At 37.7% G+C, this 60,948-nt stretch overlaps 6 protein-coding genes and 5 non-coding genes across 12 annotated transcripts; 3 read left to right on the top strand and 8 right to left on the bottom strand.

Annotated features, from left to right (window-relative positions):
- Positions 1 to 8,421: 8,421 nt before the first annotated feature.
- On the bottom strand, positions 8,422 to 8,543 carry TRNAF-AAA (transfer RNA phenylalanine (anticodon AAA)). Its single transcript has 2 exons — positions 8,506 to 8,543; positions 8,422 to 8,467 (listed from the first exon to the last, which is right to left on the bottom strand). It is a non-coding gene; the product is annotated as a tRNA-Phe (tRNA).
- Positions 8,544 to 9,745: 1,202 nt separating this feature from the next.
- Positions 9,746 to 9,867, bottom strand: TRNAF-AAA (transfer RNA phenylalanine (anticodon AAA)). Its single transcript has 2 exons — positions 9,830 to 9,867; positions 9,746 to 9,791 (listed from the first exon to the last, which is right to left on the bottom strand). It is a non-coding gene; the product is annotated as a tRNA-Phe (tRNA).
- A 1,710-nt stretch (positions 9,868 to 11,577) lies between these two features.
- Positions 11,578 to 13,456, top strand: LOC149621771 (uncharacterized). The gene is made up of 2 exons (XM_089853618.1): positions 11,578 to 11,819; positions 11,914 to 13,456. Coding segments are annotated over exons 1-2 (522 nt in total). The 5' UTR covers positions 11,578 to 11,817; the 3' UTR covers positions 12,434 to 13,456.
- LOC149621772 (uncharacterized) lies at positions 12,460 to 13,432 on the bottom strand. Of its 2 annotated transcripts, none has more exons than XM_089853616.1 (5): positions 13,224 to 13,432; positions 13,091 to 13,159; positions 12,925 to 13,032; positions 12,783 to 12,857; positions 12,460 to 12,688 (listed from the first exon to the last, which is right to left on the bottom strand). In XM_089853616.1, the coding sequence occupies exons 1-5, from the start codon at positions 13,430 to 13,432 to the stop codon at positions 12,508 to 12,510; spliced, it is 642 nt and encodes a 213-aa protein (XP_089709742.1). In that variant the 3' UTR covers positions 12,460 to 12,507. The 2 variants fall into 2 exon arrangements, with proteins under 2 accessions (XP_089709742.1, XP_089709743.1); XM_089853617.1 differs by having other exon boundaries at positions 12,460 to 12,663.
- A 929-nt stretch (positions 13,457 to 14,385) lies between the features above and the next one.
- LOC149621770 (uncharacterized) lies at positions 14,386 to 16,884 on the top strand. The gene is made up of 4 exons (XM_089853629.1): positions 14,386 to 14,701; positions 14,856 to 16,063; positions 16,127 to 16,268; positions 16,326 to 16,884. The coding sequence occupies exons 1-4, from the start codon at positions 14,386 to 14,388 to the stop codon at positions 16,643 to 16,645; spliced, it is 1,986 nt and encodes a 661-aa protein (XP_089709755.1). The 3' UTR covers positions 16,646 to 16,884.
- On the top strand, positions 16,729 to 18,768 carry LOC149621769 (uncharacterized). Its single transcript, XM_089853628.1, has 6 exons — positions 16,729 to 17,119; positions 17,175 to 17,492; positions 17,553 to 17,775; positions 17,958 to 18,214; positions 18,305 to 18,630; positions 18,676 to 18,768. Exons 1-6 carry the CDS (start codon positions 16,729 to 16,731, stop codon positions 18,766 to 18,768), a joined length of 1,608 nt encoding a protein of 535 aa, XP_089709754.1.
- Positions 18,769 to 19,243: 475 nt separating this feature from the next.
- Positions 19,244 to 20,581, bottom strand: LOC149621768 (uncharacterized protein F54H12.2-like). The gene is made up of 2 exons (XM_089853627.1): positions 19,452 to 20,581; positions 19,244 to 19,377 (listed from the first exon to the last, which is right to left on the bottom strand). Exons 1-2 carry the CDS (start codon positions 20,578 to 20,580, stop codon positions 19,370 to 19,372), a joined length of 1,137 nt encoding a protein of 378 aa, XP_089709753.1. The 5' UTR covers position 20,581; the 3' UTR covers positions 19,244 to 19,369.
- Positions 20,582 to 24,602: 4,021 nt separating this feature from the next.
- LOC149621767 (uncharacterized) lies at positions 24,603 to 25,686 on the bottom strand. The gene is made up of 2 exons (XM_089853652.1): positions 25,638 to 25,686; positions 24,603 to 25,558 (listed from the first exon to the last, which is right to left on the bottom strand). The coding sequence occupies exon 2, from the start codon at positions 25,555 to 25,557 to the stop codon at positions 24,880 to 24,882; it is 678 nt and encodes a 225-aa protein (XP_089709778.1). The 5' UTR covers position 25,558; positions 25,638 to 25,686; the 3' UTR covers positions 24,603 to 24,879.
- Positions 25,687 to 29,778: 4,092 nt separating this feature from the next.
- Positions 29,779 to 29,900, bottom strand: TRNAF-AAA (transfer RNA phenylalanine (anticodon AAA)). The gene is made up of 2 exons: positions 29,863 to 29,900; positions 29,779 to 29,824 (listed from the first exon to the last, which is right to left on the bottom strand). It is a non-coding gene; the product is annotated as a tRNA-Phe (tRNA).
- A 1,216-nt stretch (positions 29,901 to 31,116) lies between these two features.
- On the bottom strand, positions 31,117 to 31,238 carry TRNAF-AAA (transfer RNA phenylalanine (anticodon AAA)). Its single transcript has 2 exons — positions 31,201 to 31,238; positions 31,117 to 31,162 (listed from the first exon to the last, which is right to left on the bottom strand). It is a non-coding gene; the product is annotated as a tRNA-Phe (tRNA).
- A 1,195-nt stretch (positions 31,239 to 32,433) lies between these two features.
- On the bottom strand, positions 32,434 to 32,555 carry TRNAF-AAA (transfer RNA phenylalanine (anticodon AAA)). Its single transcript has 2 exons — positions 32,518 to 32,555; positions 32,434 to 32,479 (listed from the first exon to the last, which is right to left on the bottom strand). It is a non-coding gene; the product is annotated as a tRNA-Phe (tRNA).
- Between the last annotated feature and the right edge of the window lie 28,393 nt (positions 32,556 to 60,948).

Below are 60,948 nucleotides of genomic sequence, written 5' to 3'. Positions count from 1 at the left end.
TTACCTCATAAAAATAAATTTGTGTTATGAACCAGACCTTAGGTAAAAGTATTTTTAAATAACTTATCGCTTAAGAAGTCTCTGTCCACCGATGACTAGTAAAGTCTTATAATTTAATTAACCACTGTAGGACAGGGATTTCACTTTTACGTGTAATCCTTTTAGTATAGTAAAAAGGTGTTCACACATTTCCTTTCTAATGCTTTTACCCGTAATCGGTATACTGGGACTCGTAAGGTGACTAGTCCATCACTAAATTATTTACCGAAAATTCACTTAAAACATTTGAATACTGGAATATCACAGAGGAATTTGTTGAATTCCGTGAACTCACTTCAAAACTAAGTAATTCACTGATCAATTCCGTGACTTCGCTTCAAAATTTACGAATTCACAGATGAATTCAGTGGGATCTCTTTTTAATTTAGTGAATTCATCTAAAGCATTGATGAATTCAGTAAATTCCCTGAATTCACTTAAACATTAACGAATTCACTAAAAAATTTATTAATTCCGATGTGAATTCATTTTTTACTTGCGTGAAGTCATCTAGCACATTGATGAATATCTCGAATTCTTTGAATTCTTTCTAAGAATTCTGTATTCAGTAGAGAATCATGAATTCATAGGGTTGAAAATGGAGGAATTCGTGAATCTGAAATCAGGTGTACATTTTCTAGAGAGAGATAGCAGCCCCTCGCGTGCGCCCGAACATAAAATTAGGAATCAAGCAAATTGCTTGACCTCTCTCTTTCGAATATAAAACATCCCTTTACCAGTATACAGTCGCGCCGCCAGCAGTAGGCACGTGCCTACGTTGAAAAATTTTGGCCTACTTGGGGGGGCCTCCATATTTTTAAAAACGTGCCTATAGAGGCCTTCAAATAAAATTTTATTTCTTACTGTAACAGCGTTTAATTACTTTATGTACTTTCACTGTTTATATTTCTATTTGTTAAAATCAAACACAACATCACACACCTGCATTCACTCCCCTAAGGGTCCGTTAGTACCTGTTTGATATTTTCGCTACATTATGCCTTTTTAATGTACAAGAGAGCATTTCAAAAACCCGTTTTCTTTATATTCTAAAGAACAAGATCCCCCCGCTAAATTGTTGACCGTTGACCCCCAGGTTACACCTCTCGCATTAAAACTAGAAAGGACCTAAAAACGTAGGCGGCATACGTCGCGCAGAGGAATAAAATTTTCCAACTATAAACTAGTATCGAGAACACCCGAGATTATATACGAGAGTAAATTTTTGGGTCTTTCAGGCTTCGCTTGTGGTGTCAAGCAACAATGGCGAAGGCGAACGAAAGAGGCGTTGTGCACGTGCCTACGTGCACAAAGCCAACTTAGAGAGGACAGTATATTCACGTCCCCATCCGACAGTCGTCCCCCTCCCGCCGTCACATTTCTCGTCGTGGATCCGAAAAATTCCGTTCCCCACTCCCTTTAACCACAGGTTTGATACAAAAGGCGCCTCTTTGTGAAAACCATGTCATATATTTTATTTCGTCTTCTTGAGCAGAGCAAACTAGTTATCTTGTAGTAGAGCTTAAATTTTTAAGACTAATCAAAACAACAGTTCTTTTAAGACTAAACAACAGTCTTTTTTAAGACTAAACAACAGTCTTTTTTAAGACTAAACAACAGTCTTTTTTGAGACTAAACAGCAGTCTTTTTTGAGACTAAACAGCAGTCTTTTTTAAGACTAAACAGCAGTCTTTTTTAAGACTAAACAGCAGTCTTTTTTAAGACTAAACAGCAGTCTTTTTTAAGACTAAACAACAGTCTTTTTTAAGACTAAACAACAGTCTTTATTAAGACTAAACAACAGTCTTTTCTTAAGGATAAACAAGTCTTTTTTTAAGACTAAAACCCGGTCTTTTTAAGACTATAAACCCAAGCGTTTACTATAGATAGTTTAAAACTAGAAATATGAACTCAAGGAAATTTATTTCGGGGGCCCAAAAACGTCAAAAAAGAAAGAGAGATGAAATATTAGTTGATAATCTGAGAGGTGCAATGGAACGGTTTTTGCAACCATCATTTAAGGGGAATGTTAGTAGTCTCGGTGAGAACCATGAGGTTCAGGAGCACGATGTAGAATGCGAAACTTTGATAACCATTCCAGGCATTCTTCCTGAAATAAATGCTTTCGAGCTTTCAGGTTCAGAAATGGTTACCGAAGAAGCGATGAAAATTAGAAATACCGATACAGATATAATTGAAAAGCAAAAGCCCATTAAAAACTGGAGTAAAGAGGAGGGAAGTACAAAATCATTATCAAATTTAAATGCTTTGGATATTAGTTTGGATAGAGATTGTTTGCCCGTTCAGCCAAACCTGGGTTCTTTCCCAAAAACTTTAATTGGTGGCAAAAATCGAGTCTTCAATTATGCTTGGTACAGCAAATTTGAAATGCTCGAATACTCCGTAGCAAAGGATAAGGTTTATTGCTTTTGTTGTAGGCATTTTCCGAGTAGTAGAAGTACGGCTTTTATTACTGGGTTTTCGGACTGGAAAAATATGGCAAAAAAATTTGAAGAGCATATTTACTCGTCTAAATCTTCTTATCAACAATCATATCCAAAATACTTGGATTATTTGGAAACGAAAGCTAGCGGTTCAGTAGCGTGTCAGGTTAATGACCATCATAGAGTGGATGTTATTAGAAACCGAGATGTGCTATCCGCACACGTGCAAATAATAATACTCTGCGCCCAACAAGATCTCGACCTGCGGGGCCATAGGTCTGATGACCGAAATGGAAACAGAGGCAACTTTGTTGAGATTTTAGACCTTTTGAAAACAAAATGCCCTGATTTGAGAGCCAAGTGCGAAAACATGCCTAATAACGCCAAATATATGCAAAGTACAATTCAAAATGAACTAATTAATATTTGTGGAAATTTAGTAAGGAAAATGTTATTACAAGAACTTAATGAATCCGGTGGAATTTATTCTGTTATTGCTGATGAAACGAGAGACAACGCGGGTGTAGAGCAGTTGAGTGTATGTCTTAGATATACTAGAATTAGAGATGAAGCCGTCATAGAAAGGTTTTGGGGTATACAGATTTACATAAATTTGATTCCGAGAACATTTCATTGGCCATTATCAAGCTTCTTAAGGATTGTGGTTTAAAAATAGGAAACTGCGTAGCACAGACCTATGATGGGGCTAGCGTTATGAGTGGGCATGTAAACGGAGTGCGAGTGAAAATTGAAGCGGCGGTTGGTGGGAATTGTCCGTATGTGCATTGCTACGCCCACAGGTTAAATTTAGTTTTGGTTGACTGTTGCTCCAACATCTTGGCAGTCCGAGAATTTCTCGGTCTTCTACAAGCAATATACAACTTTCAAAGTAATTCGGTTATAAGAAGCGCATATTTTGAAGACTCCCAGAAAGAATTAGGTTATGACAAGATCCTAAAAATGCCACAAAGCTGCAACACAAGTTGGTCAAGCAAAAAAAAGGCCTTCACTATTTTAGACATAGGTTCAATGCCGTGATTTTAGCATTATAGAATGTTATTGAGAAGGGAAAGTCTGAAGAAGCAGCCGAGGGCCGCAGGTATATTTCTCAATTACAAAACTTTAACAACTTAATTTTGATTGTGGCTTTAAATGAAGTATTGTGTATTACGAACTCCCTTTCTGAATATTTGCAAAGTCCGAATGTTGTCTTCACACAAGCAATTGTTATTTGTGAAGCTACTGTAGGAAAATTAGAAAATGTTAGAAACTCAGAGAAGCTGGAATTAATTTGGAAAGAAGCTTCAAAGTTGGCTGAGTCCGCTTTTATCCCTGTGCCAGAACGTACCAGCGAACCTTTAGCTTCACGGAAACGGAAGATAATCCCTAATATGAGACTGCGAGACAGTGTAATTATTACCACGACAGGTAACCGACACTCGGAAGTAAAAACCATAATTGGTCAGAAGAGAGTCATTTACTTCGAACTTATTGATAAATTTGTATCAGAAATGAAAAAAAGGCTTTTAGAAAACGCGACACTATACAAAGGTGTAATGGCGTCTGATCCTCATTCGGAAAACTTTCATAACGAAAAGGAAGTCACAGCTTACTGTCAAAAGTACAGCCGGCTGGATTTTGACCTCGATTCTTTGAAAGGTCAGATAAACATAGCTAGAAATATAATAAAATCCAAAAATTTAAATAGTGTGGCCGAATGTTACAAGTATTTATTGCCAATAAAAGGTGGCTTTCGGGATCTAGTAAAATATTACAATGTTGTTTTGTGCATTCCCGTGGCCAATACAGTTTCTGAAAGAAGTTTCAGTTCCCTGAATAGAATTGAAACACGATTACGTACTACAATGGGGGAGGAAAGGTTATCAGACCTGGCCATACTTTCAATTAATCGTGATCTATCTAACTACATAAGAGACAATCCTATGTTAGTGGTCGATGAATTCGGAAAAGGCTCGAACAGAAGAATTTCATTCTTTGACTAAATGTATGAGGAGGGATAGCTGGGACACGGGTGCCAAAAATTCCGTACTCCTAATTATCTCACAAAAAAGGAAAACCCCCTTAAAAACTGGAGATATTCCTCAAAATCCTGAAATACATTCCAAAATTCGAAAATATTACAGAAATATACAAAACCACTTATTTTACTAAATGTCCGATATTGCATCATAATGCATGATAATTTTTTAAAAACAAAGGGGAAGGGGGCCTCTAGATCACGCTGTGCCTACGCGAGAAAATATCTTGGCGGCGCTACTGTAAAAGACCAGCAAAAAACCGCAAGTATCCTTTCAGGTATTTCTATAGCGTGACATTCTCACTACATTTTAAAGAAAAGCGCCTCGAAATTCACTCGCGCTTTTAAGCGTAATCAATGATCAAAAATGACCCGTTTTGCGCTATTTTCGAATGTTTTATCGCCCTATCTCTAATGTTAAGTGATAATTACAAATGGACCTTTTAACATAACAGAGAAATGAAGCTCTTTACTTATATAGAAAGTTCATGCTTCTTACCATTACAAACGTCAAAACTCAATTAAACCTACTAGGTAGGCTAAATTGTCCACAATATGGCGCACCCGAAAACTATTAGTGTGGCATCATCCTAGAACTCAGTGGAAGTCAAACAGGGCTAAATAATGTCACTATGAGCCTTGTGTAATTTTTGCCGAAATATCGGTCCTTTATAACATAGTGCATATGCGTTGACGTTTTAAGACATCAATCTTTCACTTATTAAAAGGGGACTTGTCCACTTCGAAATGCTTTCAAAAATTTACTATCAATTGTTTTCCGCATTTGTTTCCTTAGAAGCACTACAGCAACAGAACGAGAACATTTGCTTATGAAAAGTTCACCCGTGAAGATACTCTTATCAACAAATTCATTTTATATCCGACTGGAAAGTGTGTGTTTCTGGCGTTTAAAGTAATATTTTTAAAGTGGGACCTAAATTTTAATTCAAATTTAATAAAAGGGTGAATATATCGTACATTCCCGTCGTCTTAAGGAACTTCGAACAGGCAATGTTTTGGTTTATGATACATTTGAAGAAAATTATATTAGTTTTATATGTCGTTTTAGACCGGTGATTTCTACTTGGGTCCCTTTGCTCTTCAAGTTTATGATATCCTTCGGGCTGAGTATAACCGAACTTACACACACCCATATTTTCACTCCGAACATAACATCCTGTCTTACTTCCGGGAAGACGAATACCAAATATCATTGACCGGAATTTTTGATATCTTTCGACCTTTGGTGTATCTCTTCTCTATTTCTAATTTGCCAACTAGTCACCAGCAAGCAGGGTCGGGCTTTCCCGTCAAAAACTAGGTTAGTGGGAAAAATGGGAAAAACTAGTTTTTCCCAGGACACTAAAAAAATGGGCTTCACCGGTCTAAACCATTTACGGCCTTAAAATCTTTCAAAGTTCATTTACCACAAAGGCTTATGGCATCCTAAATCCAAGGCTTGTCCTATTGAGAGTTCATTTAAAATTAAAATTAATTTATAGAAGTTTAATTTAAATATTAATTGAAAAAATATATTCTACGCGGCTCGCATCTTACTTCTTTAAAGTAGCGATACATTTTTCCAAAAAAAAAGTAAAACTAAAAAAATGTACCAAAACTAATTGTCTAAAACAATAAAACGCGCCTTACCCTTCTTTATGAAAGGAATAGTTTAATATTAGTTCGAAAGTTCGAAAACTGGGGAGAATTGGTTTTTCCCAGGACCCTTTTAACCGGTTTTAATCTTGGTTAAAACTGGCCCTAGGGAAAATCTGCCAACCCTGCCTGCAAGTGGATGTAAAAGTCAATATAACAGAACTTGGCATTTTACCCAAAAACAGGCAGAAGCTAACCTTTTTAAAATTTTAACTGATGTATTGACTTTTTCAGGTATGGATTTTTATCAATATGTTTCTTATTTTGTTCAATTTAAAACTTTTGTTCGCGATTTGCAAACGATTGGTGCCCCGATTAATTTCTTTAAGTGAATGTGATTTATTTGTTAACAAATGCGATCGTGCCCTAAAGATTCTGTGGGCCACCTATTTCGTCGGTTGCTTCCTTTTAGTTGAAGCCTTCAAGGCCAGCATGTCGACCAAATTGACGGTGCAGGTGGATCGAAACATAAATCACATGAACGATATCTTCAAATACCCTAAAACGCGCATGGTTTTTCAACACAACAATGCATTAGTTGACTTTCTTAAGGTAAATAGTTGTTTCAAGTTTAGTGAGTTTTAATTCCTCGGTTTGAAAAAAAAGAACTTATCATAACCCTAAAACTGGAAAGTCCGTAACCTAGGTAGAATGTAGTGACTTTTGTCTTCGTTAATTACTCACACCGTCGTACAGATCTGGCGATGCGGGTTAAGACACATTTGCTCTTGTCCGAACATAGCATAGACCGATCTGAATGAAAACCCTAACTTAAAGTTCATTTTGTCATTGTTGTCTATTAAGCTCAAACTAAATTCCCTCTTCTACAGGCCAACCGTCAAGATATTTTTCAAGAGTTCCAGAGAAGATTGAAGACTTTCCCGAGGAAGATGGGAGAAGACGAGGATTTCGTCTTCAACAACGGAAACGCAGTCTACTTTGGTAGTCTTATTCATTTGGAGTTTTTCTGTCATTATGGTTACACCCAGAACAAGTCATTACATTACGGAAAATATCCTTTCTTATCGACCTATAAGATTTTTGAAATGTCAAATAAGGCATCGCCTATTATCCAAAACGTCATAAACATGAGGTAACTTATTCCGGAAATTGTGCACTTTAGTCTCTTTGGGCACAAATTTCCCCAAAACTGTTTCAACTACTCAAGCCGAGATAAAAATTTACAAACTTTGCGAACAATTTGCATGGTCTTGAAGGTAATTCCCAGCTGCCTCACGTTTTAAAGCAGCCTTCCTAGTCACCCTTGGATTGCTATTTCAGCTTAATGCCTAGTACCCGAGGCATCAGTGGCGTGGGTCTCAAAACTGGGTGGGCTTAAGCCCTCCCTAAAGTATTGTGTTTCCAATTTTTAAAAACACACAACTTTTATCATGACACCCTCTTGTCTATAAGGCGAATATTAGAGTAATAAAATAAGGAAAAGTAATTAAGGACTGAACGCATGTTTTATCACAAAAGCTTTCGCATCACACAAATTAATTTTATTAGTTTGAAAATGTTTGAATATAACTTGACATTGACTATATTAGGGATGCACCGATATATCGGCCGATTTATCGGCCTATGTTTTTTATATCGGTATCGGCCAATACCGGCTTCATGTAAACCGATATTTCCGGGAAAAATATGACAAGAAATAAAGTACTCAATGAATACTAATTGAAACACATCACAAACATTTATGCCCACAATTTAACATTTGCCTTTAAAAATGCAAGATTTTCCACAATCTCAGTTCTATGCCGTTGTTTACGACTATGAGAAAGTAATTTCCCTAGTTCGCCCTACCTCCCGTAGACAATCGAAGTCGACACCGACGCTCTCTAATGTGTTTGGTGTCACTAATATACATTTTGAACTTTTCACTTATGGTACAAAAGTCTGCTTATAACGCTACTTCATGCTGAACAAGGAAAGGAGCTGCATTTTTACTAAAAACCAAGCAAGGATTTAACTTAGACCATACCATTTTTTAAGGAACGGGGTTAAAGCTAAAATATGTATTGGTACCAGTTATTTTAATAAAACATATCATGTCAGAAGTGGGATTCGAACCCACGCCCTCATACGAGGACCAGAATACACAGATTCACATCGTGAAAGAAGGAAACTAAGTCCCTTGAGTCTTGCGCCTTAGACCGCCCGGCCATCCTGACGTGGTTTTATGTAATTTGGACGTTTTATAAATTACATCTCTCCCAGTTAATTTCATAAAACATATCATGTCAGAAGTGGGATTCGAACCCACGCCCTCATACAAGGACCAGAAAACACAGATTCACATCGTGAAAGAAGGAAACTAAGTCCCTTTAGTCTGGGGCCTTAGACCGCTCGGCCATCCTGACGTGGTGTTATGCAATTTGGACGTTTTATAAATTACATCTCTTTCAGTTAATTTCATAAAATATATCGTGTCAGAAGAGGGATTGGAATCCACGCCCTCATACGAAGACCAGAGTAAAGATTTACATCGTGAACGAAGGAAAACTAAGACCCTTGAGTTCTGCGCCTTAGACCGCCCGGCCATCCTGACGTGGTTTTATGTAATTTGGACGTTTTATAAATTACATCTCTCCCAGTTAATTTCATAAAACATATCATGTCAGAAGTGGGATTCGAACCCACGCCCTCATACGAGGACCAGAATACACAGATTCACATCGTGAAAGAAGGAAACTAAGACCCTTGAGCCTTGCGCCTTAGACCGCTCGGCCATCCTGACGTGGTTTTATGTAATTTGGACGTTTTATAAATTACATCTCTTCCAGTTAATTTCATAATACGTGTCATGTCAGAAGTGGGATTCGAACCCACGCCCTCATACGAGGACCAGAATACACAGATTCACAACGTGAACGAAGGAAAACTAAGACCCTTGAGTTCTGCGCCTTAGACCGCCCGGCCATCCTGACGTGGTTTTATGTAATTTGGACGTTTTATAAATTACATCTCTCCCAGTTAATTTCATAAAACATATCATGTCAGAAGTGGGATTCGAACCCACGCCCTCATAAGAGGACCAGAATACACAGATTCACATCGTGAAAGAAGGAAACTAAGTCCCTTGAGTCTTGCGCCTTAGACCGCTCGGCCATCCTGACGTGGTTTTATGTAATTTGGACGTTTTATAAATTACATCTCTTCCAGTTAATTTCATAAAACATATCATGTCAGAAGTGGGATTCGAACCCACGCCCTCATAAAAGGACCAGAAAACACAGATTCACATCGTGAAAGAAGGAAACTATGTCCCTTGAGTCTTGCGCCTTAGACCGCTCGGCCATCCTGACGTGGTTTTATGTAATTTGGACGTTTTATAAATTACATCTCTTCCAGTTAATTTCATAAAACATATCATGTCAGAAGTGGGATTCGAACCCACGCCCTCATACTAGGACCAGAATACACAGATTCACAACGTGAACGAAGGAAAACTAAGACCCTTGAGTTCTGCGCCTTAGACCGCCCGGCCATCCTGACGTGGTTTTATTCAATTTGGACGTTTTATAAATTACATCGCTTCCAGTTAATTTCATAAAACATATCATGTCAGAAGTGGGATTCGAACCCACGCCCTCATTCAAGGACCAGAAAACACAGATTCACATAGTGAAAGAAGGAAACTAAGTCCCTTTAGTCTGGGGCCTTAGACCGCTCGGCCATCCTGACGTGGTGTTATGCAATTTGGACGTTTTATAAATTACATCTCTTTCAGTTAATTTCATAAAATATATCGTGTCAGAAGAGGGATTCGAATCCACGCCCTCATACGAAGACCAGAGTAAAGATTTACATCGTGAACGAAGCAAATTAAGCCCCTTGAGACTGGCGCTTTAGACCGCTCGTTCATCCTGATGTAGTGTTATGCAATTTGGACGTTTTATAAACTACATCTCTTCAAGTTAATTTCATAAAACATATCCTGTCAGAAGTGGGATTCGAGCCCACGCCCTCATACGAGGACCAGAATACACATATTCACATCGTGAAAAAAGGAAACTATGTCCCTTGAGTTCTGCGCCTTAGACCGCTCTGCCATCCTGACGTGATGTTATGCAATTTGGACGTTTTATAAATTACATCTCTTCCAGTTAATTTCATAAAATATATCGTGTCAGAAGAGGGATTCGAACCCACGTCCTCATACGAGGACCAGAATAAAGATTCACATCGTTAACGAAGGAAAATTAGGTCCCTTGAGTTATGCGCCTTAGACCGCTCGGCCATCCTGACGTGGTTTTATGTAATTTGGACGTTTTATAAATTACATCTCTCCCAGTTAATTTCATAAAACATATCATGTCAGAAGTGGGATTCGAACCCACGCCCTCATACAAGGACCAGAAAACACAGATTCACATCGTGAAAGAAGGAAACTAAAGGCTCTTTCAGACGATCCAACTTTTTGACTCAGCTCGATGGGTCAAAAAGTTGTATCAACTTGCCCAACTTTTGAAGGGAAAAGTGTAATAAATCCTTCCTATTCACACGACTAAACTTTTACCGCCAAATGGAACTTTTTAAGCGCCACCTACCTTGCCACTTACGAAATAAGCCGCGAAAAAGGCTTTTTTTGTAATTCATTTTGATTGGCTGGAGAATGAAATTAAAAAGTTGAGTCAGCAAAATTTGGATCACTGATCCAATTTTTCCTAGCCAACTTTTTTGGTGGCTCAACTCATCCAGCGTCTATTCACACCATCCAACTACTTGATTCAACTCGAGTTGACCCATCAAGCTGAGTCAAAAAGTTGGATCGTCTGAAAGAACCTTAAGTCCCTTTAGTCTGGGGCCTTAGACCGCCCGGCCATCCTGACGTGGTTTTATGTAATTTGGACGTTTTATAAATTACATCTCTCCCAGTTAATTTCATAAAACATATCTTGTCAGAAGTGGGATTCGAACCCACGAGTAGGGTCTTCGTGCCGATACTGGCACAGGTACAGTGGAAGGCAGGGGAGGAGGAGGCGTTGAGGAGGAGGAGGAGGCGCTGAGGTGGAGGAGTGAGAAACAAGATGGTGGATGAGAAAATGGTTAAGATGGAGAGAATCGTATAAGAAACTTTAAAGTGTGCGGTTAAGTCTTTTTGATTGACTCACCCCTCTATCGCATCTGCAAGGGGTGTTTTTGATTGACAGGTCAATGAAGCGTGTTCGATTCTCGGATGTAGAAGTACATACATTGGAGTATGAAGATAGGGTGAATTACGATTTAAGAAATAAACTGTATTTTAATATGTTAATTAGATTAAAATTTGAACCATTAATTTCGCCCGTATTAATCAAATGGTTAAGGGGGTATGAAACTCCAGATGACGTTGGGGGAAAATAAAGAATCCCCGTAAAAACCCAGCTCTACCGATTATTCTAGATCATTCTAGAAAAAATAAAATTCCCCGTAAAACCCAAGTTAACGTTGTTTAAGGCCATGACGTAAAATGTACAGTCAAAGTTGTAGATTGTTCGAGAATAATCTTCCCGAAAAAGCCCACCATTAATGTACAGTCAAAGCTAGGATGATGATTTTATTAATAGTATAAATAGCCAGGACCCTGAGTTAAACCATCATCACAATCTCTCTAAAGTCCGACGAGGAAGGAAGGACCATCCAACAAGTACAATGTAAGTATAGTTTTTGTGGACTTGTTATTTTTAAAGCTATAGTTTGAACTGTAAATATCAGTGTTAATGGGTGATTTTTTTTACCCTCACCAAGGCTTAAGAAATCCATCGTGGTCGATTTCGATTTCCTTGACGGGCGCGCTACAAGTGATGGACGGGAAAAAATTGCCAAGGAGGTGGCGGTAACCAGCGTGGAGAAAACACCGAGGGTTGGATCATGGTCTTTCGCGCCCCCGTACAGTGAAAAAGAACTTACATACGACACTGTGCGTCAGAACAGGTGGATTCTAAACAACCTACATGGTCTGGAATGGGATTATGGTGTAACGCCCTACAATAAACTCGCTGAGTGCCTGAGAGCCGCCGTGCAAAGCTACGAACGGGTATTCTGTAAGGGAGAGGAAAAGTGTTTATTTTTGTTGAACATTATTAATCGGGAAGTTATAGACTTGAATGGAGTTGGATGCCCAAAAGCCAACGAAATAGACGATGATGGACCCATGATTACATGTATGCTTAACCATAAATCTGTCCGTAATAATAAGAAGTATTTGTGTGCACTATCTAAATGTATATTATTTCCGAGTGGATTTATAACCACAAAGAAATTGTAAATAATCATTTAGGAGACGAATAAAACAAAATAAATTCAAATTGTAACTTTTATTTTTTCATAGTTTTTTTTTTTTTAAATTTGATGTGCTAAATCAAAGTGTTCGCACACACTGCGGTTAACCGCAACACCGATGTGTTGAACTAAAGCCCTGTCGAGCTGGTTAGAGTTTTCTATCTCTTCCGGGGTTAGCTCTCCCAATCGGTTGCGGTTGTCCCGCATCCTCACAATCTGCGTAAATATGGCGTTTTGGACACTGTTAACAATAAATAAGATGTAAAAATGTTTTAGTGGATATATGTGTATTGTAATTAATGTAAATAAGATTAAGTAATTTTAATATATCATACCCATATCCATCGCAGTTAGGTGCTGGGAGTCCAGCATCTGGGGTGGGGTACTGCCCACTGATATCCCTAGTCGGGCTAAGCGGAGGGGTAGAAAAATATATAAATAAATAATCTAAAATCTAGCTATATTTTCAACACGCACCTTGGGCGTATGTACCCCGCAATTAGGTCTTCCAGGCTTGTTAATAAGGCCTGGATAGAGGGGGTGGCCATACTCGGTAATAGTAAAATTCGTACCGTATCCATGATGCTAAACGAAATTAATTAACACTACTTATGGTGGGGTGTATAAATATGGATGTATTTACCGGTAGCCATCGCAGTTTATGTTTAGTACCACTTCTTCATTAAACCCCTCAAAATCGCCGAGATCGGCGCTAATTATATAGAAGCTGACTTAATTATTGATACTAAACAACAATAATATAAAAATTCACTTACATATCTCCCGGATGGAGAATTGGAAATGTGACGAGGGAATCAACACTTCCATCATCCCCATCCTCAACATTCTCAACAATGAAGTTAAAAACTTCCTCCTCCTCCTCATTATTTAAAATAATACCATCTTCCATTTCAATTTGTATGGGATGATTATCTGGTGCGTATATCCAAGACATATCACCCATAGGGACGCGACCCAGAACCATTTTCAATTTAATTTAAAAGTTTTTTATTTAAAAAAAAAAAATGGGGTTCAACTTGCCACTAGGACAGAAAAAATCGTTGTGAGTAGAATATTGAAAATGGCCCATGTCCCTGGGTCCAACATGTAGTATGAAAACCTCTAACCCTTCCACGGATTTTCACCAAATCACAATAGAACTTCAAACAGTTAGTATGAATTGTAGGATTAAAACCATACACTTATGAATCACGGGTTTCAATCGGGATTCCCCCAAAAAACCCAAAAACCGCGAAGAAATCAAGCCCGTTTTCTGGGTGGTCGGTTACCAGTTCAAAATATACTGATAACTTAAAGGACATGGTACATAGAATTAGTACGTATCCGACCCCTCGTTTCGAACCATCTAGAAGGCGAAAACACGTGCGTCTTAAGCTAACATGTCAACTTGACTTCTCAACCGAGGTGATATTCAGCCTCTATTCTGGGTGGTCAAACGCTATAACATATATATACATTCGGAACTCGGGTGGCAAACCCCTCGTGTACGAGTGTACCTGCTACTATTGTTAAAGATACAGTTTGGGTTTTTTATCGGAGGAGTAAATTTCTTAGACTCGAGGGAGTCTTCACATCAAAGTGCCATGTTGACTTTACAATACCTACAATATAAGCCGAATTCGAAGTGTCGATCACCTCGGACCATCTAGAATATTCTTTCCGATTCCAGAACATTCCATTGTTTCTAGAAAGTTCTTTTTGGGTCTTCCATATTACACCTTCTTAAACCAGGCGCAATTGGATTTCTGTACGTTGATGGGGAAACCCCGGAAAATCCAAGAAAAAGACACTGTTTAAGGCTGACAATATTTTTTATCCAATGGGAATCACAGGAAAGGGTGAAACAATATATACGTGGGCTTAAAAATTGTATAAAAGGGAAGGGAAATTGGTGCTATGGTCACATTCGATTTCAAGATGTACTCCTGCTCTACTTGCGCCGATGTCTTCAGCAATCAGTGGAACCTCACTCGTCATATGCAGACCAAACATGGTAATATTTCTATTACGTGTCCAGTTTGTGATAAACCATTTTCGCGGAAAGACAATTTATCCCGCCATCTAAGGCAAGCGAACCACGGTCAGCCCCCGGCAAAAATAGTCGCGGAAAACAATACGCGTCCATTATCCCCGCAACCAGGACCATCAAACCGCGTCACCCCTCCCAATTCACCCGTAAAGAGAAAAGCGGCGCCGATCCCAGAGAAAAGAAAAAGAATCAGAGTTGAAAATGGTAAATATTTGGTTTATTGATTTCCCCATGTAAAGTGTCTTACCCGCCGCAAATTGATGTACAGGGTGTAGGTACCCACCAGGGGTTTAGTTGCGTTAGTCGTAAAACTCGACATTTGAATTGGTGTAGGAATTAATTCCTAATTTATATGTAGAAAATGCGTCGATGCCAGATGAGACGTTATCTACACAAGATATCGAAGGACTTGATGCGTTTATAAAGATGTGGGAGGATAGACAAAATCTAGATGGGAGGGGTAGGGAGGACGTCGATGAAGACGTTTTGCTCTCGCAAGATGATGCGGGTTTAAGCGACTTTATGGAGAATTGGGAGGCCGAACAAAACGCACTCGACCCACCCGGAAGTCCAGCGCCGAACATTGAGGAGGTTACCGCACTCGAGGACGCTATTTTCTCAGCTCGAATTACCGCGCCTGAAGGTGTAACGGATCCCATTTTGTTTATTAACAAACACCGTAAGAAACTCGAGTCGTATGTCAGAAACAAATTGAGCGAGAAGAAAGGCATTAAATGGTACCTTGTTGTGCACGCGAGATACACACGTGAACTAGGTAATTCAGGCACCGAAACTGAAACTACACCGTACTTTCGGGGTTATACTCACGCCACCTTGGCGCCGGAAGTTATTCCGCGACAAATCAACACTAGTCGGGACAAGATTAGTGAAAGTATGAACAATTTCGAGGCAATGGGGAGTGGCTGGCTACTGGATCGCATTCTTTATGTTCAAATTAACATTTTACAATACTTACCGCTAGTAGGTGGTACATATTTCCCATTACCACCCGTAATTGAAAATAAGAAAGCTACCATTAACGTTAATCCTGAAGACCAACAGGACAATAAGTGTTTTCTATGGTCGATATTAGCCAAACTCCACCCAGCTATGAGCAACCAACAACGCATTACACACTATAGACCCTATGAAAATGAATTGAATATGTGTGGAATTACATTTCCATTTGAACTTGATACGTTTAGACTTAAACGGTTCGAGGAAGCTAATAACTTGTCTATAAATATATTTGCATACGAAAAGGGATATTTCCCGCGTTACGTTAGCGAGAGAAAGGTTCCTAGTACTAGAGAGGTAGATCTACTATTAGTCTCAAACGGACAATCTAAACATTATGTGTTGATCTGCAACATGAGTCGGCTTTTTAGTGGGTTCACTAAACACGGTCATCAATCGTTTTATTGTCGCCGCTGTTTAAAACGAAGCGCATCAATTCAAACTCACGAAGAACATTTACGTGACTGTAATGTCCACGATCCACAACGTGTGGTTATGCCACACGACGATCCCATATTAAAATTCAAAAACTTTGGATGGAACCAAATGGTAATTATTTATTTGATTATATTTATATTTCTATTAGGGTATTTAACCGTAAATTCTTTACAGGTTCCATATATAATAGTCGCAGACTTTGAGTCAATTCTCACCAAAGTCACAACATGTTTGCCAGACACATCTCTATCGTCGACTACAACTTTGGCTTTACACACAGCATGTGGATTTTCATATGCTCTTATAGGTCCAACTGGTGAGTTCAAATCCGTAAGTTACCCATTGAATTATCTAACCTTTAGTTCATTTACAGGGAATCTCGTCAAACACAAGACGTATAGAGGAGGTGATGGAGCTATAAAATTTTTGAAAATGTTGCTGGATGAATCGGATATAATTACCGAGAAGCTGAAGGAGAACATTCCAATGCAACTTACAACAGATGAGGAGACATCATTTCAATCTTCTTTATGTTGTTACGTTTGCGAGGAGCCATTCACAAAGACATCGGTGAAAACTCGTGACCATGACCATTATACCGGAGCATATAGGGGAAGCGCATGCCAAGCATGCAACCTGAAGTTAAAAGCACCCAAATTTATACCTGTCGTCATGCATAATCTCAGCAGCTAATTTTTAAATTCACTGATAAGTGGTTGTATGATTGGTTTCTCAATATCGTGATTTCATCCCCCAGATATGACGCACATCTTATTATGCAACATATTTCAATTATTAAAAAGAAAAAGATTGACTGCATCGCTTCCAACAGCGAAACCTATATTTCGTTCTCGCTCGGCAATCTCCGATTCATCGACAGCATTCGTTTTCTTCCCGCATCCCTCGAAACTCTAGTTTCCAATGTGGCGAAAGGGGGGCAAGTTAAATTCCCTTCGTTGAACGCTGTTTTCAACCCAACAGAGGTTAAATTACTTGTCCGGAAGGGTGTTTACCCATATACGTATATGGATTCCGAAGAGCGTTTCAATGAGAAACAATTACCTCCAATAGAATGTTTCCATAACGATTTAACCGACGAACCCCTGAGCCAAGAAGACTACGCTCACGCTCAAAATGTGTGGCGAGCATTCAATATTCAAGATTTAGGTAAATATTTTAAAAGTACTTATATTTTGCAAAATAAATAAAACTGATTTTATAGGGGAATATCACAATTTGTACGTCCTATCGGACACCCTCCTCTTAGCGGACGTCTTCCAAAACTTCCGCAAAATGTGCATGACTTACTACCGCCTTGACCCTGCCCATTCATACACCGGTCCAGGTTTCGCATGGCAGGCAGCTCTGTGCATGACAAAGGTGCGATTGGATCTACTTTTGGATGAAAATATGCACCTCTTCATTGAAAAAGGAATTCGGGGTGGGGTTTCAATGATAAGCCATCGCTTCGCGGAGGCCAATAATAGATACTTAGATGGATATGACCGATCAAAACCAGAGGGATACATATGTTATTTAGGTATTCTGTTTTGCTTAATTAAAATAATCTTGAAGAAACTAACTGACATCGATACAACAGATTGTAACAACCTATATGGAACCGTCATGTGTGACGCTCTACCCATGAGAAACTTTCAATGGGTTGAACCCACCGAGGATTCCGAACGCGCTATTTTACAGTGTCAAGATGCGTCACCAGAGGGTTTTATTGTCGAAGTGGATCTTGAATACCCCAGTCACCTCCATGAAAGTCATAACTGTTATCCGCTAGCTCCCGAATCGATGTCAATTAAACCACAGATGCTCTCGGAATATATATATATATATATATATATATATATATATATATATATATATATATATATATATATATATATATATATATATATATATATATATATATATATATATATATATATATATATATATATATATATATATATTCTTTCTATATATCAGGAAAAACCATGGAAAACCTTCGTAGCCGTCGGGATTTCAAATTAGTCACCACCCCCGAAAAGGCTGTGAAAAAGGCTAGTTCCCCCGCATTTGAAAAATTCACAGTTTTTCATAACGACCTAGTTGGGATACATTCTGCCAAGAAGAAATTAGTACTAAATCGACCGATATACAAAAGCTTCGCAATTCTGGACTTATCAAAATTGCTCATGTATGGTTTCCACTATGACGTAATTCGGGCACAATACGGGGAGAAAGCAAAACTCCTCTTCACAGATACTGGTAAGTTTTACGTCCTTATATATAATTATATATAATTTACTTTAGCATAACATTTACATTAACATTTGCGGACATTACGTATAATTACAGACAGCCTCACCTACCACATCCAGACAGATGATCTATACGCGGACTTCGCCGCTAAGGCGGATATGTACGACTTCTCGGGTTACCCACCGGAACACGCGCTTCACAGTGACGTCAACAAAAAACGACTTGGCAAATTCAAAGACGAGATGGACGGCACCCCGATCCAGGAGTTCTGTGGGTTAAGACCCAAAATGTATAGCATTTTGTCGGCCAAAGGGGAAAAGAAGACGTGCAAGGGCGTGTGCAAGCGCGTCGTGAAGAAACGCGTCTGGCACGCGCATTACCGCGAGTGTCTCTTCAACCGCGAGCTGACCACCGCGGAAATGGTTAGAATTGTAAGTGAAAAACATATCTTAAAAACTGTTCGGCAGAGTAAACTCTGCCTAAACCCTTGCGACGATAAACGTTTTATATTAAATGACGGCATTTCCACACTCGCCCACGGGCATAAAAATACAAAATAAAATGAAAAAATTATGACAAATTTATTGAGTAATTCTTATACATATAATCCGCAATCATACGATCGTTAAAATTTTTATTTTTAGTAAATCGTTTTATTATATCAAACATTTTAACTCCCCTACATCTATACAATGAAAAGTAAACGCAATACCCGCCACAAGTTTGACTTAATTCACCCTGTAGTTGGCATGAATTAAACGTAACAGTTAGGCTGTTTCGCTCTACAAAATCATTAAATTTAAATAAATCCGGAGGATTTCCATAGCTTTCAAAGAATTCAGTGTTCTTTTTCCTCGAAATGTATATAGTCGTCCAATGTTCTCCTCCCCCTTTAGACGTATCAGTGTTCACAATAAATAGCGATGGAAACGTTTTAACAGTTAGTGGTAGTTTATCCGCCGGAAATATTCCCCGGAACAAATTTCTAGTGTATGGATCGCGCCTTAATATTCTCTCAAGTTATCGAGAGTCCATTATGAGCTTTGATCGAATAAAACGGCTCGGTTTTTGTCAATTTCAATCAAAGATTGGAATTCGGAATAGTAAACGACGGCAATTGTAGCCGGTAGCGCTTCGGCAAATATTAACTCCAATCGGACACTACCGTTCTTTATAAAATTGAAACTTTCAGTCGAACTACCATTCAGGTCGGGGGTCAAGTCGAATACGAAAAGAGCATTACCATTGGCGAACTCGTCACGGTCAATGAAATTACCCTCGTCGATATTCCATTGTCCGGTTTGAAGAAAGAGATTGGCGTACGATCTCATACATAGGTTATCCTTAAAGTTGGGGCTTAAGGGTTTATGGGGTACGCTAACCCCATCAACGGATAAGGTGATTTGAGTCACCGCTTCATTTTTAAAATTAAAAGGCGACATTTTATAATCACCCAAAAACGCGTTCTGGTCTACAAATCCAATTACAACTTTATTCGGTTGTTGACCGCTAAATAAATTGTCTTTGACTGCTATTTTACGTCCTTGAGATATGGAAAACGTATTACATTCCGTACGTGTTATGGGGTATTTCATCGTGGCCAATTCCAGGGTTTTGGCGTGTGATATCATAATCTCGGGGGTTAGTTTAACTCTTCTTATGAATAACGAAGCGTGGGTAAATATAACTTTCGCTTTATTTCCATCCGCATGTAAGCAGAATTCGTTGGGACTTTTGATAAATTTAAAATTCACATCGACCAGATTGGGGATAAAGCGATTTTGCTGACATATATCGGCGTGTACGACGCCAACCAAGTCTATAACCCCATTTTGGGCGAATTCACTCCGTTTCAAAAACCCTTCATTTTCGGAAAAGTCGTCAAAATGTCCCGCCGTATCTTTGTAGAATAGTGCCCCGGTCAAAAAACTCTTTTTCGCTGGACCACCAAATGTCAATAGCGTTTGAATCATGCTCTTGTATGCGTATTGTTGAGGACATGATGTAACTGATCTATCATTCAACGATACGTGTAGTTCACTAAAAAGACTGGAGAGTAATAGGTTTTCGGGTCCAACTTTATCCGCCTGAGTAGTTATATCACCATTCGCATCGTACACAGCGGCTTTAGGTAGAGACCCATCAGCTTTAACCACTTTTACTTGTAAATGCAGGAGCGTGTTTTTCAAGTCCATGTATGTCTCGGAGTTCCCGGTGACGGGAAATATAATAGCCTGATTTTCATCCACATTGGAGGTAGAGTTATACTCCACCCATTGACTTCCTACTATCCCAGTTTGGGTATAGGGTACGTGAAAAACATTTAGTTCCGAGCTGACGCTGTTCATAGAGTTTGGGTGTGCGAGCGACATTATGAAAATATATCCGGGTGTAAAGATGACGACCTTCTCTTCTTCTTAGCTCGAACAGAACTGATGATGGGTGACACTTTGCGTTTCCTTTTACGTCCGTTTCCAGTTAGCTTGGTCACTTCTTCGGCGGCCCTTCTCAATGTTTCCTTACCCGCTTCTTTACCCCTAGTTCTCAATGCTTGTTTAATGGGTACACCGCTTGTATAATCCGTCGCAATTTTCGCGCCAGTGTTTAAAAACTTTCGACCTAGGAACGTGGCACCCCTTTTAAGTAATGGCATGGCCGATCTGAACGCCGAGGAGATAATTGACCCCAGGCCATAACCACGTTGCACGGCCAAACCTCTATATACTGGGATGGATCCATGTCCAATTTGATTTAGATAATAGTCCTCATAATCCTTAACAGAAACGTGACCCGTATTATATGGAGACATCCTTACACTTTGACAATCACGTCATAAATGGGGCGGAGATTGAATTCAACGTAGTTCTTATAACAAGTGCCAAGTTCTTCTGGGCCTGAAATGTAGAGTGACGTGAACTTTCCCACGTTCGAACTTAACCGGTTTACCCATTTCACTCATAATGTTTATTTCAATTGTTTGGAAGTTGTTTTTCGCTATGGGCATGTAATGGGGTTTAGCAAACTCTTTTTCCACCGTGTCACCATCTTTCCCGTTGATACTTATAATTCTTAAGAGAGGGACGTCAGAGTCTCCTACCGATCGAGACTGAATTATATCAGAGTATACGAATAAGGAGTGCATTCCAGCATCCATATCACAACTGAATGGGGCCGTCATAGAGGCGACCACAGTGAAGTCTTTTTTGGAATTCCTCGTGAACCCTAATATAATGGCAATTTCGCTTGGGATATAAAGTTGGTTCGTCCCTTTTAACTCAACCATCACCCGTCGATTTGGTTTGTTGTATGAAAACTCAACCCTAGATTTTATTTTTTCAGTAGCACCAGCATCGTCGTCGGCTGACAATATTTCGAGTAATTCCTCTACAGAACCGTAATATCCGGGAGGTATAATTATTGATATACCCCTGTTTTCATTCACTCCGTTAATTGTCTGTCCACTTTCACCAAAACCAGACCCCTCTTCTGGGAATTCATCCATTGCATCCGAAGCAACACTTACGAACGAATTATCCCAAATGCGAACTGCGCATTCCCTTTTTACATTATTCCAAGTTCTAGGATAGCTTATTTCAGCCAGATCAACCTCGTGAGATCCCTCTAGAATTATAGGTTCTGGTAGATACGTTCTGAACTTGCTTATAGTATTTCCTTTGAAATATTGCGTTGACGAGTCAGAGGGTAGTGTGATGTAGAAACTCATTTTACGTCGATTTCTTGCACCCAGGAATCAAATTCGGAACTATACCCTCTCCACCGTACGAGGAGTTCTTTAGTACCGTCAGGTTTTTTACGTTTTCGTAATACTTTTTCAATTTTAAATTTACAGTTTTCTAGGTCCTTGCCAACTCTCTGTATTTCCTCTTTGTAGAACACACCGGAAATGAGCTCGGAGTTCAAATCCTTCAGTTTATATACCGGTGGATCTCTCGGGATTCGTTCTGTTACTTTGAATAGTTCTTCGGTATAATTGGCCAAATACCCTTTTTCAAACGTTCTTTAATTTTTGCTAATTCTAACTAAATCATCAATTTCAAAGGGGTATGAAACTGGCGGCGAAAAGTTTACTTTTCCGTACAAATTTAACCAGATTTCTTTCGAATTTTCCTCTGTCACTTCAGTGGGTTTGCATTTAATTGATTTGTGGTAGTTGTTATTATACGATTCCAATAAGTCGGGTAATACGTCAATGTATTTGTAGGTGTCGTTTTGCGTAAAATATCGGTACATTCGCTCCTTCAAGGTTCGATTAAATCGTTCAACTATACTGCATTTCACTTCCGAGTGTGTGGCGAAAAACTTGATATCCAAACGTTTCAATTCACTTTGCAGTTCTTTATTTAGAAATTCATTCCCATGATCCGACTGAACAATCTTGGGTTTTCTACCAGACTCTAAAACGGATCTAAACGCCGCAACCATCTTAGGTCCTTTCTTGTCTTTAATAGCGACGGCGAAAGCAAATTTACTGAATACGTCAATACAGCACAGTAGAAATCTATATCCGTCATTATGACGCTTAATGTTTTGCATGTCTGCCAGATCAAGTTGCCATTGTTCATCTATACCGTACACAATAGTCTTGTTCCTTCTGAAGTTGTGCCTCGCGGGTTTGTGTAGCGTGTACGTATCTTGACGTTGTAGGAACTCAATAACATCATTTAAGGAAACGTTAATCCCCTTTTCCCTCGCAGCCCTATATAGTCCTTGAACACCTCCGAAGCTCCCCGGATCTTTTTCATTGAAGTATATTTCTTCTAGTTTATCCATTAGTCGTGCAGTTTAAGGTTTTTTGAGTATACCAATAAGCGAAATCAGATAACTCGATAATTATAATAAGAAATAATATCAAAAACGCCGTAATAACTTTGGGATTATTTAAAAATGAAACGGACAGGGAGGCTAGAAGCCCTGTGGGAGAAGGGTCGTTACATCCTTCCATGATAACGTGTAAGTAATTTGTGAAAGAAATGAAACGTGATATTGATATATATTCTTTTTATTTCAAGTTTATCCAGGTGCGGAGACCATTACCGTAGTGTGAATCCGGGGTTGGGGGATAATAATCAATTTTCGGTAATTCGCTTTTAGATACATCGAGATAGGTATTTGGTACAACACTCGTAGAGTCTCCAAATGGGAATTTGTTTCTCACGATAGTTTTTGGTACATTTTCTTTTATTAACATTTCGTAAAACTGATTTATTCCAACGACAGTGTGTTTCGGTTTACTTTTATAACCTTTAACGGATTCGTGTAAAATATCCATAATATTCGACCCGACGATTGGTTGCCCCCTGTATATGAGTTCCCCGTTGGGAGACCAGTTAATCTTGGAGTTGATATCAATCCACTTGTATAAGGCAATGGGTGGTTTGAGGTGTGAATCTGGTATTGTCATGGCTATTTCAGAATACCAATCTTTCTTTTTCTGTTGTTTAACAGGTTTCTTCTTTTTTCTTTTGTTAATAGCACTCGTTAGTAAATGATTGTACATGTTAACCTTTTGCGTCTGGTTCAATTTGTTGTCTACCAAAACAGTCTTCGTATCCAAATTTTCACTATGTTCAACTTTTGGTTGCGAGTTTAATCGGCGGTAAACCTCTTCAGGTACCAATATCATCTTTCTAGCCATTTTTAATTGCTCTGCTTATAGCTGCACCAGCAGCAGTGCTAACAAGTGATAAGAGGGGTGCTAACAAAAGAGGTAAAAAACCACCTTTTTGAATAAGGATCTTTTTTCGTTTTGCTACAGTGCTTTGTTTAGATAACTTCCGTAACATTAGACAGTGCTTCTTCAATCGCTTCTTCTGGTCATCTGATAACTTCACGTTACCGCGTAGGACATTTATCCAACATTCAACTATGGCCTTGATAGAGTCATTACTAGCGTGTTTGATAGCGTATTTTCTCTGACACGCATTACAAGTAGTCAGATACTTTAAGAAATGTTGATGCGTATGCACTCTTTTCATTTTGGAATATAGACTGCGGCTTCTTCGCCCGGTATGAGTCCCGTCCGTAGTCTATGATCATCTGACGTCGTTGGCTTTAAATCAACCCATAAATACCCAAAATCTCTAGCGATTGCCTGATGGAACGCGTCGATAACGTATTTACTATTAGTGGGACAAATCTGTTTGGCTAAATGAAATATAGCCGATTTATCTCGAGGAGATTTGAATATTATCAAGTAGTGGGCGTTTAAATTTAATGTTCTAATTTCCTTCCCGGGGTAATATAAATTTTGCATCAAAATAAAAACAGAGGTGTTTTTATGGTGCGAACCCCGTATGAATAAATTAGTTACATCCTTGTTATTAGATATTTCACAAAGTAAATCATCAAGTATAACAAAATTCTTGATATTGGGGTCTAATATATTCACATTTAATATACCTTCGTGAAATTCTACAGAAGGTGTGTGATCTAATACCGAATTAAATAATTTCGGTTGATATTCAGTGTAACACCATATTATCCTATCTGGAGGGGGTGATATACATATATCTTTATACTTTATAAGGTTAGCTACAAAGTATGATTTTCCCGATTGTGTCGCCCCGGCTATGAGACCATTAAATGGGTGTTGTAAGCTGAAGTCCATTTTAAGGAATGAATCACTTTTTCAGAATCAAGTTGTTTTTTATTCACAAATATTCTTTGGCATTACATACGATTTGACCAATCATAGACTTACAAAATTCGTCACTTAAAAAAGTGCTTAGGGTAAATATCTTATAAATTTCAACATAATCAAAATTACTTATCGCGGTGTCAAAGTTCATTGAAACACGCATTTCCCACCCATTCAAACAATCGTGTTGAGTTTGAGAGGGGTGATCAATACTACATCCGTAACAACATTTACGGATGTTTGATTTCAATTGTTCTACAATACAATTTTTTAATAACACACGTACTCGACTCGCCTCGTTAAGAAAAGTGACTACGTCTTTATACGTATCCATTAACGTCTTGGCAAGGTAGTGTCCAACGGCGAATCCCTTCTTTGTTGGGAAGAACATGCCGTACATAGCACCTGTTCCAGGGTATAGTTCCCTGATGTCTATAATCTTACGGTCTCGATATGTTCGCAACTCCACACGCTTCGTTTCAGAACCGGTAAAGAACCATGATGTCTCCGGAGCGTCGTCGGTTTCGAAGAACTTGAATATTTCATCCTTCCTAGCGTATAGCTCGTGGAAATCGGACTGGTGAAGTATGAGTCCCGTAGAACTGTCTTTGAACCCTAGTCGTACGTCTAACTTCGGGGTAACCTCAATTACTTTCTCATCTGATAGGGGAAATAGCACTACGGCAGACATTCTGTCAAGTAGAAAAAACTAAGTTTTACATCCAAACTTTAACTTTAAAAAACACCAAGTCCACAAAAATTTATACTTACATTGTACTTGGTGGCTTTTCCTTCCTTCCTCGTCGGACTTTAGAGAGATTGTGATGGTGGTTTAACTCAGGGTCCTGGCTATTTATACTATTAATAAAATCATCATCCTAGCTTTGACTGTACATTAATGGTGGGCTTTTTCGGGAAGATTATTCTCGAACAATCTACAACTTTGACTGTACATTTTACGTCATGGCCTTAAACAACGTTAACTTGGGTTTTACGGGGAATTTTAATTTTTCTAGAATGATCTAGAATAATCGGTAGAGCTGGGTTTTTACGGGGATTCTTTATGTTCCCCCAACGTCATCTGGAGTTTCATACCCCCTTAACCATTTGATTAATACGGGCGAAATTAATGGTTCAAATTTTAATCTAATTAACATATTAAAATACAGTTTATTTCTTAAATCGTAATTCACCCTATCTTCATACTCCAATGTATGTACTTCTACATCCGAGAATCGAACACGCTTCATTGACCTGTCAATCAAAAACACCCCTTGCAGATGCGATAGAGGGGTGAGCAGGGTTGGCAAGTTTTAAACAACTTGTTTTAAACTTTGGTTTAAAACTTGTTTTAAACAGCCATGAAAAAAAAACTTTAATTTGTTTAAAACGTTTTAAACAAAAAGTTTAAAACATGTTTTTTTTATGGAGAAAAATTTAGAATATTTTTAACTCTTTTTTTATTTGAAAATGAGCGAAAAGATTAAATAATAGAAATAATAAGCTCCAGTCAAAACCTTCCAATTATTCGACTGTTTCAAATGTGTGTTTAATTGTTTGGAGACCCTACCAGTTGTTTTATCCATTTCCAATCTGTATTGAAGACTGATATTCAAAAATATGATTAAGGATAACTTATTTTGTCATCTACTTAAAGCAAAGCAATAACATTTTTCCCATGTGGTTTCTCTACACTGTTGGTACATTTTACTGTTCTAAAAAGATTACGCGTAATCTATAAAGCCAGGCCTTTGACAGTGCTAAAATTAATACGCCTAATCCGATAACGGAAAACATGAGCTCCTACAAATAAGTAAGGGGTGGTGAAGTTTCAAATGTATAATGAGTTCTGACCAAGAAACTCGGAAGTACGGAAGCGGAAATGACTGAATAGTGGCCACAAAAGAAATAAGGCATTTAGACATTAGGGGTTAAATGTACAAATTTACGCATCACACTCATTTTGTATCCGCTATTAAAAAAATTATATTTTCCTTTTGAAAAGATCGTTTGCTCTTTTTTTAACAGTCAGTAGAATTTTTCAAATATTAAATATTGTATCCTCAACACGTACTCCCTTTTAAATAATTAATTTCATGATAAAATGTTTTCCGAAAATCTAACTTTAAATCGTGTTATAAACAATAAAAACACAAACTTTTTTAACTAAGTTTTTGCCAACCCTGACAAGGACCCTTTCTTACACCTTCAAATTCTAAATTTTAGGAGCTCTTGATTTTCCTGTTTGACTTTGCAGTACATGTTCGTTGTACGTTGGTCTAGGGGTATGATACTCGCGCTGGTTGCGAGTGGTACCAGGTTAAATCCCGGAAGGTCGCGTCTTAGAGCTTCATATTATAAATTTAGGAGTATTTTTATTTTCGTGTTTTACTTCTCTATACGTTTCGTGGTTCGTTGGTCTAGGTGTATAATACTTGCTTTGGGTTCAAGTGGTCCCTGGTTCTAATTCCACACGGACAATTTCTTACACCTTGAAATTCTAAATTTATTCAATATTGAACGCTCAAAATAACTAATATCATAAAATAATTTCGGAAAATCTAATTTGTTCTTGAAAATGCGTAAATTTGTAGTTTTTTCAATCAATTTGGAGGATATAAATCGACTAACTGTTAAATCACTTGATTGAATTCAATATTGATTAAGGATTAAATTAATATAAATAAAGAAAAATTGCAATATCGGGACTTCAGTCAATTGATAAACGTCACTCTTATCGTTTGTTTTTTCTGTCTTGGTCCAAAGCAAGACCTTTTTTTAAACAAGTAGGTTGTGAAAATAAGCGCCTTGCGCTAGCGGGAGTAGTGGCTTAAATGGAGACCGGCGATATAGACAATTAGATCTGGAAGAGTGATTTAAACATGTTTAAAACTAGTTTTTTTTGTGTTTTTTTACTGTTTTTTTCTACTTGTTTAAAAAACAGTTTAAAACAAAAAATCGTGTTTTAAACAATAAAAAACACAACTTTTGTTTTTTTTAAAAAAACATAATTTTTGCCAACCCTGGGGGTGAGTCAATCAAAAAGACTTAACCGCCCACTTTAAAGTTTCTTATACGATTCTCTCCATCTTAACCATTTTCTCATCCACCATCTTGTTTCTCACTCCTCCACCTCAGCGCCTCCTCCTCCTCAACGCCTCCTCCTCCCCTGCCTTCCACTGTACCTGTGCCAGTATCGGCACGAAGACCCTAGTTCCACGCCCTCATACAAGGACCAGAAAACACAGATTCACATCGTGAAAGAAGGAAACTAAGTCCCTTTAGTCTGGGGCCTTAGACCGCTCGGCCATCCTGACGTGGTGTTATGCAATTTGGACGTTTTATAAATTACATCTCTTTCAGTTAATTTCATAAAATATATCGTGTCAGAAGAGGGATTCGAATCCACGCCCTCATACGAAGACCAGAGTAAAGATTTACATCGTGAACGAAGGAAAACTAAGACCCTTGAGTTCTGCGCCTTAGACCGCCCGGCCATCCTGACGTGGTTTTATGTAATTTGGACGTTTTATAAATTACATCTCTCCCAGTTAATTTCATAAAACATATCATGTCAGAAGTGGGATTCGAACCCACGCCCTCATACGAGGACCAGAATACACAGATTCACAACGTGAACGAAGGAAAACTAAGACCCTTGAGTTCTGCGCCTTAGACCGCCCGGCCATCCTGACGTAGTTTTATGTAATTTGGACGTTTTATAAATTACATCTCTCCCAGTTAATTTCATAAAACATATCATGTCAGAAGTGGGATTCGAACCCACGCCCTCATACGAGGACCAGAATACACAGATTCACATCGTGAAAGAAGGAAACTATGTCCCTTGAGTCTTGCGCCTTAGACCGCTCGGCCATCCTGACGTGGTTTTACGTAATTTGGACGTTTTATAAATTACATCTCTCCCAGTTAATTTCATAAAACATATCATGTCAGAAGTGGGATTTGAACCCACGCCCTCATACGAGGACCAGAATACACAGATTCACATCGTGAAAGAAGGAAACTAAGTCCCTTGAGTCTTGCGCCTTAGACCGCTCGGCCATCCTGACGTGGTTTTATGTAATTTGGACGTTTTATAAATTACATCTCTCCCAGTTAATTTCATAAAACATATCATGTCAGAAGAGGGATTCGAACCCACGTCCTCATACGAGGACCAGAATAAAGATTCACATCGTTAACGAAGGAAAATTAGGTCCCTTGAGTTATGCGCCTTAGACCGCTCGGCCATCCTGACGTGGTTTTATGTAATTTGGACGTTTTATAAATTACATCTCTCCCAGTTAATTTCATAAAACATATCATGTCAGAAGTGGGATTCGAACCCACGCCCTCATACAAGGACCAGAAAACACAGATTCACATCGTGAAAGAAGGAAACTAAAGGCTCTTTCAGACGATCCAACTTTTTGACTCAGCTCGATGGGTCAAAAAGTTGTATCAACTTGCCCAACTTTTGAAGGGAAAAGTGAAATAAATCCTTCCTATTCACACGACTAAACTTTTACCGCCAAATGGAACTTTTTAAGCGCCACCTACCTTGCCACTTACGAAATAAGCCGCGAAAAAGGCTTTTTTTGTAATTCATTTTGATTGGCTGGAGAATGCAATTAAAAAGTTGAGTCAGCAAAATTTGGATCACTGATCCAATTTTTCCTAACCAACCTTTCTGGTGGCTCAACTCATCCAGCGTCTATTCACACCATCCAACTACTTGATTCAACTCGAGTTGACCCATCAAGCTGAGTCAAAAAGTTGGATCGTCTGAAAGAACCTTAAGTCCCTTTAGTCTGGGGCCTTAGACCGCCCGGCCATCCTGACGTGGTTTTATGTAATTTGGACGTTTTATAAATTACATCTCTCCTAGTTAATTTCATAAAACATATCATGTCAGAAGTGGGATTCGAACCCACGCCCTCATACAAGGACCAGAAAACACAGATTCACATCGTGAAAGAAGGAAACTAAGTCCCTTTAGTCTGGGGCCTTAGACCGCTCGGCCATCCTGACGTGGTGTTATGCAATTTGGACGTTTTATAAATTACATCTCTTTCAGTTAATTTCATAAAATATATCGTGTCAGAAGAGGGATTCGAATCCACGCCCTCATACGAAGACCAGAGTAAAGATTTACATCGTGAACGAAGGAAAACTAAGACCCTTGAGTTCTGCGCCTTAGACCGCCCGGCCATCCTGACGTGGTTTTATGTAATTTGGACGTTTTATAAATTACATCTCTCCCAGTTAATTTCATAAAACATATCATGTCAGAAGTGGGATTCGAACCCACGCCCTCATACGAGGACCAGAATACACAGATTCACATCGTGAAAGAAGGAAACTAAGTCCCTTGAGTCTTGCGCCTTAGACCGCTCGGCCATCCTGAAGTGATGTTATGCAATTTGGACGTTTTATAAATTACATCTCTTCCAGTTAATTTCATAAAATACATCGTGTCAGAAGAGGGATTCGAACCCACGTCCTCATACGAGGACCAGAATAAAGATTCACATCGTTAACGAAGGAAAATTAGGTCCCTTGAGTTATGCGCCTTAGACCGCTCGGCCATCCTGACGTGGTTTTATGTAATTTGGACGTTTTATAAATTACATCTCTCCCAGTTAATTTCATAAAACATATCATGTCAGAAGTGGGATTCGAACCCACGCCCTCATACAAGGACCAGAAAACACAGATTCACATCGTGAAAGAAGGAAACTAAAGGCTCTTTCAGACGATCCAACTTTTTGACTCAGCTCGATGGGTCAAAAAGTTGTATCAACTTGCCCAACTTTTGAAGGGAAAAGTGAAATAAATCCTTCCTATTCACACGACTAAACTTTTACCGCCAAATGGAACTTTTTACGCGCCACCTACCTTGCCACTTACGAAATAAGCCGCGAAAAAGGCTTTTTTTGTAATTCATTTTGATTGGCTGGAGAATGCAATTAAAAAGTTGAGTCAGCAAAATTTGGATCACTGATCCAATTTTTCCTAGCCAACCTTTCTGGTGGCTCAACTCATCCAGCGTCTATTCACACCATCCAACTACTTGATTCAACTCGAGTTGACCCATCAAGCTGAGTCAAAAAGTTGGATCGTCTGAAAGAACCTTAAGTCCCTTTAGTCTGGGGCCTTAGACCGCCCGGCCATCCTGACGTGGTTTTATGTAATTTGGACGTTTTATAAATTACATCTCTCCCAGTTAATTTCATAAAACATATCATGTCAGAAGTGGGATTCGAACCCACGCCCTCATACAAGGACCAGAAAGCACAGATTCACATCGTGAAAGAAGGAAACTAAGTCCCTTTAGTCTGGGGCCTTAGACCGCTCGGCCATCCTGACGTGGTGTTATGCAATTTGGACGTTTTATAAATTACATCTCTTTCAGTTAATTTCATAAAATATATCGTGTCAGAAGAGAGATTCGAATCCACGCCCTCATACGAAGACCAGAGTAAAGATTTACATCGTGAACGAAGGAAAACTAAGACCCTTGAGTTCTGCGCCTTAGGCCGCCCGGCCATCCTGACGTGGTTTTATGTAATTTGGACGTTTTATAAATTACATCTCTCCCAGTTAATTTCATAAAACATATCATGTCAGAAGTGGGATTCGAACCCACGCCCTCATACGAGGACCAGAATACACAGATTCACAACGTGAACGAAGGAAAACTAAGACCCTTGAGTTCTGCGCCTTAGACCGCCCGGCCATCCTGACGTAATTTTATGTAATTTGGACGTTTTATAAATTACATCTCATCCAGTTATTTTCATAAAACATATCGTGTCAGAAGTGGGATTAAACACACGCTCTCAAACGAGGACAAGAATACACAGACTCACATCGTGAACGAAGGAAGCTAAGCCCTTTGAGTCTGGAGCCTTAGACCGCTCGGACATACCGACGTGCTTTTGTGTAATTTGGACGTTTTAAAATTACATCTCATCCAGTTATTTTCATAAAACATATCGTGTCAGAAGTGGGATTCTAACCCACGCCCTCATACGATTACCAGATAACACAGTTTCACATCATGAACGAAGGAAGCTAAGCCCCTTGAGTCTGCGCCTTAGACCACTCGGCCATCCTGACGTGGTTTTGAATAATTTGGACGTTTTAAAATTACATCTCATCCAGTTATTTTCATAAAACTTATCGTGTCAGAAGTGGGATTCGAACACACGCTCTCAAACGAGGACAAGAATACACAGACTCACATCGTGAACGAAGGAAGCTAAGCCCTTTGAGTCTGGAGCCTTAGACCGCTCGGCCATCCCGACGTGGTTTTGTGTAATTTGGACGTTTTAAAATTACATCTCATCCAGTTATTTTCATAAAACATATCATGTCAGAAGTGGGATTAGAACCCACGCCCTCATACGAGGACCAGAATAAAGATTCACATCGTGAACGATGGAAAACTAAGACCGTTGAGTTCTGCGCCTTAGACCGCTCGGCCATCCTGACATGGTTTTATGTATTTTGGACGTTTTATAAATTACATCTCTCCCAATTAATTTCATAAAACATATCATGTCAGAAGTGGGATTCGAACCCACGCCCTCATACAAGGGCCAGAAAACACAGATTCACATCGTGAAAGAAGGAAACTAAGTCCCTTTAGTCTGGGGCCTTAGACCGCTCGGCCATCCTGACGTGGTGTTATGCAATTTGGACGTTTTATAAATTACATCTCTTCCAGTTAATTTCATAAAACATATCATGTCAGAAGTGGGATTCGAACCCACGCCCTCATCCGAGGACCAGAATAAAGATTCACATCGTGAACGAAGGAAAATTAGGTCCCTTGAGTCTAGCGTCTTAGACCGCTCGGCCATCCTGACGTGGTGTTATGCAATTTGGACGTTTTATAAATTACATCTCTCCCAGTTAATTTCATAAAACATATCCTGTCAGAAGTGGGATTCGAACCCACGCCCTCAAACGAGGAGAAGAATACACAGACTCACATCGTGAACGAAGGAAGCTAAGCCCTTTGAGTCTGGAGCCTTAGACCGCTCGGCCATCCCGACGTGGTTTTGTGTAATTTGGACGTTTTAAAATTACATCTCATCCAGTTATTTTCATAAAACATATCGTTTCAGAAGTGGGATTCGAACACACGCCCTCAAACGAGGAGAAGAATACACAGACTCACATCGTGAACGAAGGAAGTTAAGCCCTTTGAGTCTGTCGCCTTAGACCGCTCGGCCATCCCGACGTGGTTTTGTGTAATTTGGACGTTTTAAAATTACATCTCATCCAGTTATTTTCATAAAACATATCGTTTCAGAAGTGGGATTCTAACCCACGCCCTCACACGAGGACCAGATAACACAGTTTCACATCATGAACGAAGGAAGCTAAGCCCCTTGAGTCTGCGCCTTAGACCACTCGGCCATCCTGACGTGGTTTTGAATAATTTGGACGTTTTAAAATTACATCTCATCCAGTTATTTTCATAAAACATATCGTGTCAGAAGTGGGATTAAACACACGCTCTCAAACGAGGACAAGAATACACAGACTCACATCGTGAACGAAGGAAGCTAAGCCCTTTGAGTCTGGAGCCTTAGACCGCTCGGACATACCGACGTGCTTTTGTGTAATTTGGACGTTTTAAAATTACATCTCATCCAGTTATTTTCATAAAACATATCGTGTCAGAAGTGGGATTCTAACCCACGCCCTCATACGATTACCAGATAACACAGTTTCACATCATGAACGAAGGAAGCTAAGCCCCTTGAGTCTGCGCCTTAGACCACTCGGCCATCCTGACGTGGTTTTGAATAATTTGGACGTTTTAAAATTACATCTCATCCAGTTATTTTCATAAAACTTATCGTGTCAGAAGTGGGATTCGAACACACGCTCTCAAACGAGGACAAGAATACACAGACTCACATCGTGAACGAAGGAAGCTAAGCCCTTTGAGTCTGGAGCCTTAGACCGCTCGGCCATCCCGACGTGGTTTTGTGTAATTTGGACGTTTTAAAATTACATCTCATCCAGTTATTTTCATCAAAATTATCGTGTCAGAAGTGGGATTCGAACACACGCCCTCAAACGAGGAGAAGAATACACAGACTCACATCGTGAACGAAGGAAGCTAAGCCCTTTGAGTCTGGAGCCTTAGACCGCTCGGCCATCCCGACGTGGTTTTGTGTAATTTGGACGTTTTAAAATTACATCTCATCCAGTTATTTTCATAAAACATATCGTTTCAGAAGTGGGATTCGAACACACGCCCTCAAACGAGGAGAAGAATACACAGACTCACATCGTGAACGAAGGAAGTTAAGCCCTTTGAGTCTGTCGCCTTAGACCGCTCGGCCATCCCGACGTGGTTTTGTGTAATTTGGACGTTTTAAAATTACATCTCATCCAGTTATTTTCATAAAACATATCGTTTCAGAAGTGGGATTCTAACCCACGCCCTCACACGAGGACCAGATAACACAGTTTCACATCATGAACGAAGGAAGCTAAGCCCCTTGAGTCTGCGCCTTAGACCACTCGGCCATCCTGACGTGGTTTTGAATAATTTGGACGTTTTAAAATTACATCTCATCCAGTTATTTTCATAAAACATATCGTGTCAGAAGTGGGATTAAACACACGCTCTCAAACGAGGACAAGAATACACAGACTCACATCGTGAACGAAGGAAGCTAAGCCCTTTGAGTCTGGAGCCTTAGACCGCTCGGACATACCGACGTGCTTTTGTGTAATTTGGACGTTTTAAAATTACATCTCATCCAGTTATTTTCATAAAACATATCGTGTCAGAAGTGGGATTCGAACCCAAGCCCTCATACGAGGACCAGATAACACAGTTTTACATCATGAACGAAGGAAGCTAAGCCCCTTGAGTCTGCGCCTTAGTTCACTCGGCCATCCTGACGTGGTTTCGAATAATTTGGACGTTTTAAAATTACATCTCATCCAGTTATTTTCATAAAACTTATCGTGTCAGAAGTGGGATTCGAACACACGCTCTCAAACGAGGACAAGAATACACAGACTCACATCGTGAACGAAGGAAGCTAAGCCCTTTGAGTGTGGAGCCTTAGACCGCTCGGCCATCCCGACGTGGTTTTGTGTAATTTGGACGTTTTAAAATTACATCTCATCCAGTTATTTTCATAAAACTTATCGTGTCAGAAGTGGGATTAAACACACGCCCTCAAACGAGGAGAAGAATACACAGACTCACATCGTGAACGAAGGAAGCTAAGCCCTTTGAGTCTGGAGCCTTAGACCGCTCGGCCATCCCGACGTGGTTTTGTGTAATTTGGACGTTTTAAAATTACATCTCATCCAGTTATTTTCATAAAACATATCGTGTCAGAAGTGGGATTAAACACACGCCCTCAAACGAGGAAAGAATACACATATTCACATCGTGAAGAAATGAAACTAAGAAACCTTGTGTCTGTCGCCTTAGACCGCTCTGCCATCCTGACGTGGTTTTGTGTAATTTGGAAGTTTTAAAATTACATCTCATCCAGTTTTTTTCATAAAACTTATCGTGTCAGAAGTGGGATTCGAACACACGCTCTCAAACGAGGACAAGAATACACAGACTCACATCGTGAACGAAGGAAGCTAAGCCCCTTGTGTCTGGAGCCTAGGACCGCACGGCCATCCTGACGTGGTTTTGTGTAGTTTGGACGTTTTAAAATTACATCTCATCCAGTTATTTTAATAAAAGATATCGTGTCAGAAGTGGGATTCGAACCCACGCCCTCATACGAGGACCAGATGACACAGATTCACATCGTGAACGAAGGAAGCTAAACCCCTTGAGTCAGGCGCCTAGACCGCTCGGCCATCCCGACGTGGTTTTGTGTAATTTGGACGTTTTAAAATTACATCTCATCCAGTTATTTTCATAAAACTTATCGTGTCAGAAGTGGGATTAAACACACGCCCTCAAACGAGGAGAAGAATACACAGACTCACATCGTGAACGAAGGAAGGTAAGCCCTTTGAGTCTGGAGCCTTAGACCGCTCGGCCATCCCGACGTGGTTTTGTGTAATTTGGACGTTTTAAAATTACATCTCATCCAGTTATTTTCATAAAACATATCGTGTCAGAAGACTCAGGGTTGGCAAAAATTATGTTTTTTTAAAAAAAAACAAAAGTTGTGTTTTTTATTGTTTAAAACACGATTTTTTGTTTTAAACTGTTTTTTAAACAAGTAGAAAAAAACAGTAAAAAAACACAAAAAAAACTAGTTTTAAACATGTTTAAATCACTCTTCCAGATCTAATTGTCTATATCGCCGGTCTCCATTTAAGCCACTACTCCCGCTAGCGCAAGGCGCTTATTTTCACAACCTACTTGTTTAAAAAAAGGTCTTGCTTTGGACCAAGACAGAAAAAACAAACGATAAGAGTGACGTTTATCAATTGACTGAAGTCCCGATATTGCAATTTTTCTTTATTTATATTAATTTAATCCTTAATCAATATTGAATTCAATCAAGTGATTTAACAGTTAGTCGATTTATTCCCTCCAAATTGATTGAAAAAACTACAAATTTACGCATTTTCAAGAACAAATTAGATTTTCCGAAATTATTTTATGATATTAGTTATTTTGAGCGTTCAATATTGAATAAATTTAGAATTTCAAGGTGTAAGAAATTGTCCGTGTGGAATTAGAACCAGGGACCACTTGAACCCAAAGCAAGTATTATACACCTAGACCAACGAACCACGAAACGTATAGAGAAGTAAAACACGAAAATAAAAATACTCCTAAATTTATAATATGAAGCTCTAAGACGCGACCTTCCGGGATTTAACCTGGTACCACTCGCAACCAGCGCGAGTATCATACCCCTAGACCAACGTACAACGAACATGTACTGCAAAGTCAAACAGGAAAATCAAGAGCTCCTAAAATTTAGAATTTGAAGGTGTAAGAAAGGGTCCTTGTCAGGGTTGGCAAAAACTTAGTTAAAAAAGTTTGTGTTTTTATTGTTTATAACACGATTTAAAGTTAGATTTTCGGAAAACATTTTATCATGAAATTAATTATTTAAAAGGGAGTACGTGTTGAGGATACAATATTTAATATTTGAAAAATTCTACTGACTGTTAAAAAAAGAGCAAACGATCTTTTCAAAAGGAAAATATAATTTTTTTAATAGCGGATACAAAATGAGTGTGATGCGTAAATTTGTACATTTAACCCCTAATGTCTAAATGCCTTATTTCTTTTGTGGCCACTATTCAGTCATTTCCGCTTCCGTACTTCCGAGTTTCTTGGTCAGAACTCATTATACATTTGAAACTTCACCACCCCTTACTTATTTGTAGGAGCTCATGTTTTCCGTTATCGGATTAGGCGTATTAATTTTAGCACTGTCAAAGGCCTGGCTTTATAGATTACGCGTAATCTTTTTAGAACAGTAAAATGTACCAACAGTGTAGAGAAACCACATGGGAAAAATGTTATTGCTTTGCTTTAAGTAGATGACAAAATAAGTTATCCTTAATCATATTTTTGAATATCAGTCTTCAATACAGATTGGAAATGGATAAAACAACTGGTAGGGTCTCCAAACAATTAAACACACATTTGAAACAGTCGAATAATTGGAAGGTTTTGACTGGAGCTTATTATTTCTATTATTTAATCTTTTCGCTCATTTTCAAATAAAAAAAGAGTTAAAAATATTCTAAATTTTTCTCCATAAAAAAAACATGTTTTAAACTTTTTGTTTAAAACGTTTTAAACAAATTAAAGTTTTTTTTCATGGCTGTTTAAAACAAGTTTTAAACCAAAGTTTAAAACAAGTTGTTTAAAACTTGCCAACCCTGTCAGAAGTGGGATTAAACACACGCCCTCAAACGAGGAAAGAATACACATATTCACATCGTGAAGAAATGAAACTAAGAAACCTTGTGTCTGTCGCCTTAGACCGCTCTGCCATCCTGACGTGGTTTTGTGTAATTTGGAAGTTTTAAAATTACATCTCATCCAGTTATTTTCATAAAACTTATCGTGTCAGAAGTGGGATTCGAACACACGCTCTCAAACGAGGACAAGAATACACAGACTCACATCGTGAACGAAGGAAGCTAAGCCCCTTGTGTCTGGAGCCTAGGACCGCACGGCCATCCTGACGTGGTTTTGTGTAATTTGGACGTTTTAAAATTACATCTCATCCAGTTATTTTAATAAAAGATATCGTGTCAGAAGTGGGATTCGAACCCACGCCCTCATACGAGGACCAGATGACACAGATTCACATCGTGAACGAAGGAAGCTAAACCCCTTGAGTCAGGCGCCTAGACCGCTCGGCCATCCCGACGTGGTTTTGTGTAATTTGGACGTTTTAAAATTACATCTCATCCAGTTATTTTCATAAAACTTATCGTGTCAGAAGTGGGATTAAACACACGCCCTCAAACGAGGAGAAGAATACACAGACTCACATCGTGAACGAAGGAAGCTAAGCCCTTTGAGTCTGGAGCCTTAGACCGCTCGGCCATCCCGACGTGGTTTTGTGTAATTTGGACGTTTTAAAATTACATCTCATCCAGTTATTTTCATAAAACATATCGTTTCAGAAGTGGGATTCTAACCCACGCCCTCATACGATTACCAGATAACACAGTTTCACATCATGAACGAAGGAAGCTAAGCCCCTTGAGTCTGCGCCTTAGACCACTCGGCCATCCTGACGTGCTTTTGAATAATTTGGACGTTTTAAAATTACATCTCATCCAGTTATTTTCATAAAACTTATCGTGTCAGAAATGGGCTTCGAACACATGCTCTCAAACGAGGACAAGAATACACAGACTCACATCGTGAACGAACGAAGCTAAGCCCTTTGAGTCTGGAGCCTTAGACCGCTCGGCCATCCCGACGTGGTTTTGTGTAATTTGGACGTTTTAAAATTACATCTCATCCAGTTATTTTCATGAAACATATCGTGTCAGAAGTGGAATTAAACACACGCCCTCAAACGAGGAAAGAATACACAGATTCACATCGTGAACAAATGAAACTAAGAAACCTAGTGTCTGTCGCCTTAGACCGCTCGGCCATCCCGACGTGGTTTTGTGTAATTTGGACGTTTTAAAATTACATCTCATCCAGTTATTTTCATAAAACATATCGTGTCAGAAGTGGGATTAAACACACGCCCTCAAACGAGGAAAGAATACACATATTCACATCGTGAAGAAATGAAACTAAGAAACCTTGTGTCTGTCGCCTTAGACCGCTCTGCCATCCTGACGTGGTTTTGTGTAATTTGGAAGTTTTAAAATTACATCTCATCCAGTTATTTTCATAAAACTTATCGTGTCAGAAGTGGGATTCGAACACACGCTCTCAAACGAGGACAAGAATACACAGACTCACATCGTGAACGAAGGAAGCTAAGCCCCTTGTGTCTGGAGCCTAGGACCGCACGGCCATCCTGACGTGGTTTTGTGTAGTTTGGACGTTTTAAAATTACATCTCATCCAGTTATTTTAATAAAAGATATCGTGTCAGAAGTGGGATTCGAACCCACGCCCTCATACGAGGACCAGATGACACAGATTCACATCGTGAACGAAGGAAGCTAAACCCCTTGAGTCAGGCGCCTAGACCGCTCGGCCATCCCGACGTGGTTTTGTGTAATTTGGACGTTTTAAAATTACATCTCATCCAGTTATTTTCATAAAACTTATCGTGTCAGAAGTGGGATTAAACACACGCCCTCAAACGAGGAGAAGAATACACAGACTCACATCGTGAACGAAGGAAGGTAAGCCCTTTGAGTCTGGAGCCTTAGACCGCTCGGCCATCCCGACGTGGTTTTGTGTAATTTGGACGTTTTAAAATTACATCTCATCCAGTTATTTTCATAAAACATATCGTGTCAGAAGACTCAGGGTTGGCAAAAATTATGTTTTTTTAAAAAAAAACAAAAGTTGTGTTTTTTATTGTTTAAAACACGATTTTTTGTTTTAAACTGTTTTTTAAACAAGTAGAAAAAAACAGTAAAAAAACACAAAAAAAACTAGTTTTAAACATGTTTAAATCACTCTTCCAGATCTAATTGTCTATATCGCCGGTCTCCATTTAAGCCACTACTCCCGCTAGCGCAAGGCGCTTATTTTCACAACCTACTTGTTTAAAAAAAGGTCTTGCTTTGGACCAAGACAGAAAAAACAAACGATAAGAGTGACGTTTATCAATTGACTGAAGTCCCTATATTGCAATTTTTCTTTATTTATATTAATTTAATCCTTAATCAATATTGAATTCAATCAAGTGATTTAACAGTTAGTCGATTTATTCCCTCCAAATTGATTGAAAAAACTACAAATTTACGCATTTTCAAGAACAAATTAGATTTTCCGAAATTATTTTATGATATTAGTTATTTTGAGCGTTCAATATTGAATAAATTTAGAATTTCAAGGTGTAAGAAATTGTCCGTGTGGAATTAGAACCAGGGACCACTTGAACCCAAAGCAAGTATTATACACCTAGACCAACGAACCACGAAACGTATAGAGAAGTAAAACACGAAAATAAAAATACTCCTAAATTTATAATATGAAGCTCTAAGACGCGACCTTCCGGGATTTAACCTGGTACCACTCGCAACCAGCGCGAGTATCATACCCCTAGACCAACGTACAACGAACATGTACTGCAAAGTCAAACAGGAAAATCAAGAGCTCCTAAAATTTAGAATTTGAAGGTGTAAGAAAGGGTCCTTGTCAGGGTTGGCAAAAACTTAGTTAAAAAAGTTTGTGTTTTTATTGTTTATAACACGATTTAAAGTTAGATTTTCGGAAAACATTTTATCATGAAATTAATTATTTAAAAGGGAGTACGTGTTGAGGATACAATATTTAATATTTGAAAAATTCTACTGACTGTTAAAAAAAGAGCAAACGATCTTTTCAAAAGGAAAATATAATTTTTTTAATAGCGGATACAAAATGAGTGTGATGCGTAAATTTGTACATTTAACCCCTAATGTCTAAATGCCTTATTTCTTTTGTGGCCACTATTCAGTCATTTCCGCTTCCGTACTTCCGAGTTTCTTGGTCAGAACTCATTATACATTTGAAACTTCACCACCCCTTACTTATTTGTAGGAGCTCATGTTTTCCGTTATCGGATTAGGCGTATTAATTTTAGCACTGTCAAAGGCCTGGCTTTATAGATTACGCGTAATCTTTTTAGAACAGTAAAATGTACCAACAGTGTAGAGAAACCACATGGGAAAAATGTTATTGCTTTGCTTTAAGTAGATGACAAAATAAGTTATCCTTAATCATATTTTTGAATATCAGTCTTCAATACAGATTGGAAATGGATAAAACAACTGGTAGGGTCTCCAAACAATTAAACACACATTTGAAACAGTCGAATAATTGGAAGGTTTTGACTGGAGCTTATTATTTCTATTATTTAATCTTTTCGCTCATTTTCAAATAAAAAAAGAGTTAAAAATATTCTAAATTTTTCTCCATAAAAAAAACATGTTTTAAACTTTTTGTTTAAAACGTTTTAAACAAATTAAAGTTTTTTTTCATGGCTGTTTAAAACAAGTTTTAAACCAAAGTTTAAAACAAGTTGTTTAAAACTTGCCAACCCTGTCAGAAGTGGGATTAAACACACGCCCTCAAACGAGGAAAGAATACACATATTCACATCGTGAAGAAATGAAACTAAGAAACCTTGTGTCTGTCGCCTTAGACCGCTCTGCCATCCTGACGTGGTTTTGTGTAATTTGGAAGTTTTAAAATTACATCTCATCCAGTTATTTTCATAAAACTTATCGTGTCAGAAGTGGGATTCGAACACACGCTCTCAAACGAGGACAAGAATACACAGACTCACATCGTGAACGAAGGAAGCTAAGCCCCTTGTGTCTGGAGCCTAGGACCGCACGGCCATCCTGACGTGGTTTTGTGTAATTTGGACGTTTTAAAATTACATCTCATCCAGTTATTTTAATAAAAGATATCGTGTCAGAAGTGGGATTCGAACCCACGCCCTCATACGAGGACCAGATGACACAGATTCACATCGTGAACGAAGGAAGCTAAACCCCTTGAGTCAGGCGCCTAGACCGCTCGGCCATCCCGACGTGGTTTTGTGTAATTTGGACGTTTTAAAATTACATCTCATCCAGTTATTTTCATAAAACTTATCGTGTCAGAAGTGGGATTAAACACACGCCCTCAAACGAGGAGAAGAATACACAGACTCACATCGTGAACGAAGGAAGCTAAGCCCTTTGAGTCTGGAGCCTTAGACCGCTCGGCCATCCCGACGTGGTTTTGTGTAATTTGGACGTTTTAAAATTATATCTCATCCAGTTATTTTCATAAAACATATCGTTTCAGAAGTGGGATTCTAACCCACGCCCTCATACGATTACCAGATAACACAGTTTCACATCATGAACGAAGGAAGCTAAGCCCCTTGAGTCTGCGCCTTAGACCACTCGGCCATCCTGACGTGCTTTTGAATAATTTGGACGTTTTAAAATTACATCTCATCCAGTTATTTTCATAAAACTTATCGTGTCAGAAATGGGCTTCGAACACATGCTCTCAAACGAGGACAAGAATACACAGACTCACATCGTGAACGAACGAAGCTAAGCCCTTTGAGTCTGGAGCCTTAGACCGCTCGGCCATCCCGACGTGGTTTTGTGTAATTTGGACGTTTTAAAATTACATCTCATCCAGTTATTTTCATGAAACATATCGTGTCAGAAGTGGGATTAAACACACGCCCTCAAACGAGGAAAGAATACACAGATTCACATCGTGAACAAATGAAACTAAGAAACCTAGTGTCTGTCGCCTTAGACCGCTCGGCCATCCCGACGTGGTTTTGTGTAATTTGGACGTTTTAAAATTACATCTCATCCAGTTATTTTCATAAAACATATCGTGTCAGAAGTGGGATTAAACACACGCCCTCAAACGAGGAAAGAATACACATATTCACATCGTGAAGAAATGAAACTAAGAAACCTTGTGTCTGTCGCCTTAGACCGCTCTGCCATCCTGACGTGGTTTTGTGTAATTTGGAAGTTTTAAAATTACATCTCATCCAGTTATTTTCATAAAACTTATCGTGTCAGAAGTGGGATTCGAACACACGCTCTCAAACGAGGACAAGAATACACAGACTCACATCGTGAACGAAGGAAGCTAAGCCCCTTGTGTCTGGAGCCTAGGACCGCACGGCCATCCTGACGTGGTTTTGTGTAATTTGGACGTTTTAAAATTACATCTCATCCAGTTATTTTAATAAAATATATCGTGTCAGAAGTGGGATTCGAACCCACGCCCTCATACGAGGACCAGATGACACAGATTCACATCGTGAACGAAGGAAGCTAAACCCCTTGAGTCAGGCGCCTAGACCGCTCGGCCATCCCGACGTGGTTTTGTGTAATTTGGACGTTTTAAAATTACATCTCATCCAGTTATTTTCATAAAACATATCGTTTCAGAAGTGGGATTCGAACCCACGCCCTCATACGAGGACCAGATAACACAGTTTCACATCGTGAACGAAGGAAGCTAAGCCCCTTGAATCTGCGCCTTAGACCACTCGGCCATCTTGACGTGGTTTTGAATAATTTGGACGTTTTAAAATTACATCTCATCCAGTTATTTTCATAAAACATATCGTGTCAGAAGTGGGATTCTAACCCACGCCCTCATACGATTACCAGATAACACAGTTTCACATCATGAACGAAGGAAGCTAAGCCCCTTGAGTCTGCGCCTTAGACCACTCGGCCATCCTGACGTGGTTTTGAATAATTTGGACGTTTTAAAATTACATCTCATCCAGTTATTTTCATAAAACTTATCGTGTCAGAAGTGGGATTCCAACACACGCTCTCAAACGAGGACAAGAATACACAGACTCACATCGTGAACGAAGGAAGCTAAGCCCTTTGAGTCTGGAGCCTTAGACCGCTCGGCCATCCCGACGTGGTTTTGTGTAATTTGGACGTTTTAAAATTACATCTCATCCAGTTATTTTCATGAAACATATCGTGTCAGAAGTGGGATTAAACACACGCCCTCAAACGAGGAAAGAATACACAGATTCACATCGTGAACAAATGAAACTAAGAAACCTAGTGTCTGTCACCTTAGACCGCTCGGCCATCCTGACGTGGTTTTGTGTAATTTGGACGTTTTAAAATTACATCTCATCCAGTTATTTTCATAAAACTTATCGTGTCAGAAGTGGGATTCGAACACACGCCCTCAAACGAGGAGAAGAATACACAGACTCACACAAACGGGCACACGATTGACACTTGGGGACCGATAAGGAGTGATTGATATCTGAGGACCCAATTAACTATAGATCATTAAAAAGAGGATTTCATAATAAGTTGAGCGCCGTAAAGCATATAATTAAACACTCGCTGTGGAAAAAGAACCCAAGACATTCATATGTAGGGACCTGAAAACACACGATATTTTCACCGCATAAATGGGGACCTTAATTCCAGATTACTTTCAAATTTCAGATATAGATGTCGCTAGGTGAAAGTCCCCACTTGTCAATGAAGTCACTGCGTTGATCTTGAAAGTGTATAATCAAAAAATGTCCCCAGATATAAGGTTGGAAGACGGTTTAGGTCCCCACTTGTAAACCTGAAATTAGCTCAAAACTTAAGTGTTAAGCCTTTAAAAGGTCCGATTACCTAAATTTCATTATAATAATCAATATTTAAACTATAAAATTAAAATATACATGAAATTAGAAAATGTGTGTTTAAAGACCCCACTTGTCTGTTGAAATGACGGTGAAGGTCCCCACTTGTAAATTTATCGAGTGTGAAAAATGAATTTGAAATACTTGATGGAACTATATAGGCTTTGACACAAATTCAAAACCTAATAATTTATACACAAATGTCCCCAGATATAAGGTTGGAAGACGGTTTAGGTCCCCACTTGTAAACCTGCAATTAGCTCAAAACTTAAGTGTTAAGCTAGAAATAGGACTGATTACTTAAATTTCATTATAATAATCAATATTTAAACTATAAAATTAAAATATACATGAAATTAGAAAATGTGTTTAAAAGACCCCACTTGTCTGTTGAAATGACAGTGAAGGTCCCCACTTGTAAATTTATCGAGTGTGAAAAATGAAATTGAAGTACCTGATGGAACCATATAGGCTTCGACACTAATTCAAAATCTTATAATTTATACACAAATGTCCCCAGATATAAGGTTGGAAGACGGTTTAGGTCCCCACTTGTAAACCTGAAATTAGCTCAAAACTTAAGTGTTAAGCTAGAAATAGGACTGATTACTTAAATTTCATTATAATAATCAATATTTAAACTATAAAATTAAAATATACATGAAATTAGAAAATGTGTGTTTAAAAGACCCCACTTGTCTGTTGAAATGACAGTGAAGGTCCCCACTTGTAAATTTATCGAGTGTGAAAAATGAAATTGAAATACCTGATGGAACCATATAGGCTTCGACACTATTTCAAAATCTAATAATTTATACACAAATGTCCCCAGATATAAGGTTGGAAGACGGTTTAGGTCCCCACTTGTAAACCTGAAATTACCTCAAAACTTAAGTGTTAAGCTAGAAATAGGACTGATTACTTAAATTTCATTATAATAATCAATATTTAAACTATAAAATTAAAATATACATGAAATTAGAAAATGTGTGTTTAAAAGACCCCACTTGTCTGTTGAAATGACAGTGAAGGTCCCCACTTGTAAATTTATCGAGTGTGAAAAATGAAATTGAAATACCTGATGGAACCATATAGGCTTCGACACTAATTCAAAATCTTATAATTTATACACAAATGTCCCCAGATATAAGGTTGGAAGACGGTTTAGGTCCCCACTTGTAAACCTGAAATTAGCTCAAATTTTAAGTGTTAAGCTAGAAATAGGACTGATTACTTAAATTTCATTATAATAATCAATATTTAAACTATAAAATTAAAATATACATGAAATTAGAAAATGTGTGTTTAAAAGACCCCACTTGTCTGTTGAAATGACAGTGAAGGTCCCCACTTGTAAATTTATCGAGTGTGAAAAATGAAATTGAAATACCTGATGGAACCATATAGGCTTCGACACTATTTCAAAATCTAATAATTTATACACAAATGTCCCCAGATATAAGGTTGGAAGACGGTTTAGGTCCCCACTTGTAAACCTGAAATTACCTCAAAACTTAAGTGTTAAGCTAGAAATAGGACTGATTACTTAAATTTCATTATAATAATCAATATTTAAACTATAAAATTAAAATATACATGAAATTAGAAAATGTGTGTTTAAAAGACCCCACTTGTCTGTTGAAATGACAGTGAAGGTCCCCAGTTGTAAATTTATCGAGTGTGAAAAATGAAATTGAAATACCTGATGGAACCATATAGGCTTCGACACTAATTCAAAATCTAATAATTTATACACAAATGTCCCCAGATATAAGGTTGGAAGACGGTTTAGGTCCCCACTTGTAAACCTGAAATTACCTCAAAACTTAAGTGTTAAGCCTTTAAAAGGTCCGATTACCTAAATTTCATTATAATATTCAATATTTAAACAATAAAATTAAAATATACATGAAATTAGAAAATGTGTGTTTAAAAGACCCCACTTGTCTGTTGAAATGACGGTGAAGGTCCCCACTTGTAAATTTATCGAGTGTGAAAAATGAAATTGAAATACTTGATGGAACTATATAGGCTTTGACACAAATTCAAAACCTAATAATTTATACACAAATGTCCCCAGATATAAGGTTGGAAGACGGTTTAGGTCCCCACTTGTAAACCTGAAATTAGCTCAAAACTTAAGTGTTAAGCTAGAAATAGGACTGATTACTTAAATTTCATTATTGTAGCGCCCAGTTTTATCATTTTCAATATTTCTACAATCATGTCATAAATCTATGCTATTTCTGTCAAAGTTCAAAAACCATCTCTACTTTTAGCAAACTTGTAAATCACAGATAAAACTAGTATGTCACCCTGACCCTTTATTATTTCTTAGAAATAGCTCAAACTCGGTAGGAAAGGTTTCTTAATGCAATGGCCATGCATTTGACCTTATCTCCCTAGCGTCCCATTACCTGGTTAGAGAAAGGACCTTCTGCTGGTCAGGTGCGGTTCCCCTCTCTACCCATTAGCGGTGCTCGCCTTTTATCATAGCTTAATCTTAGGTTCCATCGGTTTCTTTCAAAGTTTTTAACAGTATATGGCGTTCACTATGACTCTCCCTTATCCCAATATTTTCAATACTTCGTACGAGTAATTGCCAAATGCCAAATATTCTAGGAATAGTAAAAGTGTTCCTCTATTACAAAATTTATGACCATGTGTGTATCTATGTATATATGTTGCCAATTAGCTAATGGGTGCGATGTGTGGGATCTGTGCGCGAAGCATCCATTCCCATGACCTTTGAACTTGAAAAGGGGTAAAAGACCCCTCAAGAGGTGGTGGCTAACGCGACCAAAAAGCAACCAATCACCGTTGTCTCGAGACACGTGACTTATAACTCGTGACCATGAGAGGCCCATGCCCCATGTCGCCAGTTGGTTTTCCGGTTCGACGTAACCACGGCCAGACTCGCCGATTGGTGCCTGCCTTGGCACCAGACAATTAATAAAGGATAAAAACGCCGGACACAAAGAAAAAGACAGACTTTTGACTTTGAAAAAAATCCTAAAGAGCTGGAGAACATCTAGCCGCTCCGGACTTCTTGACCAACACCGAGGTTGCTCCCGTCTCGCCTTCGAGAATGCTTCAGAGTTAAACCGGTGCCATTTGGCGAACTTTATAAAAGAGGCTTTGGCCCAGCGCGAACAACTATACCACGAACGCGATCCGCAACCCACTCAAAGGTCACCGTAAGTCCAAAGTGCCATGCACTATAAATTTGTAAATTTGTAAATATGTCTTAATTCAATCCTTGTAAGTAGTAAGGAATATCTTTAATGTATCAATATACATGAAATTAGAAAATGTGTGTTTAAAAGACCCCACTTGTCTGTTGAAATGACAGTGAAGGTCCCCACTTGTAAATTTATCGAGTGTGAAAAATGAAATTGAAATACCTGATGGAACCATATAGGCTTCGACACTAATTCAAAATCTTATAATTTATACACAAATGTCCCCAGATATAAGGTTGGAAGACGGTTTAGGTCCCCACTTGTAAACCTGCAATTAGCTCAAAACTTAAGTGTTAAGCTAGAAATAGGACTGATTACTTAAATTTCATTATAATAATCAATATTTAAACTATAAAATTAAAATATACATGAAATTAGAAAATGTGTGTTTAAAAGACCCCACTTGTCTGTTGAAATGACAGTGAAGGTCCCCACTTGTAAATTTATCGAGTGTGAAAAATGAAATTGAAGTACCTGATGGAACCATATAGGCTTCGACACTAATTCAAAATCTTATAATTTATACACAAATGTCCCCAGATATAAGGTTGGAAGACGGTTTAGGTCCCCACTTGTAAACCTGAAATTAGCTCAAAACTTAAGTGTTAAGCTAGAAATAGGACTGATTACTTAAATTTCATTATAATAATCAATATTTAAACTATAAAATTAAAATATACATGAAATTAGAAAATGTGTGTTTAAAAGACCCCACTTGTCTGTTGAAATGACAGTGAAGGTCCCCAGTTGTAAATTTATCGAGTGTGAAAAATGAAATTGAAATACCTGATGGAACCATATAGGCTTCGACACTAATTCAAAATCTAATAATTTATACACAAATGTCCCCAGATATAAGGTTGGAAGACGGTTTAGGTCCCCACTTGTAAACCTGAAATTACCTCAAAACTTAAGTGTTAAGCTAGAAATAGGACTGATTACTTAAATTTCATTATTGTAGCGCCCAGTTTTATCATTTTCAATATTTCTACAATCATGTCATAAATCTATGCTATTTCTGTCAAAGTTCAAAAACCATCTCTACTTTTAGCAAACTTGTAAATCACAGATAAAACTAGTATGTCACCCTGACCCTTTATTATTTCTTAGAAATAGCTCAAACTCGGTAGGAAAGGTTTCTTAATGCAATGGCCATGCATTTGACCTTATCTCCCTAGCGTCCCATTACCTGGTTAGAGAGAGGACCTTCTGCTGGTCAGGTGCGGTTCCCCTCTCTACCCATTAGCGGTGCTCGCCTTTTATCATAGCTTAATCTTAGGTTCCATCGGTTTCTTTCAAAGTTTTTAACAGTATATGGCGTTCACTATGACTCTCCCTTATCCCAATATTTTCAATACTTCGTACGAGTAATTGCCAAATGCCAAATATTCTAGGAATAGTAAAAGTGTTCCTCTATTACAAAATTTATGACCATGTGTGTATCTATGTATATATGTTGCCAATTAGCTAATGGGTGCGATGTGTGGGATCTGTGCGCGAAGCATCCATTCCCATGACCTTTGAACTTGAAAAGGGGTAAAAGACCCCTCAAGAGGTGGTGGCTAACGCGACCAAAAAGCAACCAATCACCGTTGTCTTGAGACACGTGACTTATAACTCGTGACCATGAGAGGCCCATGCCCCATGTCGCCAGTTGGTTTTCCGGTTCGACGTAACCACGGCCAGACTCGCCGATTGGTGCCTGCCTTGGCACCAGACAATTTAATAAAGGATAAAAACGCCGGACACAAAGAAAAAGACAGACTTTTGACTTTGAAAAAAATCCTAAAGAGCTGGAGAACATCTAGCCGCTCCGGACTTCTTGACCAACACCGAGGTTGCTCCCGTCTCGCCTTCGAGAATGCTTCAGAGTTAAACCGGTGCCATTTGGCGAACTTTATAAAAGAGGCTTTGGCCCAGCGCGAACAACTATACCGCGAACGCGATCCGCAACCCACGCAAAGGTCACCGTAAGTCCAAAGTGCCATGCACTATAAATTTGTAAATTTGTAAATATGTCTTAATTCAATCCTTGTAAGTAGTAAGGAATATCTTTAATGTATCAATATACATGAAATTAGAAAATGTGTGTTTAAAAGACCCCACTTGTCTGTTGAAATGACAGTGAAGGTCCCCACTTGTAAATTTATCGAGTGTGAAAAATGAAATTGAAATACCTGATGGAACCATATAGGCTTCGACACTAATTCAAAATCTTATAATTTATACACAAATGTCCCCAGATATAAGGTTGGAAGACGGTTTAGGTCCCCACTTGTAAACCTGAAATTAGCTCAAAACTTAAGTGTTAAGCTAGAAATAGGACTGATTACTTAAATTTCATTATAATAATCAATATTTAAACTATAAAATTAAAATATACATGAAATTAGAAAATGTGTGTTTAAAAGACCCACTTGTCTGTTGAAATGACAGTGAAGGTCCCCAGTTGTAAATTTATCGAGTGTGAAAAATGAAATTGAAATACCTGATGGAACCATATAGGCTTCGACACTAATTCAAAATCTAATAATTTATACACAAATGTCCCCAGATATAAGGTTGGAAGACGGTTTAGGTCCCCACTTGTAAACCTGAAATTACCTCAAAACTTAAGTGTTAAGCTAGAAATAGGACTGATTACTTAAATTTCATTATAATAATCAATATTTAAACTATAACATTAAAATATACATGAAATTAGAAAATGTGTGTTTAAAAGACCCCACTTGTCTGTTGAAATGACAGTGAAGGTCCCCAGTTGTAAATTTATCGAGTGTGAAAAATGAAATTGAAATACCTGATGGAACCATATAGGCTTCGACACTATTTCAAAATCTAATAATTTATACACAAATGTCCCCAGATATAAGGTTGGAAGACGGTTTAGGTCCCCACTTGTAAACCTGAAATTACCTCAAAACTTAAGTGTTAAGCCTTTAAAAGGTCCGATTACCTAAATTTCATTATAATAATCAATATTTAAACTATAAAATTAAAATATACATGAAATTAGAAAATGTGTGTTTAAAAGACCCCACTTGTCTGTTGAAATGACGGTGAAGGTCCCCACTTGTAAATTTATCGAGTGTGAAAAATGAAATTGAAATACCTGATGGAACCATATAGGCTTCGACACTATTTCAAAATCTAATAATTTATACACAAATGTCCCCAGATATAAGGTTGGAAGACGGTTTAGGTCCCCACTTGTAAACCTGAAATTACCTCAAAACTTAAGTGTTAAGCTAGAAATAGGACTGATTACTTAAATTTCATTATAATAATCAATATTTAAACTAAAAAATTAAAATATACATGAAATTAGAAAATGTGTGTTTAAAAGACCCCACTTGTCTGTTGAAATGACGGTGAAGGTCCCCACTTGTAAATTTATCGAGTGTGAAAAATGAAATTGAAATACCTGATGGAACCATATAGGCTTCGACACTATTTCAAAATCTAATAATTTATACACAAATGTCCCCAGATATAAGGTTGGAAGACGGTTTAGGTCCCCACTTGTAAACCTGAAATTAGCTCAAAACTTAAGTGTTAAGCTAGAAATAGGACTGATTACTTAAATTTCATTATAATAATCAATATTTAAACTATAAAATTAAAATATACATGAAATTAGAAAATGTGTGTTTAAAAGACCCCACTTGTCTGTTGAAATGACAGTGAAGGTCCCCACTTGTAAATTTATCGAGTGTGAAAAATGAAATTGAAATACCTGATGGAACCATATAGGCTTCGACACTAATTCAAAATCTTATAATTTATACACAAATGTCCCCAGATATAAGGTTGGAAGACGGTTTAGGTCCCCACTTGTAAACCTGAAATTACCTCAAAACTTAAGTGTTAAGCCTTTAAAAGGTCCGATTACCTAAATTTCATTATAATAATCAATATTTAAACTATAAAATTAAAATATACATGAAATTAGAAAATGTGTGTTTAAAAGACCCCACTTGTCTGTTGAAATGACGGTGAAGGTCCCCACTTGTAAATTTATCGAGTGTGAAAAATGAAATTGAAATACCTGATGGAACCATATAGGCTTCGACACTATTTCAAAATCTAATAATTTATACACAAATGTCCCCAGATATAAGGTTGGAAGACGGTTTAGGTCCCCACTTGTAAACCTGAAATTACCTCAAAACTTAAGTGTTAAGCTAGAAATAGGACTGATTACTTAAATTTCATTATAATAATCAATATTTAAACTATAAAATTAAAATATACATGAAATTAGAAAATGTGTGTTTAAAAGACCCCACTTGTCTGTTGAAATGACGGTGAAGGTCCCCACTTGTAAATTTATCGAGTGTGAAAAATGAAATTGAAATACCTGATGGAACCATATACGCTTCGACACTATTTCAAAATCTAATAATTTATACACAAATGTCCCCAGATATAAGGTTGGAAGACGGTTTAGGTCCCCACTTGTAAACCTGAAATTAGCTCAAAACTTAAGTGTTAAGCTAGAAATAGGACTGATTACTTAAATTTCATTATAATAATCAATATTTAAACTATAAAATTAAAATATACATGAAATTAGAAAATGTGTGTTTAAAAGACCCCACTTGTCTGTTGAAATGACAGTGAAGGTCCCCACTTGTAAATTTATCGAGTGTGAAAAATGAAATTGAAATACCTGATGGAACCATATAGGCTTCGACACTTAATTCAAAATCTTATAATTTATACACAAATGTCCCCAGATATAAGGTTGGAAGACGGTTTAGGTCCCCACTTGTAAACCTGAAATTAGCTCAAATTTTAAGTGTTAAGCTAGAAATAGGACTGATTACTTAAATTTCATTATTGTAGCGCCCAGTTTTATCATTTTCAATATTTCTACAATCATGTCATAAATCTATGCTATTTCTGTCAAAGTTCAAAAACCATCTCTACTTTTAGCAAACTTGTAAATCACAGATAAAACTAGTATGTCACCCTGACCCTTTATTATTTCTTAGAAATAGCTCAAACTCGGTAGGAAAGGTTTCTTAATGCAATGGCCATGCATTTGACCTTATCTCCCTAGCGTCCCATTACCTGGTTAGAGAGAGGACCTTCTGCTGGTCAGGTGCGGTTCCCCTCTCTACCCATTAGCGGTGCTCGCCTTTTATCATAGCTTAATCTTAGGTTCCATCGGTTTCTTTCAAAGTTTTTAACAGTATATGGCGTTCACTATGACTCTCCCTTATCCCAATATTTTCAATACTTCGTACGAGTAATTGCCAAATGCCAAATATTCTAGGAATAGTAAAAGTGTTCCTCTATTACAAAATTTATGACCATGTGTGTATCTATGTATATATGTTGCCAATTAGCTAATGGGTGCGATGTGTGGGATCTGTGCGCGAAGCATCCATTCCCATGACCTTTGAACTTGAAAAGGGGTAAAAGACCCCTCAAGAGGTGGTGGCTAACGCGACCAAAAAGCAACCAATCACCGTTGTCTTGAGACACGTGACTTATAACTCGTGACCATGAGAGGCCCATGCCCCATGTCGCCAGTTGGTTTTCCGGTTCGACGTAACCACGGCCAGACTCGCCGATTGGTGCCTGCCTTGGCACCAGACAATTAATAAAGGATAAAAACGCCGGACACAAAGAAAAAGACAGACTTTTGACTTTGAAAAAAATCCTAAAGAGCTGGAGAACATCTAGCCGCTCCGGACTTCTTGACCAACACCGAGGTTGCTCCCGTCTCGCCTTCGAGAATGCTTCAGAGTTAAACCGGTGCCATTTGGCGAACTTTATAAAAGAGGCTTTGGCCCAGCGCGAACAACTATACCGCGAACGCGATCCGCAACCCACGCAAAGGTCACCGTAAGTCCAAAGTGCCATGCACTATAAATTTGTAAATTTGTAAATATGTCTTAATTCAATCCTTGTAAGTAGTAAGGAATATCTTTAATGTATCAATATACATGAAATTAGAAAATGTGTGTTTAAAAGACCCCACTTGTCTGTTGAAATGACAGTGAAGGTCCCCACTTGTAAATTTATCGAGTGTGAAAAATGAAATTGAAATACCTGATGGAACCATATAGGCTTCGACACTAATTCAAAATCTTATAATTTATACACAAATGTCCCCAGATATAAGGTTGGAAGACGGTTTAGGTCCCCACTTGTAAACCTGAAATTAGCTCAAAACTTAAGTGTTAAGCTAGAAATAGGACTGATTACTTAAATTTCATTATAATAATCAATATTTAAACTATAATATTAAAATATACATGAAATTAGAAAATGTGTGTTTAAAAGACCCACTTGTCTGTTGAAATGACAGTGAAGGTCCCCAGTTGTAAATTTATCGAGTGTGAAAAATGAAATTGAAATACCTGATGGAACCATATAGGCTTCGACACTAATTCAAAATCTAATAATTTATACACAAATGTCCCCAGATATAAGGTTGGAAGACGGTTTAGGTCCCCACTTGTAAACCTGAAATTACCTCAAAACTTAAGTGTTAAGCTAGAAATAGGACTGATTACTTAAATTTCATTATAATAATCAATATTTAAACTATAACATTAAAATATACATGAAATTAGAAAATGTGTGTTTAAAAGACCCCACTTGTCTGTTGAAATGACAGTGAAGGTCCCCAGTTGTAAATTTATCGAGTGTGAAAAATGAAATTGAAATACCTGATGGAACCATATAGGCTTCGACACTATTTCAAAATCTAATAATTTATACACAAATGTCCCCAGATATAAGGTTGGAAGACGGTTTAGGTCCCCACTTGTAAACCTGAAATTACCTCAAAACTTAAGTGTTAAGCCTTTAAAAGGTCCGATTACCTAAATTTCATTATAATAATCAATATTTAAACTATAAAATTAAAATATACATGAAATTAGAAAATGTGTGTTTAAAAGACCCCACTTGTCTGTTGAAATGACGGTGAAGGTCCCCACTTGTAAATTTATCGAGTGTGAAAAATGAAATTGAAATACCTGATGGAACCATATAGGCTTCGACACTATTTCAAAATCTAATAATTTATACACAAATGTCCCCAGATATAAGGTTGGAAGACGGTTTAGGTCCCCACTTGTAAACCTGAAATTACCTCAAAACTTAAGTGTTAAGCTAGAAATAGGACTGATTACTTAAATTTCATTATAATAATCAATATTTAAACTATAAAATTAAAATATACATGAAATTAGAAAATGTGTGTTTAAAAGACCCCACTTGTCTGTTGAAATGACGGTGAAGGTCCCCACTTGTAAATTTATCGAGTGTGAAAAATGAAATTGAAATACCTGATGGAACCATATAGGCTTCGACACTATTTCAAAATCTAATAATTTATACACAAATGTCCCCAGATATAAGGTTGGAAGACGGTTTAGGTCCCCACTTGTAAACCTGAAATTAGCTCAAAACTTAAGTGTTAAGCTAGAAATAGGACTGATTACTTAAATTTCATTATAATAATCAATATTTAAACTATAAAATTAAAATATACATGAAATTAGAAAATGTGTGTTTAAAAGACCCCACTTGTCTGTTGAAATGACAGTGAAGGTCCCCACTTGTAAATTTATCGAGTGTGAAAAATGAAATTGAAATACCTGATGGAACCATATAGGCTTCGACACTTAATTCAAAATCTTATAATTTATACACAAATGTCCCCAGATATAAGGTTGGAAGACGGTTTAGGTCCCCACTTGTAAACCTGAAATTACCTCAAAACTTAAGTGTTAAGCTAGAAATAGGACTGATTACTTAAATTTCATTATAATAATCAATATTTAAACTATAACATTAAAATATACATGAAATTAGAAAATGTGTGTTTAAAAGACCCCACTTGTCTGTTGAAATGACAGTGAAGGTCCCCAGTTGTAAATTTATCGAGTGTGAAAAATGAAATTGAAATACCTGATGGAACCATATAGGCTTCGACACTATTTCAAAATCTAATAATTTATACACAAATGTCCCCAGATATAAGGTTGGAAGACGGTTTAGGTCCCCACTTGTAAACCTGAAATTACCTCAAAACTTAAGTGTTAAGCCTTTAAAAGGTCCGATTACCTAAATTTCATTATAATAATCAATATTTAAACTATAAAATTAAAATATACATGAAATTAGAAAATGTGTGTTTAAAAGACCCCACTTGTCTGTTGAAATGACGGTGAAGGTCCCCACTTGTAAATTTATCGAGTGTGAAAAATGAAATTGAAATACCTGATGGAACCATATAGGCTTCGACACTATTTCAAAATCTAATAATTTATACACAAATGTCCCCAGATATAAGGTTGGAAGACGGTTTAGGTCCCCACTTGTAAACCTGAAATTACCTCAAAACTTAAGTGTTAAGCTAGAAATAGGACTGATTACTTAAATTTCATTATAATAATCAATATTTAAACTATAAAATTAAAATATACATGAAATTAGAAAATGTGTGTTTAAAAGACCCCACTTGTCTGTTGAAATGACGGTGAAGGTCCCCACTTGTAAATTTATCGAGTGTGAAAAATGAAATTGAAATACCTGATGGAACCATATAGGCTTCGACACTATTTCAAAATCTAATAATTTATACACAAATGTCCCCAGATATAAGGTTGGAAGACGGTTTAGGTCCCCACTTGTAAACCTGAAATTAGCTCAAAACTTAAGTGTTAAGCTAGAAATAGGACTGATTACTTAAATTTCATTATAATAATCAATATTTAAACTATAAAATTAAAATATACATGAAATTAGAAAATGTGTGTTTAAAAGACCCCACTTGTCTGTTGAAATGACAGTGAAGGTCCCCACTTGTAAATTTATCGAGTGTGAAAAATGAAATTGAAATACCTGATGGAACCATATAGGCTTCGACACTTAATTCAAAATCTTATAATTTATACACAAATGTCCCCAGATATAAGGTTGGAAGACGGTTTAGGTCCCCACTTGTAAACCTGAAATTAGCTCAAATTTTAAGTGTTAAGCTAGAAATAGGACTGATTACTTAAATTTCATTATAATAATCAATATTTAAACTATAAAATTAAAATATACATGAAATTAGAAAATGTGTGTTTAAAAGACCCCACTTGTCTGTTGAAATGACAGTGAAGGTCCCCACTTGTAAATTTATCGAGTGTGAAAAATGAAATTGAAATACCTGATGGAACCATATAGGCTTCGACACTATTTCAAAATCTAATAATTTATACACAAATGTCCCCAGATATAAGGTTGGAAGACGGTTTAGGTCCCCACTTGTAAACCTGAAATTACCTCAAAACTTAAGTGTTAAGCTAGAAATAGGACTGATTACTTAAATTTCATTATAATAATCAATATTTAAACTATAAAATTAAAATATACATGAAATTAGAAAATGTGTGTTTAAAAGACCCCACTTGTCTGTTGAAATGACAGTGAAGGTCCCCAGTTGTAAATTTATCGAGTGTGAAAAATGAAATTGAAATACCTGATGGAACCATATAGGCTTCGACACTAATTCAAAATCTAATAATTTATACACAAATGTCCCCAGATATAAGGTTGGAAGACGGTTTAGGTCCCCACTTGTAAACCTGAAATTACCTCAAAACTTAAGTGTTAAGCCTTTAAAAGGTCCGATTACCTAAATTTCATTATAATATTCAATATTTAAACTATAAAATTAAAATATACATGAAATTAGAAAATGTGTGTTTAAAAGACCCCACTTGTCTGTTGAAATGACGGTGAAGGTCCCCACTTGTAAATTTATCGAGTGTGAAAAATGAAATTGAAATACTTGATGGAACTATATAGGCTTTGACACAAATTCAAAACCTAATAATTTATACACAAATGTCCCCAGATATAAGGTTGGAAGACGGTTTAGGTCCCCACTTGTAAACCTGAAATTAGCTCAAAACTTAAGTGTTAAGCTAGAAATAGGACTGATTACTTAAATTTCATTATTGTAGCGCCCAGTTTTATCATTTTCAATATTTCTACAATCATGTCATAAATCTATGCTATTTCTGTCAAAGTTCAAAAACCATCTCTACTTTTAGCAAACTTGTAAATCACAGATAAAACTAGTATGTCACCCTGACCCTTTATTATTTCTTAGAAATAGCTCAAACTCGGTAGGAAAGGTTTCTTAATGCAATGGCCATGCATTTGACCTTATCTCCCTAGCGTCCCATTACCTGGTTAGAGAGAGGACCTTCTGCTGGTCAGGTGCGGTTCCCCTCTCTACCCATTAGCGGTGCTCGCCTTTTATCATAGCTTAATCTTAGGTTCCATCGGTTTCTTTCAAAGTTTTTAACAGTATATGGCGTTCACTATGACTCTCCCTTATCCCAATATTTTCAATACTTCGTACGAGTAATTGCCAAATGCCAAATATTCTAGGAATAGTAAAAGTGTTCCTCTATTACAAAATTTATGACCATGTGTGTATCTATGTATATATGTTGCCAATTAGCTAATGGGTGCGATGTGTGGGATCTGTGCGCGAAGCATCCATTCCCATGACCTTTGAACTTGAAAAGGGGTAAAAGACCCCTCAAGAGGTGGTGGCTAACGCGACCAAAAAGCAACCAATCACCGTTGTCTTGAGACACGTGACTTATAACTCGTGACCATGAGAGGCCCATGCCCCATGTCGCCAGTTGGTTTTCCGGTTCGACGTAACCACGGCCAGACTCGCCGATTGGTGCCTGCCTTGGCACCAGACAATTAATAAAGGATAAAAACGCCGGACACAAAGAAAAAGACAGACTTTTGACTTTGAAAAAAATCCTAAAGAGCTGGAGAACATCTAGCCGCTCCGGACTTCTTGACCAACACCGAGGTTGCTCCCGTCTCGCCTTCGAGAATGCTTCAGAGTTAAACCGGTGCCATTTGGCGAACTTTATAAAAGAGGCTTTGGCCCAGCGCGAACAACTATACCGCGAACGCGATCCGCAACCCACGCAAAGGTCACCGTAAGTCCAAAGTGCCATGCACTATAAATTTGTAAATTTGTAAATATGTCTTAATTCAATCCTTGTAAGTAGTAAGGAATATCTTTAATGTATCAATATACATGAAATTAGAAAATGTGTGTTTAAAAGACCCCACTTGTCTGTTGAAATGACAGTGAAGGTCCCCACTTGTAAATTTATCGAGTGTGAAAAATGAAATTGAAATACCTGATGGAACCATATAGGCTTCGACACTAATTCAAAATCTTATAATTTATACACAAATGTCCCCAGATATAAGGTTGGAAGACGGTTTAGGTCCCCACTTGTAAACCTGAAATTAGCTCAAAACTTAAGTGTTAAGCTAGAAATAGGACTGATTACTTAAATTTCATTATAATAATCAATATTTAAACTATAAAATTAAAATATACATGAAATTAGAAAATGTGTGTTTAAAAGACCCACTTGTCTGTTGAAATGACAGTGAAGGTCCCCAGTTGTAAATTTATCGAGTGTGAAAAATGAAATTGAAATACCTGATGGAACCATATAGGCTTCGACACTAATTCAAAATCTAATAATTTATACACAAATGTCCCCAGATATAAGGTTGGAAGACGGTTTAGGTCCCCACTTGTAAACCTGAAATTAGCTCAAAACTTAAGTGTTAAGCTAGAAATAGGACTGATTACTTAAATTTCATTATAATAATCAATATTTAAACTATAAAATTAAAATATACATGAAATTAGAAAATGTGTGTTTAAAAGACCCTACTTGTCTGTTGAAATGACAGTGAAGGTCCCCAGTTGTAAATTTATCGAGTGTGAAAAATGAAATTGAAATACCTGATGGAACCATATAGGCTTCGACACTATTTCAAAATCTAATAATTTATACACAAATGTCCCCAGATATAAGGTTGGAAGACGGTTTAGGTCCCCACTTGTAAACCTGAAATTACCTCAAAACTTAAGTGTTAAGCTAGAAATAGGACTGATTACTTAAATTTCATTATAATAATCAATATTTAAACTATAAAATTAAAATATACATGAAATTAGAAAATGTGTGTTTAAAAGACCCCACTTGTCTGTTGAAATGACGGTGAAGGTCCCCACTTGTAAATTTATCGAGTGTGAAAAATGAAATTGAAATACCTGATGGAACCATATAGGCTTCGACACTATTTCAAAATCTAATAATTTATACACAAATGTCCCCAGATATAAGGTTGGAAGACGGTTTAGGTCCCCACTTGTAAACCTGAAATTACCTCAAAACTTAAGTGTTAAGCTAGAAATAGGACTGATTACTTAAATTTCATTATAATAATCAATATTTAAACTATAAAATTAAAATATACATGAAATTAGAAAATGTGTGTTTAAAAGACCCCACTTGTCTGTTGAAATGACGGTGAAGGTCCCCACTTGTAAATTTATCGAGTGTGAAAAATGAATTTGAAATACTTGATGGAACTATATAGGCTTTGACACAAATTCAAAACCTAATAATTTATACACAAATGTCCCCAGATATAAGGTTGGAAGACGGTTTAGGTCCCCACTTGTAAACCTGAAATTAGCTCAAAACTTAAGTTTTAAGCTAGAAATAGGACTGATTACTTAAATTTCATTATAATAATCAATATTTAAACTATAAAATTAAAATATACATGAAATTAGAAAATGTGTGTTTAAAAGACCCCACTTGTCTGTTGAAATGATAGTGAAGGTCCCCACTTGTAAATTTATCGAGTGTGAAAAATGAAATTGAAATTTCTGATGGAACCATATAGGCTTCGACACTATTTCAAAATCTAATAATTTATACACAAATGTCCCCAGATATAAGGTTGGAAGACGGTTTAGGTCCCCACTTGTAAACCTGAAATTACCTCAAAACTTAAGTTTTAAGCCTTTAAAAGGTCCGATTACCTAAATTTCATTATAATAATCAATATTTAAACAATAAAATTAATATATACATGAAATTAGAAAATGTGTGTTTAAAAGACCCCACTTGTCTGTTGAAATGACAGTGAAGGTCCCCACTTGTAAATTTATCGAGTGTGAAAAATGAAATTGAAA

Source organism: Phalangium opilio, unplaced genomic scaffold (assembly GCF_054372755.1).
Source record: "Phalangium opilio isolate 3A_F unplaced genomic scaffold, DU_Popi_V2 ptg000200l_1, whole genome shotgun sequence".
Taxonomy (NCBI): domain Eukaryota; kingdom Metazoa; phylum Arthropoda; class Arachnida; order Opiliones; family Phalangiidae; genus Phalangium; species Phalangium opilio.
Note: the sequence above shows the minus strand (reverse complement) of the source record. Positions and strands in the feature narration are given on the sequence as shown.

What these genes read in the sequence shown, in the direction of transcription:
- LOC149621767 (XM_089853652.1), bottom strand. Translation starts at nt 25,557, where the DNA reads ATGTCTGCCGTAGTGCTATTTCCCCTATCAGATGAGAAAGTAATTGAG.
- LOC149621768 (XM_089853627.1), bottom strand. Translation starts at nt 20,580, where the DNA reads ATGTCGCTCGCACACCCAAACTCTATGAACAGCGTCAGCTCGGAACTA.
- LOC149621770 (XM_089853629.1), top strand. Translation starts at nt 14,386, where the DNA reads ATGTACTCCTGCTCTACTTGCGCCGATGTCTTCAGCAATCAGTGGAAC. An exon ending in AAGAATCAGAGTTGAAAATG is followed by an intron (nt 14,702 to 14,855) that starts GTAAATATTTGG and finishes ATTTATATGTAG; the next exon opens with AAAATGCGTCGATGCCAGAT. An exon ending in TGCTCTTATAGGTCCAACTG is followed by an intron (nt 16,269 to 16,325) that starts GTGAGTTCAAAT and finishes GTTCATTTACAG; the next exon opens with GGAATCTCGTCAAACACAAG.
- LOC149621769 (XM_089853628.1), top strand. Translation starts at nt 16,729, where the DNA reads ATGCAACATATTTCAATTATTAAAAAGAAAAAGATTGACTGCATCGCT. An exon ending in ATTCAATATTCAAGATTTAG is followed by an intron (nt 17,120 to 17,174) that starts GTAAATATTTTA and finishes CTGATTTTATAG; the next exon opens with GGGAATATCACAATTTGTAC. An exon ending in ACTCCTCTTCACAGATACTG is followed by an intron (nt 18,215 to 18,304) that starts GTAAGTTTTACG and finishes GTATAATTACAG; the next exon opens with ACAGCCTCACCTACCACATC.
- LOC149621772 (XM_089853616.1), bottom strand. Translation starts at nt 13,432, where the DNA reads ATGGTTCTGGGTCGCGTCCCTATGGGTGATATGTCTTGGATATACGCA. An exon ending in ATTCTCCATCCGGGAGATAT is followed by an intron (nt 13,160 to 13,223) that starts GTAAGTGAATTT and finishes CTATATAATTAG; the next exon opens with CGCCGATCTCGGCGATTTTG. An exon ending in CCTAACTGCGATGGATATGG is followed by an intron (nt 12,689 to 12,782) that starts GTATGATATATT and finishes TATTGTTAACAG; the next exon opens with TGTCCAAAACGCCATATTTA.